At 34.7% G+C, this 72,089-nt stretch overlaps 4 protein-coding genes, 1 non-coding gene and 3 pseudogenes across 6 annotated transcripts; 5 read left to right on the forward strand and 3 right to left on the reverse strand.

Annotated features, from left to right (window-relative positions):
• Nucleotides 1–8,712: 8,712 nt before the first annotated feature.
• Nucleotides 8,713–10,501, forward strand: LOC143614383 (protein PSK SIMULATOR 1-like; annotated as a pseudogene).
• A 1,498-nt stretch (nt 10,502–11,999) lies between these two features.
• Nucleotides 12,000–15,015, forward strand: LOC143614395 (uncharacterized). Its single transcript, XM_077087847.1, has 6 exons — nt 12,000–12,577; nt 13,573–13,696; nt 13,783–13,836; nt 14,511–14,602; nt 14,680–14,915; nt 14,960–15,015. Exons 1-6 carry the CDS (start codon nt 12,000–12,002, stop codon nt 15,013–15,015), a joined length of 1,140 nt encoding a protein of 379 aa, XP_076943962.1.
• A 6,529-nt stretch (nt 15,016–21,544) lies between these two features.
• On the forward strand, nt 21,545–27,216 carry LOC143614393 (pyruvate kinase 1, cytosolic-like). The gene is made up of 16 exons (XM_077087845.1): nt 21,545–21,613; nt 21,681–21,777; nt 23,426–23,523; nt 23,637–23,792; nt 24,268–24,345; nt 24,420–24,551; nt 24,693–24,773; nt 24,868–24,939; nt 25,227–25,316; nt 25,409–25,553; nt 25,763–25,851; nt 26,221–26,316; nt 26,397–26,464; nt 26,548–26,647; nt 26,761–26,820; nt 26,887–27,216. Exons 1-16 carry the CDS (start codon nt 21,545–21,547, stop codon nt 27,037–27,039), a joined length of 1,584 nt encoding a protein of 527 aa, XP_076943960.1. The 3' UTR covers nt 27,040–27,216.
• A 5,483-nt stretch (nt 27,217–32,699) lies between these two features.
• LOC143614396 (aspartic proteinase 36-like) lies at nt 32,700–35,549 on the forward strand (annotated as a pseudogene).
• Nucleotides 35,550–37,314: 1,765 nt separating this feature from the next.
• LOC143614394 (dihydrolipoyllysine-residue acetyltransferase component 1 of pyruvate dehydrogenase complex, mitochondrial) lies at nt 37,315–42,782 on the reverse strand. Its single transcript, XM_077087846.1, has 19 exons — nt 42,734–42,782; nt 42,605–42,649; nt 42,402–42,475; nt 42,017–42,086; nt 41,699–41,890; nt 41,560–41,604; nt 41,384–41,457; nt 40,912–40,981; nt 40,221–40,622; nt 39,300–39,360; nt 39,173–39,217; nt 39,014–39,097; nt 38,837–38,913; nt 38,716–38,778; nt 38,577–38,647; nt 38,429–38,489; nt 38,279–38,339; nt 38,109–38,189; nt 37,315–37,417 (listed from the first exon to the last, which is right to left on the reverse strand). Exons 1-19 carry the CDS (start codon nt 42,755–42,757, stop codon nt 37,359–37,361), a joined length of 1,659 nt encoding a protein of 552 aa, XP_076943961.1. The 5' UTR covers nt 42,758–42,782; the 3' UTR covers nt 37,315–37,358.
• A 4,299-nt stretch (nt 42,783–47,081) lies between these two features.
• On the reverse strand, nt 47,082–48,496 carry LOC143614397 (putative indole-3-pyruvate monooxygenase YUCCA10). Its single transcript, XM_077087848.1, has 4 exons — nt 47,882–48,496; nt 47,542–47,775; nt 47,338–47,460; nt 47,082–47,255 (listed from the first exon to the last, which is right to left on the reverse strand). Exons 1-4 carry the CDS (start codon nt 48,494–48,496, stop codon nt 47,082–47,084), a joined length of 1,146 nt encoding a protein of 381 aa, XP_076943963.1.
• A 5,220-nt stretch (nt 48,497–53,716) lies between these two features.
• On the reverse strand, nt 53,717–53,790 carry TRNAR-UCG (transfer RNA arginine (anticodon UCG)). Its single transcript has one exon. It is a non-coding gene; the product is annotated as a tRNA-Arg (tRNA).
• Nucleotides 53,791–59,824: 6,034 nt separating this feature from the next.
• LOC143614388 (cytochrome P450 77A2-like) lies at nt 59,825–61,809 on the forward strand (annotated as a pseudogene). The gene is made up of 2 exons (XR_013150286.1): nt 59,825–60,471; nt 60,766–61,809. The product of XR_013150286.1 is annotated as a cytochrome P450 77A2-like (transcript).
• Nucleotides 61,810–72,089: the final 10,280 nt, after the last annotated feature.

A 72,089-nucleotide genomic window follows, 5' to 3' on the forward strand; every position in this document is an offset into this window, starting at 1 on the left:
ATTTGGGCCATCAGTTTATGAATACTGGTCTGCTAATGCTGAAACAAATTATAAGATGACCCCATAAAAGTGGGTTAAAATAATGCAATTTAAATATTAGTAGTAGAAAGTAGGCAGTGATGAGACTTACAAATTATGCAGTGGAGGTCACATAGAAAATGTGATGGGATTTGTTGGTTTATGATTTAACTTACAATAAAAAATATTATTACCCAGGCGTTATAGCAGAAAGAGTTAAATATGTTGGAAAATTTGGACTAATAATAATTCCTAGTAATAAATACCAGCATGTATTACTAATAAACTAATTATTAATAATGGGTCCAAAGAGATGAATACGACATCGATATTTTAAAGTGAACAGTGAGAACTTGAATTTTGGTAAAAAAGGAAATAGGTTTGTCCCATATTGTTAGAACGCTTGACAACCGCCTTTGTATTTTTGTGTGGTTCGACCGGGTCATGCAACAAGTGTCATAATTATTGCCAAGTGTCGACGTGTGTGGTGAGTCATCAGACACATGTCGAACTAGTTGGTGAGTCACAGGGCATCGTGTCATGCGCCAAGTGTCATATGACTTCTTCTACGCGTGACATGTGTCATGCTGACTCATGATGACAACTTGTTATATATAGTAATTAAGCTTCGAGCATCATTTGATCATCACTGAAAAATCCAGATCGGTCACTAACACCGAGAGCCCGACCCATCATGGCATATACGCCAAAAACTCGATCGGTCACCGACATTAGTTCAGTTCAGTTGGTTTCCAACTTTTAAGATCCGGAACGCCCGTTACAAATATGCTTCGGGCGCTAGGGTAATTTTGACAGTACATAGTGCTTTGCCTGTTGTACCCTGTGAAACAGACGGGCTTGCGGATGTAGCCCGAAATATGTTTAACAAAAATCCTCAGCCACAACCGGGAAGCACAGTTTATTCAGTTTTGCAGCTAGAAAGGTATAGATGTTTTTCGGGTGATCAGGACGGGTTCACCAAGCAAAGCGGTGTACAAGAAGACATGACTCGGAGGTGTTGCTCGGGTCTCGATGAACATGAGCAGACGATGTAAGCATGGTTCCGATGCGGTTTCAACACGCTGATCAACTCGGCTTCGGTCCGGTTTCAACTCGTCAAAGAATTCGGCGTTCGAGCAGAAGTTGGGGACTTCGGTATGAATCAAGTTATATGTTTATGTTGAGTTTTTTTTATTCTCGTTTAAAATTGTATACGGTATATCTACTACAATTTCCCAAATGTGTAAACAAAGTACATTTATTTGTTTTATTAATATTATTTAATAAAATTGTGACCCAATTTACGCGGGACTGGTGTAGGTTTGGAAAGATCGGATTTTGGTGTTTCAGTTTGTAAAAAACGAATACCGGAAGTTCATATCTCTGTACAATCTATCACCCATGAACTCGTTGTCGGAGATGGAGAGATGGAGCATAGAGGCAAGATGAACCCTAATTTTATGAACAATCGTTAGATAAAATATATGCTATCCAAAATTCAAAGATGACATACAAATAATTTTAAAGTTATTTTAGTTTATATAATTATGATCAATTATATGTTATCAGATATTGTGATATTGTTTTCAGTTAATTATTATTTGTTTTTAACCTTAATATTTAACGCACTTCAGGTTCACAAGATACTTTGGACGGCATCAGGAAAGAAGACTTAACGCACTTAACGCTTAGGATTAATCTAAAGATGTCTATTAAGCTTATGTTATCAAAATAATATGTATTTTGAACCTAGATTTTGAACTATCATTAGTCTATACTATTAGTGGAAGTATGTCTTTTGTCTTTGTATACCTTCATATATAGTGACACGTTAACCCATCCGGGTTGGGGTATTCCCCCCCCCCCCCCCCCAACCCTATAAGCGTGCAAATGTACAAAATTTCAGTGTAATTACGCACTTAGATGACATCCAAGTCTTGTGCACAATTGAACTCGGTAGTATCATATACAACTCTAGTTATAGAGAGTTTGCTATCAACAATTTCTAAGAGACAAAATTAATACTAATAATGACTAATGGTTGTAGTTAACAACAAATTTATGGTTAATTATCTATTAGAGTTTCCAATATTATGCTTGTGTAATGTGGACTAACTAAAAAGTTCATGATGCCCCACTGTATCATTACTATGTTGACAGTGAACTTTAACTAACTCACTCCTTAATTGTCACGTTGTGTGTTAGCTAGATTTAAATAAAATGAAAAGACAAAAACATTAAAGAAATTGGTAAGAAAGAAAAGAGAAAAATGATGATTGGTTGAAAAAAAGTTGGCCTCACAAAAATACAACATTAATACTCATCACCACATTACTGTCGGCTCCATAGCGCTCCGATTTAAAACACAGCATGTTGCAGCCGGCGTTATGGAGCCTATGCGGCACACCAAACGCCCAGGGCGTTCCTAGGCAACGAATAGCCTAAGTTAACAAGTAACTTATTATCATTATCCGCTAGTAATCAGGGAATAGATGTTCCGTCGATCCTCTGTTCAGCCGCGTGTTTGAGAAGTCTCAGGTTCTGATATTTGATGATATAGTTAATTATTTCTTTTTATGGTTTTCGAGTAGGTATTCAAAAATTAGAATAGGTCTGTTATAGAAATTTTAATTAATAATAATAATATAAATTAGGTTTATTATTTTTTTTTCAAAATTTTCAAGGCCAAATATATAAAAAAAAAAAAAAAAGAACCAATTAGAAACCAACCGCTTATTAAAAACTCAAAAACCGAACCGACACATCACTTGCATGAAATAATTGTTTGATGTGGGCAAAATTACTCGAAAGCACAAATGTGATCAACCAAAAAAAAAAACCCCTCGATCATCAATAACATGCTAAACAAGTATAAAATAATGGGCCTCTAAATGGACTTTTCTATACGACCATTTTGGATTTTTGGCCTCTAAATCTAAAATTGGGCTTCCAAGCCCTTTGCCATCTCTCTTGAACTTGGGCTTTATTCGAATTTGTCTACTACAATAAGGTCAGGGCCAGGACGTGATGTAATCAATTTTTGCTAGAGGTGTACAAAACCGGTTTTAAACCCATACCGAACCGGTTTGGTCAACGGCTGGTCAAAACCGGTTTGACTCAAACCGGTTCGGCTTATAAACCGGTTTAGACACAAGATAGGTCGGCCTGGTCACGTCGGTTCGGTTTATAAACCGGTTTTAACCGGTTTTAGCCTGTTTTAAACCGGTTTTCCTCAAACCGGTTCAGTTTTAAAACCGGTTTGGTCAATCTTAAGAGGAACCGGTCTTGAAACTGACGGTTTGGGTCAGTTTGGGAACCGGTTTGGGTGAAACCGGTTCGGTTCGGTTGGCCTAAAACCCATCCCAAACCGGTTTTTTTGTACACCTCTAATTTTTGCAAATCATTGGTAGCAGCAGCCAGTAGCGAAGGTTGGACGAAAACGCAAGTGTGACCGAATTCAATACGTATAAAAATTTTCATAAACAGGGGTGGCGAGGCTCAAAAATCTTCAGACGGAAACTGGTAAATTTACACTACATATAAAAACTTTCGGACGAAACACACATAAATTTACACTACTGAGCAAGAATACGGGGGTGGCCCCAGGCCACAATACAGGCTTCCCCATCGGTACCGTACCGGTACCGACCGAAAATCGCAAATTCTTGGTATTAGTACCAAAATTTTCGGTTCAGTATCGGTTTGGTACTGGGACGATACCGGTATTTAAGGTAAAATTCGGGAAATACCGATACTGATACCGTAACTCAAAACTTTGGTACCGATTCGATATCGATAATACCAAGTCGGTACGATACCGATACCGAATTTGCTCAACCCTAACATAACCAGTATCGAATTTGCTCAACCCTAACATAACCAGTACCGAATTTGCTACATAATGTGAGTCTCTAGCTTTGATGTTCAAAATTTGGGTTGGATGTGGGCCAAAATTATTGAAACTTCAAGCATGTGTTTATATGCATAGTTTTATGCAAAATTTTCAAAAAAAAAAATGAATTTCAAATGTAAAATTAACTTTAGCATGTAAAACTTATGCTTATACGGTTTCACGCTTTTTTTTTGTTTACCCAATGAACATCCCTAAAAAAATATTTTACTTAACTTTTAAATGCATACCCAGTAAAATCATTTTCCAATCATATGTTACATCAAATCAAGTGGGTTTATGTGATGGAGATTCAAATTATTATCCACGTTATATAAATACTAGAGGGTGTCGGCTTGATGCGGCGGGGTTTGAACATAGACTCTAGTGATCACTTACTGATTATGGTTATTAATGGTTTGTTTGAAACTTTTAAACCGTTTAAACCGTCTTAATTTGCTTATGAGATATGTATTATTATATATAGTATTTATAGATTTATGCAACTTATATGATAATTATGCGACTTATAAAATAATTATGCAATTTTTTTAAATATTTACGTAACCTATTTTCGCAACGACACATGTTCGGTGCACATTATAATCACAAGTCTCAACACATATGAGTTCTTATAATAAGTTTAAAAATATATACAAAGAACACTCAAATTTAAAAGAATAAAATGCTTGGTTTTATGATGCAATTTAAAAGAACAATAATACGATATAAAATGATCAAAAATGACTTACTTATGTAATCTTTGTCTTCTGTGGAACTTGAACCTAAGACTTCCCTCTTTCAAACCCTGATATTTAAAGGCTTTACACTTGCTAATGGACCACCAAACCATTGGTCTACAAGTACAACAAAAGCTAATCCAAACATTTGTATTTTATAAACTCATTTTAGAGAAGTCATAAGCCAATAATCATTTTTTGTATAAAAAAAATGAAGTTTTTTTTCCAAACAGGCACTGGCTAAATTCACTACACCGAGATACACACGCCTTTTGATATGGGGCAAATCCTCACCTAAGGCCAATGCTTGTGAATACTTGTCCGAAAGATAAGATAAAACTTGTTTGGTTCGAGGATCCAACCAGTAAATACCATATACTCACCTAGTCTCATATTATCACCTAGTGCCGCCAAACCAAATGATAGAGACAAAAATTGAACCCGAGTCACATAGGATATCAAGTCTCTTTCTTATCACTTCATTACCAACCCATTAGCAATTAATAAATAGTTAATTAATTAGACTATCATAAGAGCATTTCCGGAAGCTCCTCTATAACTATGTAAGTCTTTAAATTTTTTTTGAGGATTATAAGTGGTTGTGACTTGTGAGTGGATGAGAGAGAAAATTTTAAAAATATAGTAAATTTTGAGAAACACCATTCATCATCTATTTATTTTTAAATATATTTGAAAGTGTTTGTGAGTAGAGGAGAGAAAAAAAAATAATAATAAAGATATAAAAAATTATTATTTAATTATATATGAGAGAAAAAATATAATGCTTTTCAATGTAATGATAGAAATAAAGATAAGAAAGCCGTCGGGAGTGCTCTAATGCATACATAGAGACCTAGAAAACATTTTATAAAAAAAAAAAGTTTGGATGAATAATAATAATAATAACAATAAACCATATAATAAATTGCGTGGCATATTAATTCCACTCGGTTTCTCGGTATGATCTTTCCATGTGCAGCTTCCTCCCTCTTTCGTATCTTCAATACCCACCCACACTCTCTCTCTCTTTACCTTAAACTCCGTGCTCCGATTCTGATTCAATCGGTGAGTGATTTTCCAATGGAACATTGTTAGTTTGGCTTATGTGAACTTTGAGTCTAGGGTTTAAATATTTAAATAGTGTGTGTTTGAAAGAGTATTGAATAGATTTCCGATTCATGTTATCTTTACTTGAATTGGTACCGTTTAGTTCGTTGTTTTGAAGACAATGGAACATTGTTAGGTTTGGCTTACGAGCTCGTGCATTCACCTGGAACTTTGAATCTAAGGTTTAAATATTTAAATAGTGTGTGTTTGATAGAGTATTCGTGAAAAATTGGGATTCTAGGTTGTGAAGTTAGATCCCCAAACTAGGGATGTTTAAAAACCTTGTTGTACGTGGCTCGCTCGAATAAAACAAGCTAAAAAAGTAAAAAGAAAAAAGAAAAAATGATTTGAAATGACTTGAGCTGAGCTGGCTTGTTTTTGTAACCAAGCCGAACTCGACCCAGGCTTGGCTTGACCTTAGGCTAGTGAAGAAACACTAAGTGACCCCGGCAGATTAAGGATAATCTTAGGGTTAAGTAGATGTTTCCCACGAGGGTTAGGTCCGGCAAAGATGGTTATTCTTCTGATGACCTGCAAAACAGACACCGTGAGCTCGTCACTGAGAAGAGGGGGTACCTCCTTATGACCACCCTCCGGCGTGAGAATCAGACTAGATTGCTCTGAATATAAGTGTATATTAAGAGAAATAGCTAGATAAGATAATATCAGATGATATGTGATAAGATGTGATATCCCTACTGTTCCAAGGTGTTGGAGTATTTATAGCCGAAGGTAGGTTTCCAAGCAGGTACAGCCAGCTGTATAATATTCCTTTTCCACCAACTGTGGGCTACGTACGTGCCATGCTGGTTGGTGGGTAGGCAGCGGCTGATAGTGACATGGCCGGCTGTGTACTATTCCTTTTCCACCAACTACAGGCTATGTACGTGCCACGATGAGGGTTGGTGGGTAGGCAGCGGCTGATAGTGACATTTTGTACTAGAGCGTGCTCCTCCTCGTACTGTTGTCGGTGAGCTGTCACCCTGTGATTGGTTCATGGGCTGCTTTGGTCAGATCTTGTCTATTTTGTCCATACCTTGGCAGGTATAGTACAAAAGATCTTCCAGAAGCGAACGGACTGGCTCATTTGGGCGGGAGTATTCCCGCCTTGCTCATTCCTTCTTCAGGTGACATTACTGAATTATTAAGAGTTAGTGCCTTGTGCGTGTAGCCTTACTATTAGTGCGGGTAGCCTTCCCTGATGGCTTGTATCCGCAGCTGCGGGAACAGGCGGGGTACTTCACAATTGGGAGGCTTTTCCTGCGGGAACAGCTGGCGTACTGCGCGTAAGGTCTTCATCTCTCTGAGCATGGTGGGTCCTGCGGATCCAGTTGGTCTTTGCGCAGACGTCCCTCTTCAAGGTGAGTCTTGCGGGTCCAACTGAGCTATGCTGGGACCTACCTCTTCAAGTCCCCCCCAGTCCATTGTTCTTCTCATGAATTGTTAATGAGGTGAACTTTTGGACTTAAGCAAGGGGTTTTGAAAAGGGTTTTTAGTTTTAAGGTTTTCCGTGGGGATTCTTCCCGCGGTTTTCCTAATGTCACGTGCAGAAATTCCCGACTTTTCTGCTTGATCTTTGGGTATGATGCGGGTAGGTGTGTAACCTCCTCGCAAGTCAGGAGCGTTGAGTTTCACTTGTGTAGATTCTCCACGAGGTTTTGGTAGTTTTAGACATAGTGATCAATTATGTTAAACAACCAATTCCATCTTGGAGCTTCAAACAATCTAGTTCTCAACATTCCCGCTATGCGGGGATGTTATTTCCCTTTCCACAAGCATGGCCCAGAAGATCCTTCTTGGTTTCAATTCCCTGCAAGTGCTAAGTATGTGAAGGGTTTCGCCTTGACACTGTACCCGCACTCGTCTTATAGTTTCTTGATTTCCAAGGTATTCTTGGCTTCAATTCCCTGCAGGTGCTAAGTATGTGAAGGGTTTCGCCTTGACACTGTACCCGCACTCGTCTTATAGTTTCTTGATTTCCAAGGTATTCTTGGCTTCAATTCCCTGCAGGTGCTAAGTATGTGAAGGGTTTCGCCTTGACACTGTACCCGCACTTGTCTTACGGTTTCTTGGTTACCAAGGTATCTTGTTAGCCAAGCTGCCTCGTTTAATTTGGAGCCTGAGCTCAAAGTCTCAAACCCACCCTGGCTCGACTCGTGAACAGCCCTGCCCCAAACCCTTGCCGTTGCTGGTAATTTTTTGGTACTAATTAGGCAAATTGCATGTTTAACGGACGATTTGATAGATGCTGCTATTGATTTCATTCATAAAAATTGACCAGTTTTAGCAGCATATGAGCATATGCTTTACATTAATGTTACAATTATTGAATAGCTTGATATTTTCATCAATTTTGACTCAGATTCATTAATATTGATGTAGTAAAGGTGGGGTGACCTGTTGACTTTCAAAAGTCAAGATTCTTATTGGTAACCTGATATATACTTCAATATACATGCACACATATCTTTTTAGCTCAAACATTATATTATCCAGTGTTGTAGAACTCGCAAGGCGCTAGTCGGGCAGTGGGGTACCGACTTGCGATTAATCGGACTGGACGGTTATATGTAGTTTTTCAAAGTTACATACATATGTACAAATTTTTTCAAAATTTTATATATAGTAACTTATTAATCGCATTGGATTAATAAGTATAGTTTTTCAAATACTTCAAAGATTTGATCGTTTTTGACCAATCCGATTTGGGCCAGCTTTGACCGACTACTGATTTGCTGGCTCGATTAGGTGAAATCGAATTGGTAGCATACCGATTAGCGATTTTTTCAACACTGACATCATCTATTTGATATAACTTGTAATAGAAGTGAAAAAAACATGCATTTAAAGGTTACCATATTTTGTTCACCATGCTTTCTATACATGTTAAACTGCAACAAACCGTACGTTTTGAGATTGATTATTGATTGTTACTTGTTTTATATTGATTCAGAATCAGAATCTTCTTGAGGGTGCACCATGGTTGGTGAGTCATGGTTCCATGGCCTATGGAAACCTTCAAGAAAGCATGACCACGGGCCCGATAAGGCGCGAATTGGAGTATTAGTATTCGAAGTAGCAAGTGTAATGTCTAAGTTAGTCCATCAGTGGAACTCACTAACCGATAAACAAGTCACAAAACTTAGGGAGGACATAAGTAGCTCAACGGGTATCAAAAAGCTCGTTTCAGAGGATGATGATTACATAGTCGATTTAATATGTGCGGAAATGTTGCATAATTTAGAGAACGTGTCGAAAGTTGTCACGAGGCTGTCGAAGAACTGTAAAGATCCAGTTTTGAAATCTTTTGAACGTGCGTTTGACGATTTGATTCAGTTCGGTGTTGATCAGTACCGGTGGCTGTATTCGGGGAAGAAGATGATCAAGAAAGTGAAAAAGATTTGAAACTTTTATTATGGTTAACTCGAATTTGTATCAAGAAATGGAGAATCTTTCACAACTTGAACAAGTCTTGAAAAGAATCAAGAAAAACGTTGATCACGATACCATAACCGTTGTTGATTTTACCAAGAAAATGGTGTGGAAACAACACGAAGTGAAACGGTTAAAAGAGATTTCGTTATGGAACAAAACGTATGATTATGCGGTTCTTATTTTAGCAAGGTCGGTATTCACTATTTTTGCAAGAATCGGACATGTTTTCGGGGTTACTCACGTGTTACCTCAAAAAGTTCATGAATCTACATTACTAGATTCCGGGTTGCTTCAAGAAAACTACCCGGTTCAGAGTAGCTTCACAAGATTCTCTTCGGGCCCTTTAGGGAACATTGGTACTAAATCCGGGCCGGTTTCAAGAACGGGTAATGTGAAGAAGTACTATTCGGGCCCACTTGGTAACTCAATCATGGTTCCAAGTTCCAAAAGTCGATATATGAATTATTTTTCGGGACCCATCGGGAAACTAACGTCAAAGTCGGGGCCTTTAGCGCGAGCCGCTCGGACCGGGCTCAAATGGTGGCATATCCGCGATAACTCATCAAAAATCCATGAAAAGAAGACGGATACCCCGACCCGTTTGAGTACCGGTGGCCCGTTTACAGGGTGCATGATGGGCGGTAACGGGCCTCCATCCAACAACCCGAATGCCACCTCTTCTGCTGCTAGGTTCCAAGTTCAAGAAACCCGTAGTTTAAAACCGAACCGGTTCGACCCACCACCCGAAACGCTCGGGGCGGTCGCGTTAGCGCTACATTACGCTAATGTGATTGCGGTTCTCGAAAAGCTTATCGCTTCACCTCATTTGATCGGTCATGATGCTCGTGACGATCTATACAATATGCTGCCTAAAAACGTGAAAACCGCCCTTCGTGTAAGGTTAAAGCCGTACGCTAAAAGCTTAGAACAGGCGGTTTACGATCCGGTTTTATCGGATGAATGGAATGAAGCAATGTTAGGGATTCTGGATTGGTTATCTCCACTTGCTCATAATATGATAAGGTGGCAATCAGAGAGGAGTTTTGAGCATCAAAATATGGTTTCCAGAACAGATGTTCTTCTTGTACAAACAATCTACTATGCGAATCAAGAAAAGATTGAGGCAACGATAACCGAGCTTCTTGTCGGGTTGAACTACGTGTGGAGGTTTAGTAGAGAAGTTAACGCGAAGGCTTTGTTCGACTGCGATAATGGTGGTGTTGATGATTATGTTAACATGGTTTAGTATTGGTTTCAAGAAGATGTGTGATGTTAACTTAATTGCTGGTGGTATAAGTAGTTTAGGGCTATAAGACTTTGTCATATGGAGGATGTTTACTCAAATGTGAAAAGTTGTTTAGAATTCTATTTTCATATGCTATACGTGTTTTAACCTTTATAATCTATATTATAAGGTGGGCTGACGTAGGGATGAGCAAATTTGGTACCAATACCGAAGTTGGTACCGATTTGGTACAATCGGTACCAAAGTTTTGAGTTTCGGAATCAGTATCGGTATTTCCTAAATTTTACCTTAAATACCGGTACCAAACCGAAAATTTCGGTACCGGTATCGGTACCAAAGAATTTGTGATTTTCAGGATTGAGAATTTTGATACCGGTACGATACCGATATCATCTCTAGATGGTAGATGTGCAAGTCTCTTTAGCATAGGTTTCAATTTCAAATCCACTAGGGGAGAGCAGTAACCGAACTAGAAAATTGGATTAATCGAAACCCTCTTTAATTTAAGTTTAAAGCCACTAGGGAGGGCCAGTAACAGAACTAGAAAATTGGATTAATCAAATCGATTACTAGCTTTTTTGTACTCTCAGTTAATCGAATTTAACATAATGAACCATTTATGTTTTTAGCTTTTATACCTAAATTTTATGTGTTTCATGTTTTATATCTCTATTTTATGTATTACCAAGCAAAACTTTTAGCCCAAGTTTGGCTTTGGTTATCACCCAGAATTAACCAACTGAACCGAAAATCTACAAACTAACCGAATCAATCGAACTAATTAACAAAAATTCATTTGGTTAATAAAATAGACTAACTAAAATTTTTATTTCGACTTTCTGTTGAGGCTAATAACCTAATCAAACTGAACCATGCACGCCCCTAAAAGCCACCTATCAATGTAAGTTGAGTTTTATAAGGTACTTATTTTCCTACCTGATCTCAATAATCAATGCACTATGTACAAGTATTTTATTTCCGTTTCTAGTAATTCTTAATATAAAATTGGTTTTCAAAACGTGTTGATATATAACTATAATAAATATCTCTCTTCAATAGGTGTGTAAACGAGCTGCGTCAAACCGGAGCTCAGCTCCTTTTGACTTACGAGAGCTCGACTCGTGGGTTAGTTTTTCAAGCTCGTATATTTGAGAAAACCTTCACGAGCATAAAATTAGCTCAAGCTCGTGCCCAATAACTTAAACGAATTAAAACCTAGCTCGAACTTGGTTTTACAGTGTGAAATTAAGACACAAAAGTTGAAAAAAAAGTGAAAAAATTCAAAATAAACAAGGCTCGTTAGTCGTTAATACTCGACAGGCCTAAACGAGCGCCCCGTACAAGGCCTGAGCTCGGACTCAATTACTAAACAAGTTTTATCAAAGGCCCAGACTTGACTCAATTTGTTTCTAGCTTTTTAGTTTTTAACTTTTTATCGGTCCGAAGCAGCTTTACTCGTTTACACCCTTAACGAGATCCGTTAACGTCGTTTGTCTATTCTTCTTCTTCACCTTCTTCCTCATCCTACAAACCACAAAACCTAACCCTAACCACCTGTTCTTCAATGGCTTCATCACCTCCAATCGGTGAACCGAGCAACGGCGACACCGGCACCACCTCCGCCGCCGCCGTAACGTCTCCGGCGACCCCTGCCGTCGTCAATTCCGACGAAAACCTAACGAAAACCTCTAACAAAAAGCCGAGGCTCGAATCCAGTTCCGATCACCGGAAGGAACGAGAAGAATGGACAGCTTCCGAGATCACAATCCTACTAGAAGCCTTCACGGAGAAGTACTTAGCATTGAACCGGACGAATTTGCGGCGAAAGGAGTGGGAGATTGTGACCGGATTGGTGGCCGAGAGCCGCGATAAGCAGTCGCGGAAAGGCGTGGAGCAGTGTAAGAATAAGATTGATAATTTGAAGAAGAGGTATAAGTTGGAGACTCAGAGAGTGGAGAGTAATGGCCGCGGTGAGAGTAAGTGGATTTGGTTTAAGAGAATGGATGATTTGTTTGGGGTTCGACATGTGAAGGCGAATGCGAATGCGAATGTAAGTGAAGCGGTTTCGGATGGTGAGGAGGAGGAGGATTATGAAGGTGAGGGGAAGTCGGCGTCGGTGGACAGGCGCAGGCGATCTGCAAGGTTTGAATTCGACGATTTAGTTATGCATATGGTGTTCTTGAATGATCTTATGTCTCTAGTGATCGGTTCGGTATCGTATTGCGGTAGTTTGCGATTAGCTCAGAGTTCAGTATTTTGTGATCACAGTATCATATTGCAGGAGCTTGTGATTAGTTTAGAATTCAGTGTTTTGTGATCGGTTTAATTTTAGAGTAATTGGTTTTAGTGTTTTGTGATCAGTTTAGTTTAGTTTAGTATAGGATTTCAGTAATTTGTGATACGGTTTGTATCACAAAATACTGAAATATGATACTTAACGAACTCAAGAAAATGAAAGCTGATAGTAAACTGTAGGTCCTCGAAATGGATCTAGAAATATGAAGTTCGGATCAATCCGTGCACGAGGAGGGCGGAATCGAACTTGTACACTTGTTACTCGGATCATTGCCTTTGGATCTTCGAGAAATGGTTTCATTAAGGCCCAATGGACCGGCCAAATGGGCAATTACAATAGATTAACGTGCTGAACTACAAAATAAATGATTACGTGATTAAACCAAAATACATACACAAGCCTAAACATTAATATTAGGCCTACATAAACCGATCACAAAATAGTGGAAATTGGATACTAACTGGATCACAAAATACTGGTATTGGATACTAAGCCGATAACAGAGTTCTGAAATGTGATGCTAAGCTGATCACGAAATACTGAATCTGATATGTAACGATTACAGATTTACAGTGTACTGATATCTGATACTGAACTGATCACAAAGTGGTGAAATTGGATACTAGACGGATCACAAAGTACTTAAATTGGATACTAAGCCGATCACAAAACAATGAATCTAATGCTGAAATTTGATACTGAACAGATCTCAAAATACTGAAGCCAGCTTTTGTTATTTTGTGTATAATTTGAGTATCAGATTTCAGCATTGCATGGTACTAACATTTGTTTCAAATCATCTTCTTTAGTGTTCTTATATACATGTTGTTTATGTTCAAAGGCTTGCTCCTCACAATGGCTCTATCATGAACAAAAAGTTGAGTACACGCGTAAAATGGAAAAGGGTGGTCTTTAAAGTTAGTGGCAGTGCATTAGCTGGAAGCGGTCAAAGCATTGACCCGAAGGTTCAATTTTTGAATCGCCATTTGAGTTGACTTCATGAATATGTTGCAATCTACACGTTCGTAAAATTTGTTTGTTCTACTTTTAGGTGGCTTTGCAAATAGCAGAAGAAGTAGCGACTGCTTCTCGTTGTGGTGTGGAGGTACTTATCTCTCTTCCGTTTAACTCTAACCGAACAAACGATCGAACATGAGCAATTATACAAACGTCGTTTTGTTGTCCGTGTTCGTTTGTTAAGAAAATGAGCGTGTTCTTGTTTGTTTATGTAAGTGAATAGTACAAGCGAGCGGTTCACGAACGTGAAATGAACGAACATTGCTAAACATAGATGAACGAACATAAATGAGCGAACACCAATTAAAGTTATTTATGAACATAAATATGTTGGACCTAAAATTTATTAAAAGTAAACTAAATTGTAATGGACAATTGTAAAACATAAAACTAGACTAAGTTGTAACGGGTCTAAAGGCTGAAGTATTTAGAACAATATGTAAAAAATTGTAAACTAACGAGCATATATGAACATAAACGAACGACGATAGACAGATATAAAAGAACGATCAAAAGCAAACGTTCACAAATGCAAATGAACGAACAAGAAATATGTTCATGTCCGTTCGTTTAGTTAAATGGACAAAACTAACTTCCCACTAAACATCACTGAACTTTTGGTTCATTTACAGGCCTAGAAAACTGCATGTAAAACCAATCAATTTTATACTATAAATTAGATAAACAAAAATTTTTGTTAAATAAACTCTTAACATAAGCTTTTAAATGTTAATTAATATTCATAAAACTTATGATTTATAGGTGGCCATCATAATTGGAGGTCGTAACTTCTTTTGTGGCGATTCATGGGTATCAGCAACTGATTTAGACAGGCCTACAGCATACCAAATCGGGTACTTCTAGTTATTAATTTTAACTTAAAACACTTTTTAAAACAATGATTCTAATATATATACAACGGTTAATGTAGCATGATGGCAACAGTCATGAACTCAATACTGCTTCAATCAGCTTTACAGAAATTAGGTATTCCAACACATGTTCAAAGTGCGTTTGTGATGCCAGAAGTTGCTGAACCGTATAACCGATTACGAGCCATGCGTCATCTCGATAAAGGACGAGTTGTTATTTTTGGCGGGGTTGGGACTGGAACCGGGAACCCGCTTTTTACTACTAATGCAGCTGCTGCGTTAAGAGCCTCTGAGAGTATGCATAATTTACTTTTTTCCATTTTGGTTCTGACTTCTAAGTATATATTGAATGTGACACATTGGTGTTTGTTGACCAGTCAATGCGGATGCAGTGATTAAAGGTACAAATGTAAATGGTATCTATGATAAAGACATCAAACTCGATAAAATTTCGTTTGGTGACGTGGCTTCTAAACGATGCACTTCATTCGATTTAATGGCGATACAACTTTGTGAAGAGAATGCAATATCTGGTTAGTTTATTCCTTCATATTGCACTTTATTTTCTTAATTTTTAATTTGATTTTTTTTTTGCATTTATAGTTGTCGTATTTAACATGCTGGAGCCCGGGAATGTATCAAAAGCGTTGACTGGAAAACAAGTGGGCACCTTGATTGAAAAGTAAAATTTCCAGAGTTGACTCACCCCCGGAACCTATATGCCCGTTTAGTTCGAGTCTAGTTACAGTAAATCCGTTAGGGTTATTTATTTTGTACATTATTATTGTCAGCAGATTTTAATAAACTAAATTGTAGAATTGGTTTTAGATGGGTTGAATGTTAACAAGCCCAGTGTTAGTTTGTTGGATGAGTTTTCAGATAGAAATAGTTTCGTATTAAACTGATTGTATACAACACGACACGTTTGATACATCTATTAAACCTTAACTTGGCACCGTTCACTAAACATGTAATTTTCTTAAACGCCAACACAGGTTGACTTATAGGTGATCAAATCGGGTTGGTCAAAGGAACCGGAACCGGTTCAGAACCGGTTCCATTAGTCAACATCACTGTTTAAAACCGGTTCCATGTTCGAACCGGTTAGGGAACCGAACCGGTTCCCCAACCCTCGGACCCGGAACCGGTGGAACCGGTTCTGACAGGTTCCTAAACCGGTTCTTACACTGTAACCGGTTCCAACCGGTTACAGTGTAAAAAATAATTTTTTTTTTCGTTTTTCGTTTCCGCTGCTCGTATTTGTATAACATGTTAAATAAAAAAAACAATTAACATAAATTTCATTTTATTTACTTTAAGGAGTTCAAAAAAAAAAATGTTACATGTTTTAAAATATTCAAAAACAAACTAACAAAACATTAAACTTATAAATATAAAGTTGTGACATATTATTTCTAGAAAAGCCTTCTTGTTCGTCGTAATTATTGAGTGACGACTTATTCATCAGAATTACTTGTAGAAACGCCTTCTTGTTCGTCGTGCACTCGAACATCAAGTGGTGTTTCGTCTTCCAGAGTGGTTACGTGTTGAACACGATCGATTGAGTCCAAGTGATCCTTCAAGCAAATGCACATCTCCACCGACTCCGAATTCAGTCTTGTTCTTCTCACCGATATTACCCTGCCACTAAGAGAAAAAGCAGATTCCGAAGCTACCGTAGAAGCTTGGGCGGTTAGTAAATCACGGGCCATGGTGGCAAGAATCGGAAACTCGGTTTCCTTTACCTTCCACCAAGCCAAAACATCAAAAGTGCCATATTCCTCTTCGGATAAACCGGTAGAGAAATCATATGCACTATACCTTCCTAGTTCGCTTGAAGGGGTGTTACCCCTTTGTTTTTTAGCCGTTACGTTGCGAACGGTGTTCATAAGGCTAATCATGGGGTCTCGTACTCTAGGAGCACTTGAACTTGATGAAGACCCCCCCGGCGTAGGCATGTGTATGTTTGACCCATATTTATTTATATAAAAGTCATACATAAATTTAAAATTCAAGTTAAAATCATTTTGTGCCTCTGTTGAAAAGTTTGGGTCAACCTCATGCATATCTAAGGCTGAAAAAATTTCGTCTATCACACATTCAACCCCCGTAACATTTAACATTGGGTTTAAAGCGGCGGCGCAAGTAAAAATCGGTGGCAATTCAAGAAAGTATTTTTTTAATTTAAACTTCATTGGTAATATGATGTTTGAAAACATTGGACTTTTATTTTCAAATTCTTTAAGATTGTTAACGATTAAAAATAACTCCGAAAGAACCAAGGGACTTGTCGGATAATACGTTCCCGATAGTTTCGTAGTTGATGTTTTAAAAACTTCAAGAAAAGTCGATAAGTCATTGATAATTTCCCATTTCTCATTTGAAAAGGGGATTGCCAAATCATTCTCGGCAAGACTAGAATGAAACATTTGTAAAGTGTCTCTTTGTTTCAAAGCACTTTGAAACATTATGCAAGTGGAATTCCATCGATGAGGTACATCCCAATTAGCTCCCAAAGCTTTTCTTCCCGTATCTTTACAAAATTTTCTATAATCCATTTGTCTTTTTTTACTTTTCTTAAAAACTTCATGTAGCATTACTCTAAAATCGTTTATAACCGATGTAACCTCATCCGAAGCAAGTCCGTCTTGCACGATTAAATTAATGATATGTGCAACACACCTTGAGTGAAAAAATACACCATTGCAAATCGGCGTATATTTTAATTTTAATTTATCAACCGCCGATGTATTATTCGACGCGTTATCAAATGCAATTGAAAATATTTTATTTTCTAGTTTATAAGTTTTTATAACATAATCTAAAATTTCAAACAAATTATCTCCCGTATGTGGATACTCAAAGAGTTCGAAAGCAATGGTGCGTTTCATCATTTCCCACGATGACGGTTCTACCCAATGAGCGGTGACACAAAGATAAGATTCGGGTAGACCATGTGGAGCCGACCAAACATCAGTAGTTAAGTTTATTCCCGTATTTATATTTTCAAAATATGCAATTAGTACCTCTTTGGCCTTCTTCCACAATTTTAAACAATAACGTTTAAGAGTATGACGACTTACGCGAGTGTATTGTGGTTGAAGCGTATCTCGAATCATGGCGGTTAAGCGAGGGTTGTCGAAGTGGCTAAACGGCAAAGCTTCTTGAATCACAAACTTCGCCATACGATCTTGAACTCGATCAATTTGGTATGTAAATATTCCGCCTTCACTATCCATTTGCGTTTGTTGCGACTCGACGTTCTGTTTCAACGCCCTGCAATACGGTCTTTCGATGTGTTTCTTCAAATTTGAATTCGAAAGTGGGTTTAAATAAATCCCACAAAACTTGCACCGAGCCTTCAATGAATGGTCACTCAATTCAACCAAATCCCAATTGCACCAAATCTCTTGATTACGATTATGAGGTACAATACGAACGAAACTTGGTCCGGCGGTGGAACCTTGACCAACCGATGATTGTGAGGCAGCCATAACAACAAATATGAATATAGAAGAAGAGAAAACAAGAGATTAGAGAACTCAGAACGTTGTAATAGCGTTTTTTTGTATTTTTTTGCGTTCGGGTTTGCGTTTTGAGTGTTGTGATGAACCCATTACACCAAATACCTATTTATACTAGTAGTGGGGTGTTTGGGGAGCCAAAAAAACGGCCATTTTTGACCCCAACGGTCAAAAAACGGCCATAAAACCGTTTCCCAACGGCTAGAACCACTCCAACGGCTATAACCGGTTCCGAACCGGTTCCGGTCGAACCGGTTCCAGAACCGGTTCCGGTTCGGTTCCGGTTTCTACCCGTTCCACCTCCAAACATGTCAAACCGGTTCCGGATCGTCGGGTTGAAACGGAACCGAACCGGTTCCTACGAAAAACGGGTAGGAACCGGTTCGGTTCCGGTTCGGTTCCACCGAACCGGTTCCAGGAACCGGTTTTGTTGTCCACCTCTAGGTTGACTTATTAACATATATAGCGCGATTTAGTTATTTATAAAATATATTCAATAATAAAAAAGTCATAAATGTGTCATGTTGACTTATTAACATATATAGCAATTAGTTAAACGTGCTATTTGTGTTATAAACAGGTTGACCTCGTCCAAATGGGATTTTAATCATGTCAGCCTGCTTATGTTCCGAACTCGTTTACCCTAAACATTAACCAGTTTAACTCTGAATAGTAGTATGATTGTCACTGGGCCATATGTGGGTAGGTTAGATGTGTGGTTTGGATTGGATTCAAGGTGGTATATCAAAAGAGATAAGGTGATGACCCAGAATCCAGATTGTCATCACTTTTCTAAATAGTTTTATTTATAAAAGTTCCAAATATGTTTTCGAAGTTACCAAGCACGTGCGAAAGCCGTTTACTATACAAAAATATACTTAATTTTGAAAACAACTCTAGTTACAAGAAAATGTATATCGGAATGTTAAGAAAACAAAATTAAACGGAACGATGTATTTCGAATTGAGAAAAAGTTAACGAATAAAATTAATTAAAGAAATCAAATCAAATGATAAAGGAATATTATTGGCGTCGACGACTCACCCCCCCCCTTTGAACCCGCCAAAACCCGCAAACACTAGCGCCGTCTACTCACGAATACCCACACACACATGCATCTCTCTCACTCCTCTCTGAACATATGCATTTCTCTCTGTCCTCTTCTTTCAGTAGGTACCTGGATAGGTGGAGGCGGTATACCTACTCAACAACCTTTACCCATGAGACGTACCCGGAGACGCCACTATTGCCTCTAAATAAATAAAAACATGCACTCATCAGTTTATCATTTGAAAAGTTGCTATTCATGAAAACCAAATTATATTACAAACTCAAATATTTATAGTGGGTTTCAATTCTTTAAATTTAAAATATTTTTGGAATGTTAAATCCAAAATCTAGTTTCTTAAAAGTTCTTATCAAATTTCAGTTTTTTTCCTTTCTAAATTATACAAACCAAGCAAATCATGCGTGACTTTTGTCTTAATCTAGAATAATGATGACGTGTTCACATTTTAATTTGTCCGCATTGGTGTACTTTTTGGACCATTTCTAGTTTCTTTCACATTTTAATTTGTCCGCATTGTTAAAATATTTTTCCTTTTTTTTTTCATTTGTTGATCTCAATTTTATCTCCTTTTCTCAATGCTTATATAGGCATATATGTACTTTAATAAATATACTGAATCTATGAGCCAAACTTACCTTGATCAAAGTTGTCACAAACAATTTACAAGAAATTCTTTTTGAGAAGATGAGGGTTTTGGGGGGGGGGGGGGGGTTGTTAAATTGGGAGAAGTAATTTGTTAACAAAGAGGGCTTAAAATCGGTTCTCTATAGACGTTAGGGGTGAGCAACTTAACCGCCATAACCGTTAAACCGAACCATAACCGGTATAACCGAATCGGTTTTAACCGATAACCGACATAACCGGTGAGTCGGTTTAATGAGTTTTTAAAAACCGCCAAATATGGGTTGATTTTGGTTAAAGATAATTTCAAAACTACTATAACCGAACCGACCCATTTATTTAACCAGATTAACTCCCACCAAACATGTTGTTGGATTATATCATTTGATGTTTTTGGTTCAATGTTTGCTATGAAATTAAGTTGATTTTATTGTTGGATTATATAGAAATTAAGTTGATTTTATTGTTGGATTATATAATGTCATTCTTTTTTTGAATATTTGATATTAATATTAAGGATTATATACTTTGTTAGATTACGTCATGTCGTTTTGGTAGCAAACTTTTAGGCCCAATTACATTGTTTTGGTTACGGTTAATCGATCCATAACCGCCTCACTATAACCTATAAAACCGATTAAAACCAAAACTGCCGTAATGGGTCGGTTATGGTTATGGTTATCCATTAACCGACATATCAGTTATGGTTATGGGTTTGACCAAAACCGCTCCAAACCGACCCATGCACACCCCTAATAGACATAATAATGTAATGTCTCATGCCAAAGTGGCGGTGTCGATACAAAATTGAGCCTTTAAGAGTCATTGGAGACGAGGGGCTGAGCATCCATTTGTCCAATCACGTCAAACTGTAACAGAGATAGATGAACTGTCTTTCCCTCATCTTAATATCGAGTGTTAAAGACGAATGGAAATGGCTTGGCAATCCAAATAGTACATTTATGGACTTTTGTCAAGTGTTGCAGACAGTGACGTATGTAGTTAAGTAGGAGGGGGGAATCAGTGCCTTAATTTTTTTTAGTTTATATATGTTTGTGTTCGTTTAAGTTTGTTTGTACGTGCTAGTTTATCTTTGTTCAATAATGTTCATTTATGTTCGTGGACTGTTTGTTTATATTTTAGATTCACGAACATAAATGAACACGAACATGATAATTTTTTAAACAAACGAACATCAACACAACTATTTATCCGACTAAATATTCATATTTGTGTTCGTCTACATGCCTATGGATGCCCTTGCACGTAGATATATCATTGCTATCTTGGATTAATGACCTTACTAAAAGCAACAACAATAACATTTTGAAATCTACCTATTTTTTTAATAGCGTTTGGATTCACCCCAATACTCGAATGAGTATTCCTGAGACGAGATGTCACAACTCATATTGATTTTAACGTTCAAGACCTGATTCACCCAAAAACACAATAAATGAGAAACCCCACCACCAGATCATCGTGGGACCCGGTGGTGGAAATTAATAAAAAATAAATCTTGGTTTTATAATAGTGCGCTTAAAACATTGGGCACACCGGGGTCAAATTCAGGCGGAGGGTGACTAAACAACGACTCCCTCCAATCCAATCCAACACCCACTCGCTTTAAATAATAATAATAATATTAACAACATTCACTCTTGCTTCTTTTAACAACAAACCAACTGCTCTCACCAATCATCCGTCAACATGAACTCCAATCACTTGCTTCTCGAAGAGCCTATACGCATGGCCTCCATCCTCGAACCTTCCAGATCCGTAAGCTCTCTTCGATTTCGTTTCAAAGCTTTCATAATTTGAATTATCGTTCGTTTTTTTATTGTAGAGTTATTTTCCGTCAATGACGAAGATCGTCGGAACGCTGGGACCGAAATCGAGATCCGTGGAAGTTATTTCGCAGTGTCTAATGGCCGGAATGTCTGGTAATTAATTAATTTAGTTAAACTCATTTTACGCTTTCTGTGTGTTTGATGTGAATGATTCATGGATCTATGATCTATCTGGTGGTAAAGTGTTAGTAATTAGTGGTATACATGATGAGCATGTTTTAACGAATTCCGTTAATACTCACCGAGTACTTGATTATCATGTTTTCAGTATTAGTTTCGGTAACTCTTATTAATGATACCAATACCGATACCGATTCGGCACCGCTAGATGTTCGGTATTTTTAATGCTGTATTGTTACTGGTACTCGATTTTATGTTTTTATTTGCATTTTATAAACACTGCATTTTCTTTATCATTAAACAATATTTTTTTTATGTCTTTATCGTTATATATTCTCTTTCCTCTCATCACAACCGCTTTCAAATATATTTAAAAAAATAAAAATAGAGGATGAATAGTATTTCTTCAAATTTACTTAAAATTTGCTCTATCTCTTTAAAATTTTCTCTATCATTCCCTCACAACAAATTATAATCCTCTAAAAAAATTTAAATAACTTCCTCACATAATTATAAAGGAGCTGCCGGAAATGCTCTTAGATGATATCTCGGAAAATGAAATTGAATAAAATAATAATAATAATAATAATAATAATAATATTATTATTATTATTATTATTATATGATTGTTTGTCGAGTGACGTTTGGTTAATTGTTTGCTTTTTCTTAAATAAGATAGTGATAGTTTCTTCGAATGGATGATGAGGATGCTTTACTGAATACCATATTAATAAGGATTTGATTTTAATACTATATTTTTGTTATGATTCATTTAAAAGAAATTAGCTTATATATTTTGTTACTTGTTAAAGTCTATGAGTCTTTTTTATTTCGGCTCGGAAGAGGTATTTAAATCCTCAGGCCGGCCTTACTAATACTGTATCGAACCGGTACCAACCAAACACAATTATTGGTATTCAGTTTTTATGTATTCACTATCGGTACCATTCGGTTTTGGTATTTTCCGGTATCTTCGATGGTACCCATCACCAACCGAACGCAATTAGTACCATAACAGTACTCAATTTTCATCTTCGGTATCAGTAGCATTCAGTTTTGTTATTATTCGGTATTTTCAATGGTGCCGGCCAAACACAATCCATACCGGTGTACTCGATATTCACGGCGCATTCAGTTTCGGTATTTTAGCGGTATCGATACCGGTTAGTACTGAATTGACAAAATCAGTACAATATTTGGTATATAGTTTCACTAATTTTTGGTATCATTATTGTTCGGTACGGTACCAGTTCAGTACTGATCTCATCTCTTCAAAGTTACGAGCAACAATGTTCAATAGAAAATTAAATGACTTTGATTTTTTACAATGAAACTGATTATGTTAGATGCTACGAGCAACAATGTTCAATAGAGAATTAATAAACTGTTTTAATTTTAAATATGACATAAATTTTCTGGCCAAATTGGGCATACTTTCTATCAGCCTCATTTTGGTAAAAATGATAAAATACTTAACTGATTAATTACTGAAGAAAATGATAAAATACTTAACTGATTAATTACTGAAGATTATCGTATAGAGATCATAAGAAACCGTAGATGCCCGTTTGTTCATACTGATAGAATCAAATTAATAATATATATTTGGCTTGCTGTGTAGTGGCACGATTCGATTTTACATGGGGAGATGCTGAGTTTCACCAGGAGACATTGGAAAACTTAAAGATTGCTATCAAGAAAACAAAGAAACTGTGTGCTGTAAGTTTCATAACTACCTCATCTCATGAAAAAACATTTGTTATTACAACTATAAACCATCAAAAGATTAAACATCTTTTCTTAATGCAGTATTATTATTCGGTGTGCTGCAGGTTATGTTAGATACAACTGGCCCTGAACTACTTGTTGTCAACAAAGGTGATCATTCTATACCTCTTGAAGCAGATTCATTCGTTGTTTTAACACCTGATCAAGAGAAAGAAGCAACTTCAAGTTTATTGCCAATTAATTTTGGCGGTCTAGCTAAGGTAATAAATTCTTATTTACCATAATACTAGCTTCCAAGTTCAAACCCGTGGATAGTGGAAAAATGAATTACACATACTAATGATTTTAGAAAAAAAAATAAAAAAATATATGTAAATACTCATTAGGTTTCGAAAATACATTAGCTATTATGTAATGTAATTTATTTTCCATTTACTATTTGATTGAAAACAAAAACTACCTAATTAGATTTCAAAGTTTATTAAAATAAAAGATATATTAAATCAAATGTGTTTTATTAGTATAATTAGTTTTTTTTAATATATTCATTACTAAAAAGTGAGGTATATTTAATACGAGAGAGGGGCGGAAAAAAATTTGGTGAGAAGGATATGTAGGCGACACTTAGCACGAGAGATTTTTATTTATTAGATATTTAGATTAGATTTAGATTTAGATTGCTTGTTAAACCATACTACTGTATGTTTAACTCAAAGTAATTACTGATGTTTGTAGGCAGTAAAGCCCGGTGACACCATTTTTCTTGGCCAATACTTGTTTACAGGAAGTGAGACAACATCTGTTTGGATGGAGGTAATTTGTACATGTTTATTTATGTACTAAATTAGATTCTGGTTTTGAATTAAGTGTTTATTTATGCAATGCAGGTTTCTGAGGTTAAAGGTGATGATGTTGTTTGTTTGATAAAAAACTCGGCTGTTCTTGCTGGTACATTGTACACTTTACATGTTTCCCAAGTTCATATTGATTTGCCAACACTTCCAGATAAAGATAAAGAGGTAAACAATCTCAGTATTTAGAAATTAATCGATTAGCTACGGGAGTTTACTGTTTACTTATACCAATATTATTTAAAACAAACCAAAGGGTGCCTTATCGATCAATCAAGTATCGATTTGTTCTTTTATGTTTGATTGTAGGTTATCAACACATGGGGAGTCAAAAACGGTGTTGACATATTATCTCTGTCACATGCGCGTACTGGGCAAGATATTCGAGAAGTATAGAATTACTCCTTAATTGCTTACATATGTAATTCAATTGTTTGTATCGACTATTTTACACATACAATTCATTTCTCTTGCTTTTTTGTAGGCTCGTGAATATCTTTCTAAACTAGGTGATCTCAATCAAACTCAGATTTTTGCGAAAATTGAGAATGTAGAGGTGAGAACATGAGATGCTTATTTTGGCATATTTTAATCAGAGATGATCACATAATGTATATAGTTAGTTTCATTTAGTCGAATTTCGGTTAAAAGCATATTGAATGACCAAAATAGCCTTACTTTTTGAATAGACAGCACTTTTATACTATACCCCGTCAGTGGTATTTTTGTCTTTTCAAAGATTCTAAGGGCTTTCTAATGGTATTTTTGTCTTTTCAAACATTCGACAAGTTGCGCATATAATCATATATTAATGTTTTTACATGCGTGTCTGATATGATGCAGGGTCTATTGAATTTTGATGAATTACTTCAGGAAGCAGATGGAATTATTCTTGCTAGGGGTAATTTGGGGATAGACCTTCCACCAGAGAAGGTTAGCATGAAATTACCTGTCCTCATTTTCCGAGTATTATCATTATCACTGTGATTATTTTGTAGAATCATAACCGATTTTCGATATTTTAGGTATTTCTGTTTCAAAAAGCAGCTGTTTACAAATGCAATATGGCCGGTAAACCGGCTGTTGTTACTCGTGTTGTTGATAGCATGACTGATAACTTAAGGCCCACCCGTGCTGAAGCTACTGATGTTGCTAATGCTGTTTTAGATGGTGAGTAATTAAGTATATTATAATCTTACAGTAATATATATTTATATTATATCTACAATAAGATATCCTTATAATCAGAGTTTAGTATGCTCTACCCCATTACGAGCAGTTTTTTTCCCTCGTATGTCGATTATATTTATAGAATAGAAATTGTACAAAAAGGTAATTGCTTCTAATTTTATGTGTGCTAATGTTTTTGTTTGTATCAGGAGCTGATGCAATTCTTCTAGGTGCAGAGACAATGAGGGGTTTGTACCCTGTCGAAACCATCTCTATCGTCGGTAAAATTTGTGGGGAGGTATTATTTCTTGCTGATTTTAAATAATCGCTGATGCTGCGTCTTTTTATCGTTTTATTTATATGCTACTTGGCATCTGATTTAACACGTAATAATTTTTTAATATATCAGAAAAATATAATCTTATGTAGAATCAGTTAAACCAAATAAAAGACCGTTATTTTAAATTTGTAAATAAAATTTATTTTTATAATCTTTCATGTACGCGTTTCTTTGAATGTCTGCTGTCTGATGTGGCAGCTGTTATGACATAAACTAGTGCCACACCAGCAATTGTGACATTGTGAAGTTAATTTCTAATTTGTGCTATATTTGTCTGTCAATCATACATTGTTATTCAGTATCTTGATTTAGCTTTACTGTATACAGTCTGAGAAAGTGTACAATCAAGACTCGTATTTCAAGAAAACCGTCAAATATGTCGGCGAACCAATGACCCACTTGGAATCTATTGCTTCCTCTGCGGTACAGTATATTATATAACATATGGTTATTATGTAAATGATTAAATCATAAGTATGTTAAACCGAAAGAGTTATATATAGGTCCGTGCTGCTATCAAGGTTAAAGCGTCGGTTATCATTTGCTTCACTTCATCCGGAAGAGCTGCAAGGTGCGTATTTTATAGTATAAAGTTTACAAAAATGTTTTATTTTCCCATTTTGTAATAGTTGATAATCAATATAAAATCTGCAGGTTAATCGCCAAGTACAGACCTACCATGCCTGTGCTCTCGGTGGTGATTCCACGCCTTAAAACGAATCAGCTTCGTTGGACATTTACCGGTGCTTTTGAGGTACATACAAGATACAATAATAAGTTGTTTTCTTTTTTGGTAAAAAATTAACTACTTGTTTATGGGAAAACTTATTTCTGTTTGTTGTCCGGTTTTTTCGTGACTTTAAAAAGGCAAGGCAGTCACTCATCATAAGAGGTCTTTTCCCTATGCTTGCGGATCCTCGACATCCTGTAAGAAATTCTTTATAAGAAGTTTATTAGTTTTGTGAAAAAGCTGATAAATGTTTTATTTTGCAGGCGGAATCTACGGGTGCTACAAATGAGTCAGTTTTGAAGGTGGCTTTGGATCACGGTAGGAGTATCGGTGTGATAAAGCCGCATGATCGGGTTGTCGTTTGCCAGAAAGTTGGGGATGATTCCGTGGTTAAGATCATCGAGCTTGAAGATTAGCAACACTAATTAGTAATTACTGGTACACGGTTATTTACGTATGTAATATCATGTAACTTCCTTTTGCTATATTTCGGAGTGTGTTTGTTGTTGTAATGTATATCACGAAGCCTGCAAGCTATAAGTTTTTGTTGTGGCATTACATAACGCGTTTAAAAAGTGAATCTTTTAGTTTAACGAGTTTTTATGTGAGACGTACGTTATTACTCAAGCTAGTTCGATAATAAACTACTATATCTGTAAGCTTACTCGCATTAAAAGTCGGTCTCAAAGTTAACTATCTCATCACATACACATTGAACATTCAACCATAATCGGCATGGTGTTTCAGCGATCCCCGCGAACTCCACCACGTCAACTTTCTACCCTGCTGCATCTCCAGCCGCTTCCAGTTTCTTCTTAATGTCGCGTGACGAGTGCCTGACTGGCGTCTGCACGACGCTCCCACCGCTGCAGGCTCCTTCAGGTCACTCCAGTGGCACCCCACTGGTATACTGCATTTTTTTTATAGAAAGAATAAAGTTCAACAAATTTAAACTATCACAAGACATGAAACTGTTATATCATAATATACTATAAATTAAAATCAAAGTCTGCATATCAAGATTCAACAGCTTGAAGTCATTTTAAGCTTAACATTGATCTTGAATTGTTGGGTGTCCGGACATGGGCGAAGCATTGTGAGGGACATCTACTTTTTTCTTTTCGCAGTAGCGTAAATTTATCCGTTCTTTGCATGAACATTTTTAGACGTAGTGTAAATTTACCCTTTTTCGACAGAAAATTCGATCCCACCCCCTCGTTTATGAAATTTTCAATATATTTTTTTAGTCCGACCCCTGGCGTTCTCGTCCAAGTTTCGCACTAGGACTCAGTCGAGCAACCTGGACAAAATCTAACCACCTACCAAACTGGCTAAACCAAATCACAAGAGTTGGAATCCGAAAACAATGCCCAACCCAATTCACTAATTTCACCATCTTCAATTCCATTTGGTTTCATTAACCGAAATCTATCATAAACCAATCTGCGAAGCCAAACCATCAGTGACAGTCTTGCTAATATACCCTAGCCACCCGAAACCCTTAACCGTTGAACACCCCAAACACCCTTATTATTGCATTTTGTAATTAGTTTTCAATATCATAAGATTATAATAAAATTCACTCCTACGCACCGATTAATCACAATATAGTCAAAATAAAATATATATATATATATAATTTTGGAATGTATATATATGTGTATATGTGAAAGATTAAATTATAAATATGAACTCCAGTCCGATCAATCCTTAGTAATTCCGATTAATCATTGGTCCCCACCTCACTGTCCGACTAGTGCCTAGCGAGTTTTACAATTGAACAAATAGAATTCACGAAAAATAATTCAAAGCGAATTTAGGTAACAAAATCATACATTGTTTGGAACAAAATTCACCAAAAGGTTATATTATTATTACTGATTATAGCAAAAGGCTAAATCCACAATGCATGCATATGTATCATAAATTACAATCCCAAATCATAACACTAATTAAGTGATGAACACATGAAATTATAATTTACAACTTCAACCAATCTACACGGTACTAAACTTGATCACCGCCTTCGTCCCTTCACTCACCGCATGCTTTGCCAACTCACCAGGCAACACAAGCTTCACCGCAGTCTCAATCTCCCTCGACGTGATAGTCGGCTTGTTATTGTACCTAGCAACCCTTGACGCCTCCTGCGCGAGCTTCTCAAAGATATCGTTGATAAACGAGTTGATTACGCCCACGGCTTGGCTTGAGATCCCTAAATCCGGATGCACTTCCTTCAACACCTTCAATATGTAGCACTTGTACGTCTCCACGGGGTTCTTGGATCTTTTTTTCTTCTTGTCCGTGGCTGCGGACGCCTCCTTAGGGAGGGCTTTTACGGCTAGAGGGTTTTCTTCTGCAGCTGGGGTTTTTTGGGTCGGGTTCTTTTGTGCCTTTGGTGCCATTGAAATTGTTATGCGAAGGATGTTTGTGTTTGTTTGATGGAGTTAATAAAGGTGGTGGTGTAGTAATTTGGTGTGTTGTTATTGGTTGATATTTAGTTAAGATGGATTGTGAGTTTAAGCCGTGGATTGTGTGGGATTAATGTTATTGGACGCTAAAGATTAAATGTGTGAAAGCACTGAAATTCATGTGGAAAATGACGAGTTGACCAATGCTTTTTTATTTTTTTTTTACAGCCAAAAAATTCTTCAGATTGTCATCTTCTAGCACATCTAAGATACACTTGTTTTTCGATCAGCAAAAAACCTTACTTAAGGCAAATGTCTCGAATGCACGATACTGTGGTGAGATAAAACTCGTTCAGTTCAAGAATCTAACTAGTGAATGCCACCAGCTCACCTAGTCTCCCATTATCACCTTAGTGCCACTGAAACTAAATGATGGGGGCAAGAATCTAACATGAATCACATGAAACGCGAACTCTCTCCTTACCACTTCATCAACAGCTCATTGACAAATATGTTGATCTTTTATAATCTACAATTTTTCATCAGATTCTCTATCTCAATCTCAGTATATATAATTTAGAATTTAATGAATAGTACTGTCATAAGTTATAATTGTAGAGTTGTACTATTCAGCACCTCTATAAATATTTATAATTGTATAAGAAATATATAAGAATAATAAAATAAATAAGTGTTAGTGATTACGATAAACATAAAGATCGAGAACTTGATGTGATTAGTTAAAATAAAATTTAGAGAAGTATCACATTTAGTTAAATTATAGAGAAGGAGACAGAGAGGTTGATGTGAATGTTTTTACTTTGACTAAAATTTTCTCCAACCCGTCGTATTTCTAATTATTAATCTGATAGTTTTTAAAGCCAACAAAATTTGTCACATGTCCAAATACCAGCAAGCTGCTAGATTATCGTCCAAAACTCCAAATAACAGTGAGAAAAGTTGGTTTAAAATTGAAATTAAAATTAATATTTGGTTAAAGATGAGTGGGTAAACTTGCAGATATTATTTAATTAAATAAAAATTGGTTAAAGTTGAGGGTGGAAAATTATAAATATTTTAAATAATTGGAAATTAACATATGAATTGTGTGTTCAAAAGAAAAGTTTACCTCCTTTTTATATATGTACATTATGCATTAAAATAAGTAAAACTCTTAAAATCATATTTACAGTGTGGTTAGATTTTAGTATAACAGCCAATCACATGAAGTAGGATGTTTGATAAGTATACAAATGTGTTGTTCAGTAAAAAATTGCGGCGCATCCAACAATTGAATCTCCTCGATGGTAGTAGTTCAGCTATGATATGTAGCAACAGGTTGAGAAGATTCGTTGCTATTTTTGGCCTTAGACGACTATGATTATTTTCGGGAAATCTTAGTAGATTTGGTAACATAGTGTTTGTGCATCATGATGGTGACCCCATTTATCGTTGACTAGGGTTGAATCACTGTCGGAGTCGTTTTAGTGACGCTACTTTCAAATTTAGCTACTTTTTAACGATACATCACATGCATTAGTTATCATGACGCATTGATTGATGAAACTCATAAGTTACATTATATAAAGTTGCATAGGTCAACCGTCTTGTAGAAAACCCTACAAACTTTTAGAATGATGTTAGATTTCTAGTGCAACAACCAATCACATGAAGCAGGAAGTTTTATAAGTATTAACGTTTGTTTTAGTCAAAATTGCGGCGCATACAACGATTTGATTTCGTCAATGCAACTTTCATTTATTCTTCCCGTTTCACTCGTGCTAGAATATCATACACATGTTACGTATGTCATTTCTAGGTTAGGAAAACTTACATCTAGAGTCCATTACTAGATATATGAGAACTACTCCATATTTCATAATCTTGGCAACACAGACTAAAACAAGAGAGAGAGAGAGAGAGATATCAAATGCATATCTAAGTGATTTTTAAAGAACCACTTAGGCTCTTTGTAGATGCATACAGAAAACGTAAAAAAATTAAACAAAATCAGATTATATTTAGCAATCTCTTGTCAAAACCTAACCTTTTTGTTGAAGAAGAATGAGTAGACAATTTTGATTGACGCTAACATTGTATCTATATTTTTAAATCCTCTTGAACTCATAATGCAAACCAAAACTCATTAGATGTTTGTCTTTAACGAGCAAACAATTTTGTTGGGCATTAACAAGGTGTATCTAGATGTTCAACACCATTTTAAACCCATAATCCAAACCCTAACTCGTTAGATGTTGTTTTTTTTTTGTCATATCAAATTGGCCTTCTTAATTATTCTTTTAAAATGTTTTTAAATAATAATAATAATAATAATAAAGGAAAAAGAAAAAGAAAAACATGGTTGGTAAACATATAAAGACAAGTAAATTGCCATTTTATGTGATCTGGTATTTAACATTTAACCACAAATAAATATTAAAAGATGATTGATTTTTTAAAATGATCCTTACCTGTGACATGAAAATAAAAATAAATAAGAAAAAATAATAATTGAAGCCGTTAAGATCATCATATAGAGTTGAAATATTAATTGTGTATGACCATATGTAGGTAGTTGCACTTCTTAAGTTAAACCATACAACTGTTCTTTGTTATCTCTATATTATATTTATTTGAGTGGAAGAAAATCTTACATGTAAACCCATATTTTCAGGGCCATATCCAAGATCGATTTCTCGATCATCATGAGACGGTACCTTTGATGCATGGAAACTGGATGGAATCCATAAACCTCGCCCCCTGTCATGTTTGAGCCTGAGATTAAAATCCTGATCCGTCCATTCATCCAGTATCATTTAAATTGGCCCAAGTGGAAATTAACTTGCGTCTATGCGTCTGCACTTAACTAGGGAGGACACGCCTAGTCAATATTTTTGTTAAATACTTATGTTAATAAAATATATTTTTAATATAATAAAATAAATTAACTATTTATTTACAAGCACTTCAAATAATTCTAAATGTAAGAAACTTAAGTAAAATATTGGATAATAAATATAAAAAATTAACTATACTTAAATAAATTTCATATTATTACATCAAAACATAATAAAACTTGAAAGTTTAGTTTTAAAAACATTAATTTAAATAAGAAATAATTTAACTAGAAAATAATATATTATCAAATTCTTGTTAGTGTCATATGATTGACCTCCTAACAAACTCGACTACTCGAGCATAGCATTCATTGCAAGGATAAGCAAATGGTATTAGGTGTATCAAAACCAGTATCAAGTTAATTTTTGGGAAATCGAGATTTTTGCCTTTGTTATCGGTGCTTAACCGAGCATTTTCAATATCAATACCAAAGTTTAAGAGAAAATCGAGATCAGGATTTTCGGGATAGGTCCCAAGCTCATCTATCTGGCATACATTGTCACATGTATAATTGGGTTTTTAAGCCTTGTTGCATGCTAAATATAGTAAAAATTTTGGAAAGCAAGCGGTGATGATGACATAAGAAATGTGAATTAACACTTATCTCTTTTGCTCTATTTATGGCTTTTAGTTGGTCACAATACAGTTGTGTATCATTCATTATCTTTGCTATAAATTCAGCTATATTGTTTTATATTACTACATGCAAAATTAAACAATCCTTTCAACTTATTGTGATTTCTGAAAGAATCGTGTCGGTTTTCGAAATGGCAGGTTGTAGTTTCTGGCTTGTGTTTGCTATTTGTGTTTTTGTTTCTGTTGTTGTTGAACTTGGTGGTACTCGCGTGTCTGCGAATGTTGTGTTTGAGGTGCATAACAAGTTTCATATGGAAAATACAACATTGAGTGCTTACATTGATCATGATTCTCATCGTCGACGAATTCTGTCCGGCACCGATCTTCATATCGGCGGCGGCAGCAATCCCTCATACATTGGGTAAGCTCTCTCTCTCTCTCTCATACCGTAATACTAAATGTGTAATTTAGAAATAGAGTTAGATCTTGCGATAAGAAAATTAATTAATTTAAGAATTTTTTTAGCAACAATTGAGTTGTTTCTTTAAAATCCGGTTTTTCAAATGCTAAATGTTATTTGGTTTCAGTGTAATTTTATGATCATTTTGTGTTCTTAAAAAAAACCTTATTTAATGTTTTGAGTAACAAGATTTACAAGCAATTATTACATACATGAAAATACAACACCTAATATCATATACATATTATTCATTTTTCAAGATCATTTAGAGTTGTTTTCTGTTTATGCAAATATTAAAGATTTGTTATTGCACTAGATGTTTGCCTATGCATTTGATCTGATTTTTACAATATATTTTTTTAAATATTTAATTTGGCTTTATTATTAATTTTTAAATCTAGATTATACTACACAAAAATTCACATTGGAAGTCCCCCCAAGGAGTATCATGTCCAAATAGATACAGGAAGCAATATCATGTGGCTAAATTGTGCAGGATGTGTGGAGTGTCCAAGAACAAGTGATCTTGGAGTAAGTTTATTTAAATTCTTACCTTATATCACTCACATTTTATATATACTTACTTTTTTTGTTTCATGTTTTAAGGTCCCACTCTCGTTATACAATCCTCAAGGGTCATCAAGTTCACGAACCGTTAAGTGTGAGGAACATTTTTGCACCACGGAACTCGATCCATCAAATAACCGGTGTGTTAATGGGGCGTGGTGTCCATATACTGTGAAGTATAGTGACGGCAGTTCAACAACCGGGTATTTTGTTAATGATGTTGTGCAACTTAACAAAATTTCCGGGAATCTCAAGACCACTAATATGACAGGGAATATTATGTTCGGATGAGTTAATTCCTACATTAATTTTGTAGAGGAATACAAAATATTTAAAATATCTTTTTTTTTTAACAACATCCTTAGCTTTGAAAAAGAATAATTAAATGTAATTCGTGCAAAATATGTTAGTAACTTTGACCATGTTGAGCTTTTCTTTTTTTAAGTAACCTTACATCTTAATCTATAAAATGTGTAGGTTTTTATCTTTATTTACAAATGTTATTTTATGATTCCAAGTTTACACTTCACAATTTGTGATCCAAAATAGGTGCGGAGCGAGGCAATCGGGAACATTAGGTAAAACCAAACAAGCCCTTGATGGGATTTTAGGGTTCGAGCAATCAAATTCATCGATGATATCACAACTTGCGTCATCCAAAAAGGTGAAAAAGATGTTCTCCCATTGCTTGACTCGTTCTAAAGGTGGGATCTTTGCCATTGGGGAAGTTGTGCACCCAAAGTAAATACAACACCGTTGTTGTCTAATACGTAAGCTGTCTTTCTTTCAAATGTAAAAGATTGTACATTTTGTTATCTTTATATTGTTATAATAAATCTTGATTACATTTTTATCTACATTGTAGGTACGATTTCATCATTGAGTTGAAAGAAATTCAAGTGGATCAGGACTTTGTAACGCTTCCAATGTATATATTCAACATTCCAGCGACGCGAGGAGCCATAATTGATAGCGGTACAACTTTAGCTTATTTTCCTCAGCAGGTTTATAGCCAGTTAATGGAAAAGGTATCTATACTATTAATTTTTAGCGCGTTACATTTATTTATAATTTTTTTCTCACTGTTGACTATTGACCTAGGTTATGGCTTCACAACCAGGTGTCGAAGTTCACATAGTTGATGACAAGTTCAAGTGTTTCGCGGGTGAAGGAAAGTAAGGACTCTCATTATTTTACAACTTTAATTTGTAGTGAATTATTTTTAAGCTTTCTTGATATTAAACAAGTTTAAGAAGTAAAATTTATATATGATACTGCAGTGTAGATAATGCCTTCCCGATTGTCACGTTTCACTTTGCCAATGCTATGAAGTTGAGAGTTCATCCGAGTCAGTATATTTTCAGAACTCGGGTATATATATATATGCTCTGGCTTTTTGTAGACCTTTATTTATTTTTTGTAATCACTTGCATTACATTGTGTTTTCAGCATAATTTATTGTGCATTGGTTTTTTGAGTAATGACCCGCAACTAGGGGGAGCGAATACGATCTTGTTGGGAGGTTAGGCAAAACAATCCATGAAATTATGACAAATCTTTTAAATGCTTAGCTAATAATTTTTTTACAAAATGTTGTGGTTTCTCATGTTGTATTTTGCATGTAGATGTTGTAATGACAAACAAGTTGGTGACATACAACATGGAAGATCAAAGCATCGGATGGACGGATTATGATTGTAAGTGCATACTCTTATTAGGGTAAAACACGTTTCAGGTTGAAATGGATCATTTTTTAATACGGGTTAACGTGTCAACCCATAAGGGGTTGTCTGGTGTCATAAACATACTATTGCATTTATAATACGGATCTTTGTTGTTTTCATTTTCAGGCTTTTCGAGCATTAAAGTGAAAGACGAAGAGAGTGGCGAAGTTTATAAGGTCGGAGCTCATAATATCAAATGGTCGAGTCAGAGAGGGAGTTCTAGTCGTGTTAATGTGTCGGGTTTTGTATTGTTGGTGTTCATTATAGCTACAAACATAATAATGTATTAGTAACAAGAGTTTGAACTTGTTCTTCATGGGAGTGTGTAAATAAAATATGTGATATCAAGTTCAAATCTATCTTTCTGTTTGTTACTTTTACTCACATAGTTTTCTTAAATTGGTCGATTTGGGTTATATCGAAAAATATAAGGAAATAAAATATTTTTATTAAAATCGTCTAAAATGCACTTAAATATTCTTCTTGTATTAAAATCTTAGGTAATTACTAATTACTCTTTAACACCACAATTTTATCGATTATCTACGAAGCCTGTTACAGTTGATTACGATACGCGTTTGTTTAGATGATTTAATTTCAACTGATATTAAAAACAATCAAAACATTGGAAAAGAAAAAAACATAAATGAATAAAATGTTTAATAAACTAAATACATCATGTGGTTGAATTGTTTAAACCATTTAATTAAAAAAATTGACATATCAACTAGTTTAAGGGTTAACTAAATATTTCTGAGATGTTTAAACCATTTACAACCAAACCCGCTAACCCATTTACAACCAACTTACATCCCCACTGAGATGTTTAAACCATTTACAACCAAACCCGCTAACCCATTTACAACCAACTTACATCCCCACAACCCTGTTACACAGATTATGTTCAGGTTCATCTCAACCCGTCTGTCAATCCATACCATTAAACCGCTAGTTAAAATACACAAATAGTTAAATAGTAACTATACTGTTCACTAAGACACAAATAGTAAATAGGTTTCTTGCTTATCATTTTACAAACAATAGAAGGAAACCGTCACATTTTCTTCCAAAGTAAATATTATTTAGACATCTTAACCTTACAAAACCTCTCCAAAAATATAAAGACACTCACCATGTGCACAAATAAAACGTTCGCACCCAGACAAGAAAAACTTCCATATCAAAACGTCATCATTACGCCATTTTAAAAGCTTAACTACTATATTTAGTTCATGCACGAACAAGAAAAACTTTGGTATCAAAACGTTGTTTTAAAAGCTTAATTACTATTGTCAGTTAAATCATTCGGAATAAAAAAAGTTTAGGAAAATAGAATTCAACATAAATGATTAAAAAGCCAAAAGAAACAAACGTATATACATTAGCACGCGCACATTGTTTTATACATCAGTACGCACGAGACGTCAGCACACGCTCGCGCATATCTTTCTACGTCATTATGCACATGTGTCATGTGCGTGCGTACATCCATCAAGGTACAAATTACATTAACTTTTATATATAAAAATATTTTCGTATAAGGTAGCAGCATTTACACATGTGTACAGAGGCAGCTCAACCATTTTGGGAGGCCTAAAGCGATAAATATAAGGAAATAAAATCTCTTTCTGTTTGGTTACTTTGGTTCGGTCGCATAACGAATTAATGATCATGTTATAAATCCTAACATATAAAACCGGTAAAAGTATAAAATTTAAAGTACTTCAAATTTTATACTTTTTAAGTATATAATAACAAATAACCAGGAAGTAGTTTATTTCAAAGGCACACAAAATCCCTTTGTACATTGTTTCTTTTGACAAAGATGCAAGATTCTATACTGACTAAATAAAAACAGGTCAAAACTCAACAATTAGACCTCATTATTCTCAGTCATTTTGCATTGCAGACTGAATGTCCTTTTTTTTATATAAAAAAAAATTGGCCGATAAATCAGGCAAAACTCTAGCCATGAAATCAGATATAAAGAAAATTGTACAGTTTGCAAGCAAGCTCAAGTGCCATGAGACGTACTCGCTTGCAGCTTGGAATTCAGTTGCGTTTATCAATAGAATCACACCTGTGATGCCTGTTTTTTATTAGATCAGTAGTCTCCGTATATCACTGAAGTTTGATTTTAAAGCTCCGATGAAGTCGCCTGCCAAAAAAAATTAATTAGCCGTTCATCAAATGTGGTTTTATAAATTATTACAACTAACAATATTTTGCCCATTTACAAGCTTTTAAAAACTAATGACAGAGTTAGGCTAAAAGTAATCTAGATTTTTAAAAATAGACTTTGGATAACTATAGCATGTCGGATTTTCTTAATTTTACCTATTTAAGTGAAACACGGCCCAAATCAACCAGATTGTAATGGATAGAACTAGAGGTGGCAAGGTGGCCGGGTCGGGAAAGTTGGTGACGAGTTAAGGCAGGACATTTTTAAGTATGATGGTAACGGGTGGGATTGGACTGAGGGTAAAATGGTAAAAAGAATATACAGGGGTAAAATGGTCAGAAAGATATGAGGGTAACATGGTCATTTTCAAGTTTGACCTTTTAGCTAACACTCTTTTGTCTGTTTTTAAGTTTCAAAAAAATAATGACTCGTTATAGAAATATGAATGTAAAATAGCCAAAAAGTATTTATTTTGTGCAGTTTATTCATTGTTATATAAAAATAACCTTGATTCAAATAAACTTTAGCCGACTTCCAGCCCGTTTGACCACGTCCCTTTTAGCAAAAAAAAAATATTATTTGACCCGTTTGAGCTCAAAATCGACCCGTTAACAAGAAAACAGGTCAAAATTTACACATATACATGTAACTAATGCAGATCACATACCTGAAACTTCTCCATCAAAAACTCGATGCTCAGCAGATAATGTCACATTCATTTTGTTAACGACAGCGGGTATCTCAATACCTGGTTGAAAAAGAATACAGCTTTAATAAGCTACCAACTTTTAACAAACATTTATTAAAATAGCATATAAAAAAATTACAGATGGTTACCATCTTCGCCGATTGCAGGTTCAACCACCGTGTTGCCCCTACCAACCGCAAGAATTCCCGACTGCATTCACAAAACAACTTATCATGTTTTCTAATTAACATAAATAATTTAAAAGTTATTTTTATTTGTGACTGAGATATAGATATAACCTGAGGAGGATTTATAATTGCACAAAATTGATCCACTGGAAACATACCCAAATTCAATATACTGCAAAGCGTATAAACATAAACTTTTTAGGACAAAACTAATATTAAAAATTAAATGATGCATAAAAAATGAAAAAAATAAACTCACCTAAAAGTGCCACCTTGGAACTCGTTTGGTGTAAGCTTCCCTGCTCGGGCCTTTTCAGCAAGTTCCTTGATCTTTAAATAATCGACATATAAGTGGGACTTGTTAAAAAATTATAAATCTGGAAAAACATTAATAGTACCTCGGAGGAAATTGCGGATATGGATTTTTGATCAGCATTTCTCACAATCGGAGTCATTAAACCCTATAAAAAAATTAATAAACCCTAGAAATCACTGAAAAACATGTAAAGAAATTAATACCTTCTCCGTAGCAACTGCAATTGATATATCAACAGAATCACATAATATAATTTCCCCTTTATTGTCATCCCAGAAAGCTGTCATGTAATTTCAAAGTCGTCAGCACTTATTTGACCCAAACCCATTGTGACCCCTGGACCAACCCATTTACACATGCCAGCTGTCAAAGAACCTTACCATTAGCTTTTGGAACATTTCTCAAAGCAATTGCGACAGTTTTAATAACAATGTCATTTACCGACACTTTGACGCCAAATTTATCTGCACATGAAGAAAAATAAAGTTTTATTCAGCTGCTAGAAAAGTAACTTTGATAAGAAGAGACTTCTATCATACCTTTAAGCTCTTTTCTGAAAGATAGAAGAGGATCCAGTATAACATCTGTCAAAACTCAAAACCCGTTTAACTATGTAACTACAAATTAAATGCTGTTATAAACTCACTATATAGAAAGTTTTAGGACCTGCGGTTAGATATAAATGAGGTATGCTCTGTTTTGATTCCAGCAACCTTTTGGCAATAACCTGCGCAAGTACAAACGTGTGACTGTAATGCATAAAACCTCCAAAATTCATTTTATTAGAAAGTTCAGACTGTTATACAGAGTGTTATATAAAAATAATCTTATTAAACCATATGTGACACTAATTATTTTATATAATTTTTTTTGGAGAAAAACTCAGGGTCATGTAACTATAAAAGTGAACCGAACCGAATGAGACCATGTTCATGTTCATTCGTTAAGCATTTTCACGAACACATAACCTATCGAATTTCTTGTTCGTGTTTCTTCAATAAGGAAACAATTTTGTGCGTGTTCATTCGTTAACTCGCAAACAAGCAAAGAAACATTTACTAATTCAAAAATAAAAATCAACATTCTTAAACTTAAGCATTGAGACATAAGCTCCCAAAAGAATATAAAGTACTTTACAAGTTGACATAATTATCTGAAAATACTTGACATAACAAACTAAAAGTTTAAAAATAAATTTATAAAAACCTTTATTGACCAAAAATAAACAAACCAAATATTAACAAACATTAATGAACGTGAATGAACAAACACATTACCAAGCGTTCACAAACACGACCTTCGGTCATGCTGGTTCATTTAATTAGTCATGCAAAATTCTTTGTTCATGTCCATTCGTTTATTAAACGAATAAACGTAAACAAACTTCCACCTAACAGTTCGCTAAACGGTCAGTTGTTTTAGAGCCCTAGGATCAACCCAATTCGGGCCATCCATTTTGCCATTAGAAATGATTGGTGTACCTATCGTAAACATTTTTACATATGAATTCGCCATCATAAAACATAAATTCTATATTTATTTGTAAAAACGCATTTTCAGACTAGAACAAGAAGCAAGAACATATACCTTACGGATTTGGCTATTTGGAATATCCACATATGAATCCGACTGCTGAACATCTGATGATACTGACGCATGTGTCTGAGATTGACTTTGAGGTTGACTTTTTGATGAAGATGTTTTAAGTTCAGATGATGAACTTTTGGTTGCACCTGTGCCAGACTTTATTGCATTTAGGACATCAGATTTCAAGAGAGTGCCACGTGGACCAGTTGCAGTTATTGATGAAGCATCTAACTTATGTTGTGCAATTAGTAACTTTGCAGCTGGACTGATTCTAGAAAAGCTGGACTTTTGTACTTTCTCTTGTTTGTCATTGGTAGCAAGCTGAGCTGGTGTTGCCTCCTTAGCTGCTAAATTACCACTAACGTTTGATTGCACCGCCTCAACATCAGCTGGATCCTCAACCTTCCAAAATAGTAACATCGATTCCAGCGTATTATTAGTGATTAATGCAATTTGATAGAGATGGCAATGTAGACCAATTTAAAGGAAAATTTGGTTTATGTGTAAACTTCAATATTAGATAAGATTAACAGATTGAACAACAAAGACGTGTTTAAAATGCCTAAAATGTTCCCAATTGTTTTATTTCATAATTATATCATCATTGCAATATGTACCTTTTAGAATCATACTTAAAACATCACTTATTTGTAACTAATATTGGTTCACCTTTATAACAGAAAAAGCTTACTGTTATTGCAATGGGTTGTCCAACAGCAACATCTTTTGAACCCTCGGGTGCAAGTATCTTTGCTAGGTACCTGCGATTGGTGTTCCATTAAGATTTCAAGCAATAACAGGTAACCCAACTTAACACTTATAATGTGATGAATATTTGGTTAAAAACAGTCATTATATTGTGTACAGGTGGCAAAATGGGTGGGTAAGTTGAGTTGATTTGGGTAATGGGTCAAAACAGCCAACTTTTCGCCCCTACAAAACTATAATTATCTGGTTTTTTGCATAAAGTAATTAGAGGGTTGTAAAGTTACCATGTGGACCCGTTTGACCTATTTCCTAGTTAAATATTTCTTTTATTTGGATTTGGCAGATTTGACCCATTAGAGATACAAGCATAACCAAAGATGGTGTAATATACACAAAAAAGAAAAGAATAAAAATAATAATTTCAGCATTAAATCACTAGAAAAAGATAACTTTACCCTTCTTCAAGACATTCAAATTCAAGGGTAGCTTTATCAGTCTCTATCTCGCATATGATATCACCAACCTCAATCTATCACAACAAGTGAAAATAAAAACAATGAAAAGATTCAGTGGTGTAAATTTGAGATCGCTTAATGCCAATGAAAATAAATTCATTAAATATAAGACTAACCTTTTCACCTTCCTTTTTCCTCCACCTGGCAATATTCCCCTGGTCCTGTAAATTTATTAAAAAAATAAAATGTTCAAAAGTTTAGCAAGAGAAATGAGATCAATCCGACATCAAGTTAGCTCCACCTTTGTTAACTTACCATAGTTGGTGATAATGCTGGCATTTCAATGAAGATATGTGGAGGAAGTTTAGATGCATCAAGTTTCTCTGGATTTGACTTTTGGGCTGTGTCTTCAGTTTTTACATCAGATTGGGTTGACTTTGTTTGTTTGACCTCTGACCCACCAAGAACACTTTCAGGGATATTTTGTATATCGTTCAAGTCCTCGACCTATATGAATAAATAACGATTATGGGTCATGTAATACAACATATATTAGCTAAAAACCTATAAACTAGAACTTTGATTATATAGAAAGCAAAAAATGATCAAAATAATAATATCAAATAGCATTACCGTAATTGCAATAGGCTGTCCAACTGGCACATCCTTTGTACCGTCTGGTGCCAATATCTTTGCCAGATACCTGCATGGGGTGGTCCACATAATATCATTTTCATTTTAAGAAAACAAAAACAAAAACAAAACTTAATGGTTGAATGAAACTTATGAAATTCAGATTTCAGAATAACAACTATAGGTTTTTTCTTTATAAAACACCAACATATTTTTTCATTTGTCTAGTTTTAGACATTGTACCTTTTTTTTGTACATCTTAGTCATTGGCATATAACTTTGTGTCTATAATGATCAGGAACACTAAAGACATATGATTGTATAAATATAGTACACAGCAATTATAAATTTAAAAGTACTATTAAATTTAGGAATATAAAATTACCCTTCTTCAAGACTTTCAAATTCAAGAGTGGCTTTATCCGTCTGGATTTCACATATGATATCACCCACTTCTATCTAGTAGATAAACAAGCAATCAAATATAAAAAATCAACCATCATTACAAAATATATATATATATATATATAATAGATTAAAAAAAACTTTATATTTTAAAAGACAGTAACAACTTTTGAAAAAACTGACCTTATCTCCTTCTTTCTTCCTCCACTTTGCAATGTTACCTTGCTCCTATATTAAAGCACAAAAGTATGCAAATTTATGAGAAACATAAATTAAAATAGATAAATAAATCAGGTCCATACTGTATCTTACCATTGTTGGTGATAGAGCTGGCATTCCAATAACAACATGTGCAGGAGGTTCTACATGTTAAAAGCTCATTAAAATTAGATACGCCAACTTTCAGAAACAGCTGCCAGCTGGCATTCTGTTTCCTTGAAGATGAGAGAAAGATATACTTAATCACAATTTATAGATAGAGAAGTTTCACACACACCATATTTTTATAAATAGAAGACAATAAAAAAATGTGAATTTGAACTAAAAAGATTCATACCTGCAGATGAATAACATCTAATACCACTCAGTAACTGTAAACAAACAAACATCCTCAGAAGATGAATATTGTGTCAAAAAGAAAAATAAAATTTCAAGTTTAGTTATTAACCTTTAGTTCAGATTGGTTTCCAACACCATTGAATGGAGAAAGATATCTGGGCCTGTAAACCTCATTGTCAGAAAATTATGAAGAAAAATGGATGACTAATAATGTGTTATCTAATTATTCTACCCTTAACGTGCTGTTTTTATCTTTACCACTTCTACACCAATTAACCAAAATCCAGAAATTTATTATCTAATGAATCTATAAAGTTATCAAACACAAATTCAATATTTTGTAGGCTCCATTTTCTTTGTGACCTTACTGTGGCAGATTAAAACAGTTAAATCTACTTTATTAATGTACCATTATACCCATCTAACTGTAACTTAATGCAACGAATTCAAATATTCAATAATTTAAACTTACAACAAAAATAACATACGCCACATTAGTATATTGTAAGAGGTGATGAGAGCAAGTAAGGTTATACCTAAACAAAGTGCCACCATCTTCAACACTAGATTTCTGCAAATTGGAACTGCAGCACAAAAATACCTCATTAAGTTTCAGAAGCAATACCAATAATTTATTTATATAAACTTATTTGTTTGCATCTATCCAACAATTAGAAAGCCTATATGAAACACTGTGCATATTAACACTTTAAAATTATACAAGCAGCAGTGTAGCACGAAAAACAACAGTGAGAACAAAATATGTGACGTTAGGTTCTGAATCGACTAAACTACCTTAGCCTGGTACCATCAACAGGAGCTCATGTTCTCTTATGAAACTGATTCAGATAGCTTGCACAAACATATAAAAGTACAAACCACATTGAACAAATTCAAAAACCCTATACAACAATCAACAAAATCTCCAGAAAAAAACCTAGATAACTTACAGTAGTCTTCTACTATACAACAACGATGCTAGTTCGGCTCATTTGGATCCTAATTCGCATCATCAACAGCTTAATTGCTAAAACAACTACAAACAGACACAAATTAATAAATTACTGATAAATTATCAACAAATTCTCCACAAAAACCCTAGGTAATTAACACCAGTGTTCGAAAGGGATCAAATGACGAGAAAACTGAGGAATTATCATCAGGCATACACCAAAAACGCTAGTTCAGCCTCATTCGGATCCTAATTCACATTATCAATAGCTTAATCGCTATAAACAACAAAAATTATACACAAATAATAAATCACTGATAAATTATCAACAAATTCTCCACAAAAACCCCAGATAATACACCAAAACCACTAGTTCAGCCTCATATGGATCCTAATTCACATTATCAACAGCTTAATCCCTAAAAACAGCTACAAAATTAATAAATTATCAACAAAATCTCCAGTAAAAACCTAGATAATACACCAAGCACGCTAGTTCAGCCTCATTTAGATCCTAATTCACATTATCAACAGCTCAATCGCTAAAAACAACTAAAAACAGCTTAATCGCTATAAACATATATACGAATTGATAAATTATCAACATAAAACCCTAGGTAATATACAGAATCATTCGAAATGATGATAAATAAATAAATAGTGAAGAATAATAACCGCGAAATGGATCTGGACGTAGAGGAGAGGTAACGAGCCCTAATTAACGACGGTGATCGGAGAATCGATGGATAATGACGGAGCCGTTGAAGAGCCATCGATCATTCAGTTATAATATTATGATACGCCGTCGTTTTCTTCTTATTTGTTGTTTCAGTCGGATTTTGATTTTGATTACTCAACGCTGGGTTTTGTGTGTTGTGTGGTAGGTTGGTGCGATCATTAGGAAATTCATTATTTTAGATTATTTTTAACTTTTTGTTTTTGAAAAGTCAGAATTAGGATCTTGACGAACTGTTTTTTAGCATTTTCAAAAAACTCAAATCGTTGTGTTCATTATTTTAAACTATTTTTATCCTTTCTTTAGCCCGTTTTGAAAAATTACGATGAAAAATGTTTATTATTGGCTTTTTTTAAATGAACATTTTTAAAAGTCAGCATTTGAGGATTTTGGAGCACTGTTTTTTTACATTTTTAAAAAACTATAACAGGAAAAATTTTTGTAATTGTCAAACACATTTTAATTTATTGGCTTTTTGAAAATACTATTAAGCCAATAAGCATTTTTCACACTCAATCCCAAACATGCTCTAAGTGTTGTAGGAATCGCTAGTCGGGCAGTGGGATACGAACTAGTGATTAATCGGGATTAATCAGAATAGACTTTAATGTATAATTTTTCAATTTTATATATACACGTACACATTTTTATTTTCAATTATATATGTGTGTGTACAAGCACATTTTGGCTGGAATTTCACTAGAAACCGCCGATTTTAGCGAGAACCTCATCAAAAAAGGCCAAATAAGTCCGATTAATCCAATTTGGGCGGATTTGACCATTGACCAATTAACCCAAACTTAATCGGTGGGTGGGAACTAACGATTAATCAGGGATTAATCAGCGCCTAGTCGGGATTTTTTGCAACACTGGTAAGCGGACAACAAGTTGTGCCGCAACCCTTTTTTGAATAGCGAATTCGATCCTATTAAAAATGAAGCTTTGGTTTTTAAGAGCAGAAAAATTACTATTCACAACCCGTTGAACCCTGGTCAAAAAAGTTATAGACTTTTTTTGTTTTTTAAATAATTTATCTAAGTTTTTTAATTTTATTTTAATGGTAGTTTTGTCAACTATTATCGGTATGTATTTATTACAGATTTATTTTAGGAAATTTAATTAAAGATTTGGTGTTAAATATATACTAATTGACATTTTAAAAACCAAGTATTTTTTTACTGTCATTGGGGTGGTGGCCCGATGATAGAGACAAAGTCTTTTAACACCAAGGTCTTGAGTTCAAGTCCCACTACCAGCAAAGAATTTACCTTTCAAAAAAAAAGTATTTTTTTTACTTTTGTATAATAAAAATGAGTTGATATTTTGAAGCTCAAGTGCGAGATTATGAACCATACTGAAAATCGAATAGGTAGATTTGTCCATGATGCTCGTATATACAATGAACTATTGGTGCCACACATAAAAGCTTGTTTAAGGTTATGTAAAGACTTTTGAGTGAGAATATGGAGTTTGGGTTGATGTGAGTCCACAAACCTCTTCATGGTGGTGTTGTTGCATGTGTATCGTCTGGTTAAGCGATGCATGAAGAAAAGTATTCTTGACATTCAGTTAATGGGTGGGCCAAAAACGAGATACTGCCAAGCTAAGAGTAATGTAGACGACAATATTAACATGAGATGATAATTGGAAATTATCCTTGACATTCAAATTACTTGTGGAAATTCAAATACCCGAATTGAAACATTGTTTCGTTGTTTGAATCACCGTTTCGAAATAAGTTTTAAATCAGTCAAATCGTATCCTTGTTCCAATCAAAAGCCCTAAAATATCAGTTTGAAACTCGAAAAAAAAAACTTAACAGCTTAAGTGTTTCTTAACGGAGGTCCATTAAGACAAATAGTTGAAAGGTTGGTAGTGATTTATAAAGTTAAAATTATTATTGGCCAATACACAAAATGTAAGATTATTTATATCCAATTTGTCTTTTATACAGCACCATTGTTAGGTAAATAGAAAATATCATATTATGCATTTATCAAAATTCAAAACACAATCCTTATCTTAACTCTACTAGATATAGTTTCTGTACTAAAAATCAATAGTAAAATGAGTTTGATTTGTTATGATATTATAAATGTTTGATGGCAAATATAATCACATTCTTTTACTAAAAATGGGAATAAATTTATCATTGACAAAATAAGGCAATATCTAAATATATAAATGCACAATTAGAAAGCAATTAATAAACATTCTGATTGCAAGTTTTTGGTCCCCTTTGAAAGGCAAAATTTATTAAAACACCTATACTGATGTAAAGGCAAAGGCAAACAACAATGATAACTTATCTTTAATCTATGAGTATCTAAATAATTTCATATCTTCTATTATTCATTAAATTCATTAAACTCATTAAACTAGCAAAAAATGGTACATAAATTGTTGACACAAGCTTAGTTCCCATGAACAATTTTGGAGATATCATTAGCAATATTCTTGGCATCATTTGAGATACCAAACAAACCAGCACTCGCAAATCCAACACAATAAAGACCATCTTCTCCTTTCCAATGGTTGGGGCTTTTGTGTTTTGGCATTCCTTTGTCATTAAACAACCCTCCATCATCCTAGATTAAACCAAAACACATTGTTAAGATTAAAAGTACTGAGACGCTAGAATAATAAACATAGTGTAGTAACTTAAGTTACCTTAAGCCATTTCCGCACGGTGCTTCTAAAACCAGTAGCAAAGACAATGGCATCAAATAGTTTCTCTTGACCATTTGCAAATTTGATTAGATCGCCCTTTATATCTGCAATAGCCTTCACAACCTAAAGAATACAAAACGATAAATTAATCATTGATTGTTGTTTATATTTTATTTGATAACAAAACATGATAACAAGATTTACCTTAATATCTCCTGTTTTGATCTTTGAAATTGTCCCAACATCAATAACAGGTGATCGACCAGTTTTTTGTTTGAGCCAAAATGGTCCATTCAAGGGTCTTTGTATCCCATATCCACCAAGATCTCCATACAAAAGCTTACTAAACATTAAAACCATCTTATCAACGAATGCGCATGGAATATATTTTAGTAAATACATTCCGAGTTGCACTAACTCCTTTGTAAGAACATGTACCTGTCATAACAAAATTTAATATATCAAATGCAATGTATTCAAAATTTGAAGCACCTTTGTTCAAATTCAAACATCATGTGGGATATCGAGCATTTAGTGTGCTTACCGGGCTACGAACAACGACTGACGTATGTGCACCCCAAGTGTACAAATCATATGCAATCTCCATGCCAGAATTTCCAGCACCTACAACAAGCACATCTTTATCTCCAAATTTCTTTCCATTTTCATATTCAATCGAGTGGAGGACTGACCCTTTGAAGGTATCTAAACCATAAATGTTTGGAATTAAACCTTCACTATTTTCACCAGTTGCTACCACAAGAAACTCACTTACATACTCCTCAACCAAATCCAAATTCGTATTTTTAGCGGTAACCACCCATTTCTGTGCAGCTCTATCATACCATGCACTCTCAACACTGCGTTGGTACAACGGGTTTACATTAAACTGATAAACATAGTTGTGCAAGTATTGCACAAACATATTTTTTGGTACAAATGTTGGTGCAGACAAAGGATATGCCATGTGAGGGAGTTCACAAAAGTTTTTGGCTAAATGAAGCTTTAACCGGTCATAAGCCTTCTTTTGCCACAAAGATGCATAGCAATCTTCCCTTTCAAGAACAATGTTCGGAATCGAAAGAAGATTGAGGCAAGCCGACGTTGCAATGCCAGCTGGTCCCGCTCCAACAATCACAACAACGGTCTCTTGCTTCATTCTTCAAGCTCTTTGTTATGGTGGTTGTAATAAGTATGTACGAGTATGATGCATTATGTCAAGTCTTTACCCTTTATATAGGACTACACAAGGGAGACAAAAGACACTTACCTTTATTTTCTAAGGAAACCGTTACTAAACTAGTTTTTGATCTTATCTTTTCATTATTCAATATGTTCACAAACATTTAAATTGGTTAATGAATTGTTCCTTCTTTATTGGAAAATACATTTAAGAGTTCAGAATTTATTAATTAAAAAGAATATTCATGTTTAAAACAAAATGTTCCCTCCTTGTTGGAAACAAACTTAGAAATTATTAATTACAAACTTCATTTGACTAAAATCTTTGTGTTCATATTGTCCTAATTAATGTATGTCTTATCTTACAAGAATTGTAGAACTTTATATTTACATTGTTTCCTTTTATCAATGAGGACTAATGAACAGTTTGAACACCCTAAAAAGTTAAAAAAAAAAATACTTTTAGTTGTTACCAAAGATTAAAAAAATAAATGGAAAATGTCTATTAAGTTAAAAGGAGACTTGTTACATTATACATTTTGTATTTAAACGGTGCCAATTATATGGAAAAGTTTCAAATGTTAATTTTTTAAATGGTCGGTTTAGGCACTATGTGATAGTTTTTTGCATGCATGGCATGCAAACTATCCATATAGATGAGATTATATTTGTCCACTAATTAACTGCAATCAACTTCTAGACATAACCGTTGTAATTGTCTTATCCACACCTCTATAATAAGTTAGTTAATAACAATACATAAAAGTAAATATTTTAAAAGTAAAAGATGCCTTTTATTATTATAAATATTATAAAGTTCTTTACTTTTTGTATACATTAAGAAAAACATTGCCATAATTAACTTATTTGGTTTGACTGTGTTTATAACTCTTGATTACTTTTGAGAGGTTACAACTATGTTTGACCAGTTTTGCTATTAATAATTTTGATATGGCTATATTTGAACATTTTTAACATATATGGCAAATTTTGATAATAGTTATGGTCTATTTTGTATTTGTATGGGGTAATGGAATTAATGAGTGAATGAAATGGAATGAATCATTATCATTCTATTTGCTTGTTTGGTTATCAACTAAACATAAAATGATTCCTCACATTATTATTATTATTAATATTATTATTAGTAGTAGTAGTAGTAAGCAATATTAATAATATATGAATAATAATAATAATAAACTAGTTTTTAGGACTCACACGTTATGACGAGATCGTTAAACAGAATAAAAATAATCATAAATGTTAAATCACGAATGTACGTTGTGAAATGTTAACTCGCCAAATTTAAAATAAGAGTAATAATAATAATAGTATTGGTAATCTTTTAATAATTATAATATAACTAGTATGTCTATTCGAGCGTTGCAGCGGAACGGGTTAAATGCATTACATGTCTGAAAGCTACAACACGTTGAGGTGGATACACATCGGTGCTAGTGTTTCGAATACGAGGTGTTGCGATGGGACAAACATGTAGAGCCGGCCCAAAAGGGGTCGAGGAGGTCGGCGGACCCATGCCCATTCTTCCAAGAGACCCATAATTGCGATATAGTATTATTTCAGAACTCCAAAAAAGTTAAGAACTTATAGGAACTCATAACAACCAAATGTGTTTTTGATTCTTTTTAGAGTTCTTAAAAGTTTTTAATTTTTTTAGAGTTCTGAAAAGATACCCACCCTATATAGGATGAGTAAAGCAAAGAAACTGGCTTCTTGGTTCAATGGAAAGAATAGTGTCGTGGTAGTCTATGAAATCAAAGGTCATAGGTTTAATTTTCATCGGCGGTGTTATATTTTAATATAAAAACTTTACTTTGTACTTTGTATGAGTTATTTTTGTAACTTTTATTGTCATATTTATTTATTTGCATTTGTTCGTATTAGACTTTGAAAATGTAACCTAATTGGTAAAGTTTTCAAACTATTTATCACATAATTAAAAATATGATTTAAGAGACTATTTTTTGTGCTCGTCTCGAGCTCCAAAATTGTAAAGGATTCTCGAATACGACCCTCTAGATATGCATACTAAACATGTAGAAGATATATCGCAAATGACGGCTGTAAAATATCCATTAGAAAAAAGTACAATTGATAAACTGTGCTTAGTTGTGAGACAACAATATTTTGACATGTAATAGCTTTTATTAATAGAAGATATATTGCAAAATGAAGGTTTTAATAATAGGTTTAGTATTTAGACAATATGCAAAAGAAAATGTACAACTGATGAATATTGCTTAGTATTTAGACGATATTTTGACAACTAAGAGGTTTTAATAATAGTTATATCGTAATATACAAAACATTAATGATAAAAACCAATAATAATAATCTTGATAATTCAAAAGAGGTGACGACGCAGTTTGTTGTCCGCTTAAATCTCTATTGTAATTGAATATTTTGTTTGGTATTAATGAAAAAAGTCAATTTAAAATTTTAATAATAATCATAATATAATAATAATTATAAATATAATATTTATAATATAATGATAATACCAAGGAGAATTCTAGGGGCACCCTTTTTTGCTAAAAGCACTCACCAATACGTCTCGTATAGAAGGGTATCTGGGTGTCCCTAATCAAATAGTAATCCTTAACCTCTTTGAGTCTTTTCCATCATTAAAAGAAGCACCTCTATTCTATTAGTGCATATCAATCAAACATGTTTTATTTCATTTTAAAATATCTCATTCCACTTTCCATTTCTTTATGGGTAAGTTGAATAACTAATATTGATAAGATATTAATTATTATGAGATTCATGGTCATCCTTAACATATACTCAACTAAAACAAATTTGAATGTGTCTTTATATTTCTAAATAGTATGGGTTCAGGTCTTATAATTGTTAAAAAAATATATGTAACTTAAAGAGTAAAATTAGAGTGCGCGTGCATTGATGTTAAAAAAAGTGACTAAAGTTAATGTAAATACATTGTAGTCTCCTTGTTGGGTTGAAATAGAGGTTTCCAAGATTTCCAAACCGAGTCGAAATCGAACGAGCATTTTTCGAATGATTTTTGAGCGAGCGACGAGCAGTTTGGACAACCTTCTGTGTCACACCTCAAAACCCGAGTGCACGACTTTAGGTGAAATTAGACATGACTTACACAACGGAAGACTTTTATTCATTTCATAATCCTTATTACAAGTAGAAACTAAAGTTGAAACCTATACTATTATATCATGTCCAAGTTGGATGATCATATAGTATGTATTCATAATCCACCCATTTAACTCACCTTGAACACATGTTAAAACAAGTTAGCTTATGTTGGTGAGTTCTCACATAAAAGCTTAAAGCATTTGCTTTGTTACTTGGTATTCATGACATCAATGTTGTAAGAGTATGTTTACTCTCTGAGTACTCGTTACAAGATACGGCTCCGAGACGAGCTTCTTTAACTCCGCCTAGTTAATAAGAATCAATCAAATATGGTCAAGCTCAACCAGAATCACATCTAATCGGTCAACTTGGACCAATTTTGACTTAAAATAAAACGTAACTCGTATTTCTATAATATTAAAGAACGAATATCATTTTTAATTAATAATTAGCAATCATTAGCATAAATTCAGTATTTAAAAATGTATTTTTCTTATTCATATTGACATTCATCTATTTTGTTATAAATATTAGTAAACTTATGGTATTTGACATATATATAATATCAAAAAATTAATTTTCTTTATATTACCATGCCCGAGTACTCTCCGATTACTCCGAGTATACCCAACTCCCTAGTCTGCCGCATAGAATCCGTCTAGCAACTTTTGCAACCGTGCATGACATTCTTAAACTTTCTTCACAAACACTTACAAAACAAGACATTGTCTCCACATTCAGTCAATTGATTATCATAAGCCAATAAGCTATATAGCAACTCAATGTTTGAAGAGTTGAGAAGGCCAAGCGCACATATGTAAGTAGAGGTGTTAATCGGATCAGCCTTATTAAGGTTCAGGTTTGCGGCGTTCGGGTTAATCAGGTTTTGGGGCTAGTCGGGTTACTCCATATTTTTTTATTAAAACTTTTAGATGTTTAATATGCTGGTGACTTGTGTAAGTAGAGTTTTTTTTATTTGAAATGGGCAAATACCATAATACACATAACTTGTTATTGAAGTAATTAGTTTTCACTGTTTGTGTGTAAAGAACTTAACCTCAAAAAATATGATTTCATTTTTGTTTCATAAATCACAATTACGATACACTACGATACAAAACTTTCACATAATATTGCATTGAAAGGAAATTTATAAAATTCGTAACTCAAAAGACAAGGTCTAAGATCCAAATTTCAAAATTCATTCTAACAATCAAAATCTACAATCCTTAGCCCGATTTTCTTTTTCAAAAACGAACCTGTTAATAAAAATATAGTAACACCTTTTTGACCATATTTAACCCGACTCTAATTAGCATACCTGGGATGTAAGTCAAGTATTTTTAACCACAAACTCTTTGGAGACCGGTTTCAACTAGAGGTGCACAAACCGGTTTGGGTTGAAACCGGTTTCTTGAATGGGTTCCGATCGGTTTCGGTTCTGCTGTTGATAGCTTCGGTTCGGGTTTTAACCGGTTTTGGTTCGGTTAACCCATTTGGAATCGGTTTTGGTGGTGAAAATTACAAACCGGTTTCGAACTTACGGTTTCAATCCGTTTCTATATAATTGGTTTTAAACCGGTTAGGTTTTAGTTCGATTTTCCAGACAGTTCAGTTAACCGGTTTATTTGCCCACCTCTAATTTCAACTGTTGGAATATCATCTAAGCCTTAACTATTACTACACACAAACCAGTGATGTTTTACTTGATTAAATATAGCTCAATTAAATGAAAATTAAAAATAAATAAATAAATAAAAATATAAATATTACTATACACACAAACCAGTGAATAGCTCAATTAAATGAAAGAAAATTAAAAATAAATAAACAAACAAATAAAAATATCTCTAAGCCTTAAATATTACTATACACACAAACTAGTGATGTTTTGCTTATTTAAATATAGCTCAATTAAATGAAAGAAAATTAAAAATAAATAAATAAATTAGAATATCTCTAAGCCTTAAATATTACCATACACACAACCAGTGATGTTTTACTTGTTCAAATAGCTCAATTAAATGAAAGAAAATTAAAAAAATATAATAATAAATAAAAATATCGACCACAGTGGGAGTCGAACCCACGACCTTTTGATCCGAAGTCAAACGCGCTAATCCACTGCGCTATGCAGTCACTTGTGCTCTCTATCTCAGTTTATAAGCTTTAACAAGATACAACAATTGTAAATTTTATAAATTCACTGCTTAATTTTTTATTTTAATACAAATATTTGAAGCATATGTTCCTGTAAATGTAAAAGGTGTTTTAAAAATATCATTATTATGAAACGTTGTTATTAGATTTTTTAGATGCGTTGTTATAATTAGTATTGACATCTTGTTATAACTAACAATGTAACGGCATTTTAAAGGATCGGGTTATAAAGGTTATAAAAACGCTATACCAAATTTTGATAATTTTCATATATGAACAAACTGATAGCAATTAAGTAACAGGAAAATCCCATTTTACTAAAAACAAAGTTTCGGTCTTAGGGCCCGAAGATTACTTGCATTATTTGATTTAATTGCTTTGTAGTGACATTATTATAATGGAGTGTTATCCAAATGAAATATTACAGAAATTAAATGCTTACAATAAGGACTTAGGAAAAATAATGGCTACCTTTATCATTATTTGGGTTAAGAAAAAAATTAAATGAATTGACTTGAAACTGAATTAACTGATATAACCGAACATAAAAACAATTTATTTTCTTTCCTTTTTTTGGCAAAGTGAAATTGATGGAAACTTTTCAATGTATAATTGTTTAGTACATTTTGATTTTAATCACTATCCATAAAAGGTTAACTGAAGGTTGACTGTGTGCAAAATTTTAATGTATAATTGTTTAGTACATTTTGTGGATAGTGATTAACGTCAAAACTCAAAAGTATAAGAAAGCTAATGGTGTTATTGGGCCCAACAGGCCCAATAGGAGAAGAAACCCAACTTCATTCTCATTATGTGAACTTAAATCCTAACATGTAAGTATGTAACGTTGAATATAATATAGAGTATAACATGTCACTAGAACATATTATTAAAACTTTAATTATATGTTAAGTCTTTGTTTTAAAATATATCTATAGCATTAATATCATGAATCAATAAAACGGTATTATTGGTTTTTATTAGTCTCAGCTATTAATTTTGATCGTTGTCGATCCCAACTAATAAATTGGCTAGTGGTGGTCCCATCTTTTAACATATTTGTTTTCCAACGTTTTACGATTAACAGAATCCTAACGCCGTTACTTGCAGGTCGCCGGAAACACGCTTTGGGCCGGAAATGTCACATTTTTTGCTGGAAAACTCAACTTGAACACCTCCACCACCAAGTACCACCAATCGATTTCGACGATCGTTCTGGCGACCTCAATAGTTAGGCCTTTTATGTAACATCCCGAAATTTCCAAAATGATATTAATTATATTACTTAATAATAGAGGGAAAGTTTACTCGGGTTATCGGGAAATAAATAAATAGAGTAGGAGTAGGTATGGGTCGGGCTAGCGTTGGGTAATGGATATGGGTTATGGACTTAGATTAATTGAGATGGGTTAAATGAGAATGGGATCTAAGGGATATAAATATCCCCTAAACCCAAAATATCTTCATTTTCACCAAACTCCCTAACACTCCAAAACACACACACACCACCAACTTCGCCGGCGGCCGGGACGAGAGAAGACCGAGATCAGAGAGAGAGATTAGTGTGATTAGCAAGTAAACAAGATCCAAACAAGCTCAAAAATGTATGATTCCTGATCTTTGAAGTTTAAAGATCCGAGTTTTATAGCGTATGTACGACCGGAAACGGTTGGGGAACGTAGGGGGTGATGTCGAACCATAGTAAGGGTGTTAAAATCGCTCGAAATGCTGGACAGAAACCGAAACAGCGGCTATCTGGGCAACTTCGCCTGCAACTGGGCAACTTCGCCTTCAAAGCGATAACTTCGCCTTCAAGCGACAACTTCGCCTGAGGCCAAGTTCGCCTAATGGATAACTTCGCTTACGGCTAAGTTCGCCTGATGACAACTTCGCCTAGAGCTAAGTTCGTCTGGTGACAACTTCGCCTAGAGCCAAGTTCGCCTGCTGACAACTTCGCCTAGAGCCAAGTTCGCCTGATGACAACTTCGCCTAGAGCTAAGTTCGCCTGAGGCTTAACTTCGCCTAAAGTCAAGTTCGATTAGAAAATAAATTAAAAACCTAATGAAAAATGTGTTAAGACAGTTAATGGAAATAAAATTTTTCCAAGCTGACCTGGCAGCTCGACCCCAGCCAGGGGCTCTGCCCCTTGGACCCTGCTAGGGGCTGCCGCCCCTAGACCCCGCTGCCAGGGGCGCTGCCCCCGGACCCCTGTTCGTTGTGAGTCATATAAAGATAGAAATACATTAGGAGAAGTGATAGTTAATTGATACGTGTAACTTGTACAGTCAGCCGAGCTCAGTTAAAGAAGGGATTTACAGCTATCAGAGGAAGAAGCAGAGTTCAGGTGAGTTTCTAGCCCCATTCCTAGTTATGTTTTCGGGGCTGTGTGCATACTCGATGTGTTGTTAATACGCTTATCCTAAGTGATAAGTGTATGCCATATGTGATATATGTGATAGATATGAATGATTGCTTGTCGGTACGCGAACGATCTTCGGATATTGCGCGTACTGTCAGGTTAAAAATAAAGGTACGAATATTATATATCGAAAATGTATGAATATTTCAAATGAACACTTGTCGGGGCGTGAACGATCTTCGGATATTGCACGTATCGACAAGGGGTATGGTTAAATGAATGATATAAAGAACGCCTAGAGTGTTCTTATGTTCTAATGTAATTATCGTATATGTGAAGTATGTGTATATAGGTACACGAATGGCATGTGAGTTCTATGTTCGACATGGTAAGTTAGGATGACAAATCCCTCTAGCTTCTGTCGGACATAGACTCGGCAGGTGATGGCGTAGTTAAGGACTGCGAGCCTTATACGTGATGTAGATGATTGATGTAAACGTAAATAAGGATTGCGGACCTTATACGTGATGTAGATAAGTGTCAGCATAGGAAAAGACTGTGAACCTTATACGTGCTGGTTTTGTAGCATAGGGGAGGACTGCGAACCTCGTACGTGCTATGAATTAGGTTGCAACATAGGGAAGGACTGCGAACCTTGTACGTGTTGTGGATTTATGTCAGCATAGGAAAGGACTGTGAACCTTATACGTGCTGGTTTTGTAGCATACGGGAGGACTGCGAACCTCGTACGTGCTATGAGTTAGGTTGCAACATAGGGAAGGACTGCGAACCTTGTACGTGTTGTGGATGTATTATGGTATAGGGAAGGACTGCGAACCTTGTACGTACCATAAATGGTGAACATAGGTAAGGACTGCGAACCTTGTACGTGTTCACGACCTTGAGTACGGGTATAGACGGCGGACTATGAACGTACTCTCGGTAGACTGAGGTTAGTGATTGTAGATGTGTATGTATGTATGGTAGCAAGTACGTACGTAGAACAGAAGGGTAACTAATGATGTATGGATATGTATCTACGGATAGGTATGTATGTGTATGTATTGTATGGCGTTCGATTAACCAGAACTCACTCAGCGTAGCTGACTTTTAGTATGCACGCAGGTGAACTGATTACAGAGTTAGCATGAGGATGACGCATGGCATGGTTTGAACGGCTGGCATCTGAAGAAAGAAGAAAAGATGTTTTAAATATAAAGTTTTTTGTTATGGTATCGAAGAAAAGATTTAATGTTTTGTAACAAATGATTGATGTTTTGCATTCCGCGAAAAGTTTTAATAAACTCTGATTTGTAAGAACTGTGTTTATGAGTAAATCCGACGCTAAAGTAAGGCTACCGGGTTCGGGGCCTTACATTTTACTACAAAAAAAAAAGTTCCTAAAGGTCCGATCAAAGGTTACAAAGATTTTTGGGACGAAAATGTTGAGTAACCAAAAAAAATTAGTTTCCGGCCAAAAACGTTTTCCCGCCGACCAGCAACTAACGGCGTTAAGATTCTGTTAGTCACGAACAAGTGGGAACAAATATGTTAAAAGACGTGACCGTCAGCAACCAATTCATTAGTTGGGACCGGCAACGACCAAAAAATTGATTGTTGGGATTATTAATAAAAACCAATATACCATAAATAATTGACACGGATTTGTATTTATAGCATAAAATCTCTTAATTTTATCATTTTATGTATCGATATTCATTAAAATTATTATTCTGTTTACCTAAAAATAGTGTGATGCTACAAATCCTTAATTTACCTTAAAATAACTATCCGATCTTTACATAATAAATAACTGATATAACCGAACATGAAAACAATTAAATGAATTGACTCGTAACCGAATTAACTAATCTAACCAAACTTGAAAACAATTTATTCTTTCTCTTTTTTTGGCAAACTGAAATTGATGGGTCGATTTCTTTTCAACTATTCATATTTTAACCCTCCACAAACCCGAACTAATCAACTTTTAGTACATCTACGATTAATTGAATTGGCCCAATGCATACAACCGATACCTATCGAGTAACCAATACAACAAGGTTTTGAGAGACAAAGTACACATCAATACCTATGGTAAGCCAAAAATCGATTAATGCTATTACTTTTAACTTTATTCAATAATAATTGTATTAGCCACTACAGCATTTATGCTTTTGCTTTTAACATTTATTCAATAATTGCATTAAGGGCCATCCAACTATCTATGGCAAGCAAATATTCAAGTAACCGAATTAAAACTGGGAAAATCAAACTGAAATAACTGACTCAAACAAATACGCAACAGTTTGGTTTTGTTTTACTTGGAAACCAAAGATTACATTTCGGTTTTGATTTAAATTTCACTTGGAAACCAAAGACTCGCGCCAAAACTAAACTCCAATATTACAGACTCAACTCCAAAAGCGAACTAAACTCCAAAACTCCAAAACCTAATTTTACTCCGAACCAAAAGTAGGGTGTCAATTCCTGATATGACCCGAAATTCGATACGAAAAAATATAGGTTTTGGATCAACTGACATGACCAGTTATCTTAAACAGGTCAACCCGAACCCGACATGTTTAAAAAGCAGGTCAACCCGAACCTAACCTGTTAAAAAGTGGGTTTATCTGTTAGCCCGTTTAACAATTTTAAAGAAGTTAATACTTTGATTTTGGAGATGAACAGTTTAAAATTTAAAGTTAAATACTTAGATTTTTAATTTTTCATATATCAATTAACTTTTAAAAGTAAAACTGATTTCTTTTTAAACTATTTTTATCAACTTTTAATTCCAGCATTTTTATTTTATTAGTTCTAATTGTTTATTCTCTGATTATTTTCATTTATTCGTTTTTATCTTGAGCTAAATATTTGAACCTAAGTTTATTAATTGAGAACAAGAGGTAAATACACAAAAACAATTATATCCATCACAAATTATTAACAAGTTTTATATGAATTAGAGTAATTAATTGTTTAATTTATTATCAAGTGAATTGGTATTACTCATATTTGTATATGAACATAAAATGGATTGACCCGAAACACAATCCAAACAAATGGATCAACACGACACAACACAAATAAATAAATGAGTTGGCTTAGGGTTATAGAATCTCAACATGCTAACCCGCTAACTTATAAACTCATCAACCCGACACGATTGACACCCCCCTTCTTCTATTACCCCAATCTTCAAACAAAGTCTTATAACTAAAGATGAGCTCGGTACCGACCGGTACCGGAAATACGATCCCGAAAATTACAAATTCTTGGTGCCGGTGCCGGTATTGAAGATTAAAATTCGGAAAATACCGATACCGTACCGTACCGATCCCAAAACTCAAAACTTTGGTATCGATTCGATACCGACGGTACCAATTTCAATACTGGTATCAAATTTGCTCATCCTACTTATAACTACTAAAATAATTTAAAATTTATTAAAAAGAAAAAACAATTAACCAAGTCAAACAATAAGCAAAAACGCCACTAGATTTCAATCTACTTTGGAGACTTCCAACACACAATCTTTAATTACACCCATCACATGCAACACCTTATAAATTAACCTTAACATGCACTCACTCTCTTCTTAAATCCTTCACCACCTCCATTATCACCCGATCATCTTTCAACTCAAAACCCATGGACCTCTTTTACACCATCATCTTCATCACAATCACCTTCATCATCTTCTCCTTAATCCGGGGCCTGAAGAGAAGCCTGAACCTCCCTCCAGGCCCCAGAGGTTGGCCCATAGTTGGCAACCTGCTGCAGGTTGCCAACTCAGGCCAACCTTTTTTCCAATACGTTCGAGAACTGTTCCCGAAATATGGTCCGATTATTACCCTCAAAATGGGAAACCGGACCATGATAATATTATCAAAACCTGACCTGGTTCACGAGGCCCTGATCGTGAATGGTCAGGTTTTTGCAACACGGCCCGCAGAGAATCCCACGCGGGCTGTGTTTAGTTGTAACAAGTATACCGTCAATGCCGCCGTGTACGGCGGCGTCTGGCGGTCGTTACGGCGGAACATGGTCCAGAACGCGCTCAGCGTGAGTAAGTTGAGGATGTTTAGAGCGGTTCGGGTTGCCGCGATAGATAAGCTTGTTGATAGGTTGTCGGTTGAGGCCGCGGCTAACGGCGGTGCGGTTTGGGTGCTGAAGAACGCAAGATTTGCTGTGTTTTGTATACTTGTGTCTATGTGTTTTGGTGTTGAGATGAATGAGAAAATAATTGAGGAAATTGATGAAATGATGAAGACAGTTTTGTTAACTCTTGATCCAAGGTTATATTATTATTATTATTATTATTATTATTATTATTATTATTATTATTACTAGTTTTTAATTTTTTTTATATTATTACTTTACATCTAAATACCATCTAACCTTATGTTTGCAGGTTAGATTATGATTATTATTATTATTATTATTATTTAATTTTTTTATATTATTATTTACATCTATATACCATCTAACCTTATGTTTGCAGGATAGATTATTATTATTATTATTATTACTTTTTAAATTTTTTGTATTATTACTTTACATCTAAATACCCTCTAACCTTATGTTTGCAGGTTAGATGATTACTTGCCGGTGTTGGCCCCACTCTTTACCAAGCAACGTAAGCGTGCTATGGAAGTACGAGACCAACAGATTAAGATGTTGGTCCCGATAATAGAGCGGCGACGGAAGGCTGTCACCGTCCCGGGATCCGATCCCACGGCGGCGGAGTTTTCGTACCTCGACACGCTTTTTGACTTGGCGGTCGAGGGACGGAAGGATCCTCCGTCGGATGCGGAAATCGTGACGTTGTGTTCAGAGTTTCTCAACGGCGGGACGGATACTACCGCCACCGCCGTCGAGTGGGCGATCGCTCGGTTTATAGAGTCGCCGACGATCCAGTCGAGACTCTACGACGAGATAAAGTCGGTCGCAGGCGACCGAAAACTTGATGAGAAAGATATTGACAACATGCCGTATTTAAACGCGGTCATAAAGGAGTTATTACGAAAACACCCTCCGGCGTATTTCTCGTTGACCCATTCGGTTACCGAGCCAGCTAAACTCGCTGGCTATGATATTCCCAAGGGGCCAATGTGGAGATATATATCCCCGGGATCAGTGAGGATCCGAAACTTTGGGCCCACCCGGAAAGATTCGACCGTGATAGGTTTCTTTCCGGGGGCGAAAGTGCGGACATCATCGGGGTGAAGGAATTAAAGATGATTCCATTCGGGGTGGGGCGAAGGATATGCCCCGGGTTGGGGATGGCTACGGTGCACGTGAGTTTGATGATCGGTCGAATGGTTCAGGAATTCGAGTGGCGGTCGTGGCCCGAAAACAGTAAGGTGGATTTCGGTGAAAAATCGGAGTTCACCGTGGTGATGAAGAACTCTATTAGAGCTAAGATTGTACCTAGGGTTTGAAATTTGATTATTATGTTTGATTGTGTTTTTGGTGTTTGTTATGTTGAAATGATTATTGTGTAATTGATGTTGTAATGTTGGATTTTGTTGTGTTTTTGAAACAAATTTGGAGGTACGGTATTAAAGATTTCATGATTATTATTTGTAGACAAATTGTTGGATTTTATTGTTATGGGCGTAAGCGAGCCGTGCCCGAACTCGTCTACGGTTAAGCTTAAGCCCGGCTTGTTAGTCATCCTTTCAAGTTTGAGCTCTCTTTTGCTCAATTAATTTATTATTTATTAATTGAGTTATATACATTTTCAATTATTTTTTATATACTTTGAGAAAAACGTTAACGAGCCTAAGCTCAGTTCAAGCTAGCATGCAATACTTTAAACGAGCCAAAGTTCGCCTCAACTCAGTTGTGTAGTCTGAAATTAATGCATAGAGTTCCAACTTTCAAAAGAATTAAAAACCTAAAAGTACACTACGTATTTAAGGTTTGACGAGCCTAAATGATCTTTCCATACAAAGCTTGACCTCGGGCTCAATAAACAAACAAACTAGCCTTGGGTTCGATAAGGATTGGCTGGCTTCAAGCTTTTTATTAATCCAATTTTAAGTAGTTCACGAGCAATTCTGCTTATTTGTCTTTTCAGTGAGTGATGATTCAAACCTCATAACAAAATTATTTGTGTAACTTAACTATTTAAGTCAAAACATTTGTGGTGATGATTCAAAAAATAGTAACAAATGCTAAATGTAAAAATAAATGGAAGACAAATATTTTATAAAAATATAATGTTTTAATTTTTATTATAACTTATATTTATAATATATAATAAACAAAAAATAATACTTTGTTAAGTATGAAACGCATAGAAAAGAGTGGTTTATGGTTGTAGGAAAATTAATGTGATAGCCCAAAGAATGCCCAATCATGATCAAGTCAACCCACACAATACAAAGAAATTAATGTATGGATCCATCATGTTTAACCAAATATGTTAAAACAATACTTGTTCTGAACGACCACTAATAAAGTCTGGCAGTCTGAGCACACTGATTGGCAAAAAGTTATCCACGTCAGTGATCACAGACAGCGATAATGACATGGCCCGCCATCAAAACTTACACCTCGAAGGCCCACTATGATAAAAACCTCTGGCTAGTGAACGATATTTTATCACGAATGAGACTCAAATCTGATCTTTTATAAAGAAAGTCATCATATTTCCGCCAGAGCAATGCTTCTTGGGTTGATAAAACAAATAAGAGATTTCTTTTTGAGAAAACCATATTTTTTTTCCTTTGTTATTAAAAGAATATACATAACTAAAATATCAAAACTACGTATTTAAATATAGACCCAAAATTCAATCACCAAAACAATTCAACTTCACCTAATATGATTAGAATATGCTAAAAGATTGTTAATACTTTACTTGACAGAATGTATAATCAAATTAATTAACGAAACAACATGAATTCGTGTCCAAACTTCATGGTTAATCGATAGTTGACAAAAATAATCAAACAATATTTTCAATAATCGAATTAAACCGAAATAAGCGTTTAAGAAAATCTAACAACAATAACATTAGACATTTAAAATCTCAAGACAAAATGGCTTTTGGTTATCAAAAGGAAGCATACGATTTTTTATGTTAGCGTTTAGATTTCTCAGTTTGCCTTTTGATGGTTTTCCGGGTGTTCCCCTTTGGTGTCTTTTTTTTTTTTTTCCTTAGGGTATTTGCTAGTTTCCGCTACCTTTTTTTTTTTAATAAAAGTCAGTTCAAAAAATAAAAATATCATGAAAGTGATTAAATCTTATATATTATGCTTTTTATGGGCATGCATATAAACAAAAATCGACATGCACTAGACACATTAAATGATAGGCTTTGATTAATTCTAGGTATTTTAACGTTATTGGTAAGACATTAATTTCAGATATTAAACAACAATATATTATTTAAATATATAGACATTAATAGTAGAGCAAAAACGACTTGTCAGGTATCTTTTTTGATACCTGACAAGTCGTTTTTGCTCTACTATTAATAGCGTGCTTGTCACGACATTAATAGCGTGCTTGTGTATTTGGAAGACAGTGAATTAATCTATCTTCTCTAACAAATGTTTTCTAACTTCGAAAGTGGTAAAGGATATATAATCTCTGGGTCTTATTTGGATTAAAATTTGTATAGTTTAAATCCTTGCTTTGAAAAGATTGTTGTAATTTCTCATTTTAATGTGTTATCACTATGTATTTTGTCCTTTGACGTCTATTGTCTTGCTAGTTATGCTGGTTTTAGTGAAATTTGCTGTAAAAAAAGATGTTATCCCTTCGAGATATTAAAATATTTATATCACCCTCACGTTGGTGCAAATCAGAACCACATGTTCGCATATAGCTCATACTTAACTCTTCGTGTCTGCCTCTTACTCGAGTGGTCTACTTTTTTTTATTTTTTTAAGGCCGAATTTTATAGAAAAAATAAACTTCAAGCAAACAGCAGAAATCCATGTAGTACAAAAGAAACTACAATCCCACTTGAGTGGTCTCCTACATAATAAACTTAAATTACTAATTCGCTTAACATTGTTTTAAAGCGTGTTGTTTCGGACACGCAAACTGGCCCACACTAGACCGTTTCATGCCCATCATGTAACATGTACTATATTATTGAGTGTTTCATATTCATATGTCCTTACTTTGTCATGTTAAGACTGCTAAGTTTAAACAATAATCCAACAATCAACAAATAATATCAAGAAGTTATGTTCAAATACTTGTCTCCTTAAAATGTCTGCGTCCTCATAATCTCGTTATGTCTTATGTTGTGTCCAACACTTCACAACATTTCGATTTCGCTCTCTCGAGCCTTGCAATTTTACATCAAACTATCAAAGCTTGATAACGAGGATCTGATCATACCTAAAATTTCATGCCCAAATTCATTATCTGGTTAACCGAACTAAACCAAGCCAATGCCCAAAACCAATAGACTAAACCTATCCATAGCATTCTCCTATAAGCGAAATTTTGGCTTTCGTTTAGTTAGGATCCAAAACCGACTCATGCGTCTATATGGAACGATACAGAAGTGATAAATACGTACTAGCAAACGTTTAGATAAAAACCCATATGATAGTTATTACAATATTAAAAGTTGTTCTAAACATTTAATCATAGACTACACACTACATTAGCCTAGGCATTATATTCTATCAAAAGTAACCAACATATTAACTAAAAACATATCCAACAAAAACAACTTAAATAAAAACCAAATTATTCAATAGAGATTCTATGTTGGTTATGTTTGTTTAGAGTTATTGACCCGTTTCTTCGTGTTCCCGAAAATCAATAAACGAGTCGACTTTTTGACCATACGATAGATTTGAGACCACGCGTAATGGCTCGTTTTTCAGCTTGTTTTAGGGTCCTCGTTGTATATACAATGAAGGTCAGAGGATATGTTGTCCAATCAAATCTTTTTTATTATTAATTTATAGTTATACTAGATTTTATCCCCCCATAATATAGGGGGGTTTGACATTATTCGTTTCTAACATTTATATATTTTTTTGGATTTTAATTTTATTTATTGTAAGAAAGTTAATAATATATACTTATGGTTTGATTATAAAAGAGTTTCACAAATAAATGAGATGTTATAACCCGGTTTAAAAGCTATCTATGTTTAGTGTTACCCATGACCAGCTTTTTTTTACTGTAAATTGTTTCTTAACCATGAATAATATCTTTTTTTTTTCAAAAAAAATCGGATATTACTTTTTAGCATATCCCTATTTTATAGGATTTTCATATCAAATATTTGGTGAGATTAATTTTTAATTTAATGAGATGTTATAACCCGTTTAAGGGTTATTTGGGTTTGGTGACCCATACCCGTGAATTCGGGTCAAATGCATGAGAAGCCTTCATTTACAAATAAAGCAATATGGTGACTTGAGATAATGTAAGGAGCAACCAGAGAGCTTCTAAATGTTTCGTTTATATATATACTAGATTTAATCCCCCCGTATTATGGGGGTTGTTTTACATTATTCGATTTCAATATTTATATATGTATATTTGGATTTTAATTTTATTTATTGTAAGAAAGTTAATAATTAATATAATTGAGATTTGATGATGAAATAGTTACACAAATATAAATGATATGCTATAATCCGATTTAAAAGCTATCTAGGTTTGGTGATACCAATTACCCATTTATTTCTTTATTATAAAATTGTTTCTTAATTATAAATAATATCTTTTTTTTAATAAAATAGGATATTAATTTTTAATATATCCCTATTTTATAGGATTTTAATATCAAATATTTGATGAGATAATTTTGAATATAATGAGATGTTATAACCCGTTTAAGAGCTACATGGGTTTGGTGAGACCTTTACCCCTGAATTCGAGCCAAATGCGTGAGAAGCCTTCATTTACAAATAAAGCAATCTGATGGCTTGAGAGAATGGTTGTTTTACATTTTTCGTTTTTTAATATTTACTTTTTGTATTTTAATTTTTTTTATTATAAGAAAGTTAATAATATATTTAGGGTTTGATGATGAAAGAGTTTCATAAAAAAATGATATGTTATAACCTGTTTAAAAGCTATCTGGATTTGGTGACCCATGACCCGCTTATGTTTTTTACTATAAAATTGTTTATTAATTATAAATAATATCTTTTTTCAAAAAAAAAATAGAAATTAAATTTTTGTATATCCCTATTTTATAGGATTTTCCTATCAAATAATTGGTAAGATTAATTTTTAATTTAATGAGATGTTATAACCCGTTTAAGAACTATCTGGTTTTGGTAATGCCCATACCCATGAATTTGGGTTAAATCAATGAGAGGCCTCCGTTTAAAAATCAAGCAATCTGGTTTTAAAAAAATGATATGTTATAACCTGTTTAAAAGCTATCTGGATTTGGTGACCCATGACCCGCTTATGTTTTTTACTAATAAAATTGTTTATTAATTATAAATAATATCTTTTTAAAAAAAAATAGAAATTAAATTTTTGCATATCCCTATTTTATAGGATTTTCCTAACAAATAATTGGTAAGATTAATTTTTAATTTAATGAGATGTTATAACCCGTTTAAGAACTATCTGGTTTTGGTAATACCCATACCCATGAATTTGGGTTAAATCAATGAGAGGCTTCCGTTTAAAAATCAAGCAATCTGGTGGCTTCCATAAAATGGGGGAGCGACCACATCGCGACACGTAGGATTTTTAGGTTTTCGTTATATATATTATAGATTTAAGACTAAAAAATGTAAGATTTGTATAATGATTGAAATGGAGTTATGGGACATTTTACCACTACACCGCTTTTTACAAAACCAGCAGTTGCTGACTGGAACGCCACGTATCGCACAGCCCCCGAGATGCTTAGTTACCACTACATGTGGTCTAACATTTTCAGACATTTAAAATCTCATGAAAGTGATGTTAAATTTTGTATGCTTTTTATGGGCATGCATATCTTATATTGCTATACTATTAAAGCAATACAAGGTTTCAACATGACATTCAACTGGCATATCCATATAGGCTTTCAACTCATCAATTTTTCATTTATATAATTTCCACATGTTAATTTGAACATTAATTTAAGCATTAACTCCTAAATTGAAGAAAACTTCAAAATAAATTGTTATAATCATCATTACAGAGTAGTAAAGGCAATTAATTGTTTTCATTGTTATTTTTTTAAATTTTGAGACTTTGTTATTTTATTTTTTTTTTGGATTTTAGAAAATTATTTTTGAACAATTGGACTGGATATATGGATGTTTGGATTGAAATGTTGGTTTAAGTCACGAGGTTTAGATTATATTGTTACTTTATTAAACGCGCGGTTTAATAAAAATTATAATTATATCTCACTGTATATTCATATTTTTAGCATTTTTTATGTCATGTACTTAAATTTTTATAGTTTCAATAAAAATAGTTTTTATAACACACAACTTATGTTACAACATCTATATGTTTACGTTTCATAGTTTACATCATATGATTTTAGTAGATGATAAAATTTTAATTAATATGTCTATTTGTTTAATGGTATAAATTAGAAATATATGACATAATTTAAAATTATGTTTTAAAATTTTATTTTTCTCTATTTATCTTTGTATGTTGGATTTTTAATTAAAATAACAATATGATACCTTATAATAATAATAATGTTATATTATCTGACGTTTATAATTCATTAAAATGTATATAACATACGTGTATGCGGGCACACACATATATATATATAAAGTTTTATATAATTCTCGTACGTGTGTAACACGGGATTAAAATAGTAAACAATACGTATACAAAAATGGGCATGCACTAGGCACTAGGCACTAGGCACTAGGCACAATACATGACTTTGATCAACTATAGGTGCTTTAAAAGCTTACTTCTATTAGCAAGACATTAATTTTCAGATATCAAACAATAATATATTATTAAGACATTAATTATAAAACGAAAACGACGTCTTAGCTGATGTTATACTTTTGACTTGGGTGCAAACAAGCCGAGCCGAGTCCGAGCTCGATTAGGCTCGAGCTTGACTCGTGAGTAGATTTTCAAGTTCAAGCTTAGCTCGGGCTCAGCTCGTTTACTATTTATTACTTATTTTTTATATAATCATAATTTTTTTATATTTTTTTCTATTATAATTTTATGTATAAAATAATATATATTATTTTGTTATTTTTATTTATTTTTCTATAACATTATATATATATATATATATAAATAATTATAAAATATAAATTTGAAAAACTTATATAAATGGCAGGTTCGTTTAGGCTCGCGAGCCGGCTCGAGCTCGATAATTGAAGCTCGGGCTCGGGCTTGATTAAGCTCGGTTCGATCGAGCTTTTTAACGAACTGATCATGAGCATATCGGCTCGTTTGCACCCCTACTTTTGACAGCATACTGACGTATATGGACGACGAAGAATATAGCAATTATTTTCTCCAACAAAGATATTCTGGCTTTTAAGGTGGTGAAGGATATAAAATATTTGGATTAAAAATAGGTATTCGTTCAAATTCTTGCTTTGGCGTCTAGCGTCATGCCAGTTCTACCGGATTTAATGAAATTTTCCGTAAAAAAAAGGATGTTACCCTTTCGAGTGGTTAAAATATTTCTATAACACCCACACCAGTGTAAGTCCGAACCACATATCCGGATATAGCGCACCCTTAACTCATCGTGTATACCTCTTACTCAAATGGTCTTCTACATCGTAAACTTAGATTACTAATTCGCATAACATATACGATATCGTTAACCGTTTCCTACGTCCTTACGTTGTCATATTACGACTTTAAGTTTAAACAATAATCCAACACTCAACTAAATATATCAAGAAGATACGTTCAAATGCTCGCTCCTTAATTAGATTTTGCGTCCTCATAATCTTGTTCGTCTAATCGTCTTATGTCGTGTTTGGATATGCATTACTTGGAAACAAAGAGAATCATGAAAACCAGAAGAATGAGTCATATCATTGTTATGATGCCACTGAACACATAAAATCCCTGATGACACTGAACACTTGAAACTAACGAGGTAGCGGGGGTAAGGAGGCCGGCAGAGAGGAAGGCAAACAGGCCTATTAAGCGCATCTAAGCTAATATGCGCCGGAGAAAGCCAGGCTCCGCTTTGGTTGCCTTTTCTACCTTTTATGGCTTCTCGTTGTACCGAAATAGAGATTTGATTTAAACGACCAGGTACAACATCACATTTTACACCAGAGGAAGGTACAGCCCAACTAGTTTCATTCAGGATCGACATGCCCCAGGTTTGAAGAATTCGATGACTGGCCTTCGCTGCAAAAGATCCCGGAATTGGTCGATTCGGAATCGGCTGGATTGGATAAAGGGTTGTTTCGTCGATAGCATTATCTGATGTGGGTGCCTGCTGCGTACGATTAGCCAGCCTTGCGGCGGCAAAAGGATTCTAAGCCCCCCCATGCTACGGTTCGTTGGGTGGGGCTTCTTTTTGAAAAAAAGGGATGTTTTGTTAATAGGAACAAGAACGTGGTTCCAGCTTGGATCACTTCTGGCTCGCTTAGCCCTAGCTTGAAACAGCCAACTCACTTCGCCTACGCAACGAAGAGAAGTAGTTTACTTGCTTAGCTCGAACATGGTGCTTTTACGAAAGTACGGTCACCGGTGGCTAATACCTTCTCGACACTATCGAATCTGAAATCCACTCTCAATCGCTCTTTTTTTTAGTTGGAAAGGTTTCCTACCCACTGGCTACTGGCTACCACGACACCGATTCCCCGACAAAACCCCCGATTTCCCGAGATTTAGATAGCCGATAGTAGTAGAAGCTCTAAGGCCGCTATTCCTGACACGAAAGGTACCGGCCTCTTTCAGTGGTTCTTGCTTGCTCTTTAAAGCTGATCTGGTACTGTCTCGTTCCTTCAGTTTGTTCTGATTCCGATGAAGGATACTATATTCCGCCTACACAGCTACCTTGCTTGGATATCCCGAGCGAGTCAACTAAACAAAGACGGAAATCTCAGTACTATTCTGGCCAGGGTATGCTTTTTAAAGCAGTGTGCGGCCTCTTTGCAGAAGGCCTATGCTGACGATAGGTGAACCCGAATTGCTACCAGTGCCAGTGTCTCTCACTAGGAGCTGTTACCCTCATATCATCCCATCTTTCCATAGAAGATTGATATTACGGAAGCTGATATTTTTGTTCAGTGGCATCATAACAATGATATGAGGAGTTCAAGCGGTATTTCATAAAATGATTTAAAGCACTCTCTAGCCTCTTAAAACGTTATTGATAGCATTTCATTTAGGTCCCCCTTTGGGGTGCGATATGCTCTTTCAAAAAGATCACAGATCTTCCCGCTTAGCTGCACTGCCTTGGTCATGTAATAGAAGAAAAATGGGAAGACCTCCCAGTTGGACCCAGACTGCGATGGTAGTGAATGTGGCCTCAGCTCCCACAAATGCAGGGGCTAGCCTCCTTCCTTCTTACTTGACTTCCAATTCGACTCTTTTTTTCTTGAATTTGAATCATTTCCTCTTTCTCGCCATTCTTCTGTTTAAGAACTGTGACAACTGCCCGAATCCGAACCCGACCCAGGTACCCGTTTCTCTGATCCGTTTCTTTTTATGATTTAAAGTTTATTATTAATCTTTGTAAATTTAACTGAGTAAATTAAATATATTTATTTTTATTTGTTCTTTCCCGCCTCTCTCTTCCCCTTTCTTTCCGCCGTCCCGCCTTCCTTTCTTGTCGTCCCGCCCTCCTGCTTAACCCTTAAGCCTTGAACCCTCCTTTGCTTGCCCTTTGGTTCTTCCCGCCTAAGGATGTCTGCAGCTCCACGCGCCAGACTCCTTACATGGAAGCCTGCGTGAAGACATCTTGTTCCTGCGATGCGTGAAGAGAACTCTTCTCGCAGCGCGCTAAGAATGCATGTTCTTCCCGCAATGCGCTAAGAATGTATGTTCTTCCCGCGATGCGCTTAGAATTCTAGTTCACGCAGCACGCTATGGATTTGTGATTCTTCCCGCAGTGCGCTAAGGATTGTTGTGCCAGCCTTCGCGCTCGCGCACTCAGCCTTCCCGCGCTAAACCCTTTAGTCTTCTGTTTTATCCAGCCTGTTTGCTTTTGTGTTGTCTTATCTTTTGAACTGTTGACCTAATCGGCTTGGTCTGAAAAGTTACTTTCGGCGCAGCATGCGCACCAACCCCATTGGTTGACAGATAAAGTGACTGACATTATCTTTTGAGGATCTGCTTTTGCCATGCTTAACCTGTACCTTTTTCTGTCTCCGCCCATGCTTTTTACTGTTCCCTGACAGCTTTCCCTTTTGCTTTTCCTCTTTTCCTGCTGCCATATCTTTTGAGATCTTTTACTTTTTGCTTTTGATATCTTTTGTTATCTTGTGAGATCTTGCTTTTGGAATCTTTTTGCTGTTATCTTTTCTTTTACTTTTGGAGATCTTTTCTAGGGTTTATGTCCCCTAGGGTTTGCCTATAAATAATAGTAGTATTTTCTTAACACTTCACACACTACACTTATTATCTCTTCCTCCCTTCTTGCTCTCTGCCGTTGTCCTCCTGCCGCCTCCTCTCTTGCCTCCGTCTTTCTCCTTGTTCTTCCTGCTTTTCCGGTAATATATTATATATAATAATTTACTTATTAATTATGCTAACTTATTATCTAGACCTAAAACCGATCGTTGAAACATAATCTTTAATTATAGGTTAACTTTGCTTGTTTAAGAGTTGGTTCTTGCATTATCTTACATCGCATCTTTATCAAGTGAGTTATCTCGTACCTAATCCCTTTTTATTTTTAAATGCTTTGGGATGTTCATGTGTTCATACAAAACTTGAGTCTTAAACTGTTTATGAAATTTTAGTCGCGCAGTATCCCATGTGTTGAGGACGTTTACTT

This window comes from Bidens hawaiensis, unplaced genomic scaffold, assembly GCF_021521415.1.
Source record: "Bidens hawaiensis isolate Kalapana, Puna unplaced genomic scaffold, B.hawaiensis_p1.1 tig00039978_1, whole genome shotgun sequence".
NCBI lineage: Eukaryota > Viridiplantae > Streptophyta > Magnoliopsida > Asterales > Asteraceae > Bidens > Bidens hawaiensis.

Bases quoted from the DNA above. Each gene is read 5' to 3' on its own strand.
- LOC143614395 (XM_077087847.1), top strand. From the start codon at position 12,000: ATGGCTTCATCACCTCCAATCGGTGAACCGAGCAACGGCGACACCGGC. The intron at 13,837-14,510 runs GTACTTATCTCT...TATGATTTATAG, and splicing joins CTTCTCGTTGTGGTGTGGAG to GTGGCCATCATAATTGGAGG. The intron at 14,603-14,679 runs GTACTTCTAGTT...CGGTTAATGTAG, and splicing joins CCTACAGCATACCAAATCGG to CATGATGGCAACAGTCATGA.
- LOC143614393 (XM_077087845.1), top strand. From the start codon at position 21,545: ATGAACTCCAATCACTTGCTTCTCGAAGAGCCTATACGCATGGCCTCC. The intron at 24,774-24,867 runs GTATAGAATTAC...GCTTTTTTGTAG, and splicing joins CTGGGCAAGATATTCGAGAA to GCTCGTGAATATCTTTCTAA. The intron at 25,554-25,762 runs GTGAGTAATTAA...TGTTTGTATCAG, and splicing joins TGCTAATGCTGTTTTAGATG to GAGCTGATGCAATTCTTCTA.
- LOC143614394 (XM_077087846.1), bottom strand. From the start codon at position 42,757: ATGCCAGCTCTATCACCAACAATG. The intron at 41,458-41,559 runs GTTAGTCTTATA...TTGTTGTGATAG, and splicing joins GGAAAAAGGAAGGTGAAAAG to ATTGAGGTTGGTGATATCAT. The intron at 40,623-40,911 runs GTAAGCTTTTTC...CTATTTTGGAAG, and splicing joins GACAACCCATTGCAATAACA to GTTGAGGATCCAGCTGATGT.
- LOC143614397 (XM_077087848.1), bottom strand. From the start codon at position 48,496: ATGAAGCAAGAGACCGTTGTTGTGATTGTTGGAGCGGGACCAGCTGGC. The intron at 47,776-47,881 runs GTAAGCACACTA...TTGTTATGACAG, and splicing joins CAGTCGTTGTTCGTAGCCCG to GTACATGTTCTTACAAAGGA. The intron at 47,256-47,337 runs GTAACTTAAGTT...GGTTTAATCTAG, and splicing joins CCGTGCGGAAATGGCTTAAG to GATGATGGAGGGTTGTTTAA.